Raw genomic sequence first — 72,089 nt, 5'->3', positions numbered from 1 at the left:
TTTCCTCGTCCTTGGTACTGCACAAGATAGCTTTTGTCCCATCATATTCGGTAGACCCTTTCTCAACATTGTCAATGCTCACATTGATTGCATTAAGCAGACCGTCACTGTTAGTTTCGAGGGTGTGTCTCATGAATTTAACTTCTCCAAGTTTGGAAGACAACCCCATGAAAAAGAGTCGTCTGTAAGGATGAAATCATTGCTCTTGCCTCTATTGTCGTACCTCCTACGGATCCTTTAGAGCAATATCTGCTCGAGCATGAAAATGATATGCATATGGAGGAGAGAGATAAGATAGATAAAATTGTCTTAGAACAATATCCTATTCTCAAGAATAATCTGCATGTTGAACTGCTTGGGGATCCTCCCCCACCAAAGGGTGATCCTGTGTTAGAGCTTAAACAGTTGCCTAATACTCTTAAGTATGCCTATCTTGATGAGAAGGAGATATATCCTATCATTATTAGTTCTCTCCTCTCAGAGCACGAAGAGAAGAAGTTACTAAAAACTCTGAGGAAGCACTGTGCTGCTATTGGATATACTCTTGATGATCTTAAGGGTATTAGTCCCGCTCTATGTCAGCACAAGATTAAAACTGATCCTCACTTCAAACCAGTTGCTAATCATCAAAGGAGATCGAATCCTAAGATGAAAGGGGTCGTTAGAAAAGAAATATTAAAGCTTCTGGAAGCAGGAATCATTTATCCTGTTGCTCATAGTGATTGGGTAAGTACAGTACATTGCGTACCTAAGAAGGGAGGTATCACCATCGTCCCTAATGATAAGGATGAACTAATCCCACAAAGGATTATTACTGGCTATAGGATGGTGATAGACTTCCGGAAACCGAACAAGGCAACCAGGAAAGATCATTATCCTTTGTCGTTTACCGACCAAATGCTAGAAAGGCTATCCAAACACACACACTTCTGCTTTCTAGACGGTTATTCAGGTTTCTCGCAAATACCTATTGCACAATCTGATCAGGAGAAAACCACTTTCACCTGGCCCTTCGGTACCTTTGCCTATAGACGTATGCCTTTTGGCTTATGCAATGCACCTGCCACCTTTCAAAGATGTATGATGGCTATATTCTCTGACTTCTGTGAAAAGATTGTCAAGGTTTTCATGGATGACTTCTCCGTTTACGGGTCTTCCTTTGATGATTGCCTCAGCAACCTTGATCGAGTCTTACAGAGATGCGAAGATACCAACCTCGTCTTGAATTGGGAGAAGTGCCACTTTATGGATAATGAAGGTATCGTATTAGGACACAAAATCTCTGAGAGAGGGATTGAAGTTGATAAGGCTAAGGTTGATGCAATTGAGAAAATGCCTTGCCCCACAGATATCAGAGGTATACGAAGTTTCCTAGGTCATGCTGGTTTCTATAGAAGGTTCATTAAAGACTTCTCTAAGATTTCTAGGCCTCTTACCAACCTCTTGCAGAAGGATGTTCCTTTTGTTTTTGATGAGGATTGTGAGGAAGCCTTTGAAATACTTAAGAAGGCTTTGATAACCGCACCTATTGTTCAACCACCTGACTGAAAATTGCCCTTTGAAATCATGTGCGACGCTAGTGATTATGCGGTTGGTGCTGTTCTAGGACAAAGAGTTGAAAAGAAGTTGAATGTTATTCACTGCGCTAGTAAAACTCTAGACAGTGCCCACAGAAACTATGCCACTACGGAGAAGGAGTTTTTAGCAGTCATGTCTGCATGTGAAAAGTTCAGATCTTACATAGTTGACTCCAAAGTCACTATTCACTCTGATCATGCTGCTATTAAGTACCTTATGGAGAAGAAGGACGCTAAGCCTAGGCTGATCAGATGGGTTCTCCTGCTACAGGAATTTGATTTGCACGTCGTTGACCAAAAGGGTGCTGATAACCCTGTAGCAGATAACTTGTCTGGGCTAGAGAATGTCCTTGATAACCCACGTCCTATTGATGACAGCTTTCCTGATGAGCAATTAAGTGTCATCCGCACTTCAAATAGTGCACCGTGGTATGCTGATTATGCGAATTATATCGTAGCCAAATACATACCACCCAGTTTCACCTATCAGCAAAAGAAGAAATTTTCTTTGATTTGAGACACTACTTTTGGGATGATCCTCGCCTTTATAAGGAAGGATTAGATGGTGTTATTAGATCTTGTGTTCCTAAACATGAAGAGGGACAAATCTTGCAGAAGTGTCATTCCGAAGCCTACGGAGGACACCACACTGGAGATAGAACTGCCCATAAGGTATTGCAATCAGGTTTCTATTGGCCCACTCTCCTCAAGGATGCCCGTAAGTTTTTCTTGTCTTGTGACGAATGCCAAAGAATAGGGAACATCATTAAGCGTCAGGAAATGCCTATGAACTATTCACTTGTCATTGAACCATTTGATGTCTGGGGCTTTGATTATATGGGACCCTTCCTGAGTTCCAATGGGTACACTCACATCTTAGTTGCTGTGGATTACGTCACTAAGTGGGTAGAAGCTATCCCCACTAAAAATGTTGATCACCACACCTCCATTAAGATGCTTAAAGAAGTCATTTTCTGAAGATTTGGAGTCCCTAGATATCTGATGACTGATGGCGGTTCACACTTCATTCATGGTGTTTTCCACAAGATGCTCCCTAAGTATGATGTCAACCATAGAGTTGCATCTCCCTATCATCCTCAGTCTAGTGGTCAAGTGGAGTTGAGTAATAGGGAGATCAAATTGATCCTACAAAAGGATGTCAATAGATCTCGAAAGAATTCGTCTAGCAAACTTGATGATGCACTATGGGCTTATAGGACTGCTTATAAGAATCCCATGGGCATGTTGCCGTATAAAATGGTTTACAGTAAGGCCTGTCATTTACCTCTTCAGATGGAACACAAAGTTTATTGGGCAATCAAAGAGCTCAACATTGATTTCAAACTTGCCGGTGAGAAGCGGTTGTTTGATATCAACTCATTAGATGAATGGAGGGCCCAGGCATATGAGAATGCCAAGTTGTTCAAGGAAAAGGTTAAGAGATGGCACGATAAACGAATACAAAAATGAGAGTTCAATGTAGGTGACTATGTCCTGCTATACAATTCTCGCTTAAGATTCTTTGCAGGCAAGCTTCTCTCTAAATGGGAAGGTCCTTACGTTATCGAGGAAGTATATCGTTCCGGTGCCATCAAAATCAATAACACGGAAGAAAATTTTCCTAGAGTGGTAAATGGGCAAAGAATCAAGCATTATATCTCCAGTACTCCCATAAATGTTGAGACCAACATCATCAATGTCATAACTCCACAGGAGTACATAAGGGATGTTTATCAGCCTGTTTCAGACCCTGAAAACAAAGAGGTATCTGTTTCGGTAAGAAATTGGACTCCGATGCTTTTCCAATAGGAAATTTCCTCCGTTTTGGAATTTTTGGAAAATTAGAAAAATAAAAAAGTAGTCCAAAGAGCGCACGAGGCGGCCACAAGCTTGGAAGCCGCCACCTACCCCCCTGGTGGCGGCTAGGGGGCTTGTGGGCACCTCGTGTGCCTCCCGGACTCCGTTTTCTTGTGGAGCACTCCTTCTGGACCAGAAAAAATCAATATATATTCGCCCGAAGGTTTTGATCTCCATATTGCCCAATTTTCCTCTGTTTTCGTTTCGAGCCTGTTTCTGTGGCAGATCTAGATCATCATGACTTCCCCAAACGCTCCTAAAGACAAGATCTTCGAGAAGGTCATCAATCCCTACCTCACGGAAGTGCTGAAACACCCTCAATCTATCAAGATGAGCGAGGGGATGTTGCACATACGTGATGTTGAGGGGCCTAAGAAGACCGGAAGTGTGGAGACGAGGCTCGAAGCAATGGAGCAACAAGTCTTCAAGTGCCAAGGGATGGTGGAGCGTGGACTCAACGCCAACCACATGATGATCACGGAGTTCACCAGCAATCACAAGATGGATGCCATTGACATTGGGAAACACCTCTCCAGGATCTATGACAGGGTTGATCAACTTCAGGGCCAGATCTATGACCTGCAGAACCAAAACTGTGAGTATGAGTATAGATTTAAATCAATAAGGTTGGTTGTGGATTTTAGGATTCCGGCGACTCGTTCATCCTGCCATGATGGAGCACCTATGCCTTGGAAGACGGAGGATCAGACCACTCCACCAACACCACCAAAGGAAGACAACTAAGCATTGGTATGGGCAATCCCCTTGGCTTCTGCCAAGCTTGGGGGAGTTGCCCTGGTATCGTATCACCTTTATATCTTTTGCTTTTACCTTTGTTTTAGTTCTTTCCTTTTCAGTTTTTATTTCTTCTCTTAGAGGAATAAGTCTTTAGTGTTTAGTTTGAGTCTTTTACTTTTGTCTCTCCCCCTTTGTATTCGAGCTTATGAGCTGTATAATAAAGAGTATTTTAGTCAAGGGCTTTGCTTTGTGTCGTGATCAAAAGTATGAAAGAACGATAGCATGAAAGATCATGAGACGATCTTATGGAAAGTGGTAACTTCACATATGACACGTATGATGATTGAAACTTGTTGAGAATAAATCAACATAGACCTCAGTCATTGTTGCAATTAATAAGAACTAATAAGGAAAGAGAGGTTCACATATAAATATATCATCTTAGACACTTTTTACAATTGTGAGCACTCACCAAACTATTACGTGCTTAGGAGTAGATGTTGGACAAGGAAGACAACATAATGAATTGTGTTTGCTTGGTTCCAAACAATGTTATATGAGTAGAGATCCCTTACCATGTGACGATTGCTTCCACCTCAAATGAGCCAAAACTCCCGCACCAAGTAGAGATACTACTTGTGCATCCATAAACCTTCGACCCAGTTTTGCCTTGAGAGTCCACCATACCTACCTATGGATTGAATAAGATCCTTGAAGTAAGTTGTCATCGTTGCAAGCAATAAAAATTTGCTCTCTAATATGTATGATCTATTAGTGTGTGGAAAATAAGATTTGTACGAACCTGTGACGAGGAAGACATAAAAGCGACAGACTGCATAATAAAGTTCTTTATCACAGGAGGCAATATAAAGTGACGTTCCTCCGCACTAAGAGGACACGCATTCAAACCTCAAAAGAGCATGACAACCTCTGCTTCCCTCTGCGAAGGGCCTATCTTGTACCTTTACTTTTTGCCCTTGTAAGAGTCATGGTGATCTTCACCAATTCCCTGTTTTGCCTTTGTCTTGGCTACCGTCACATGCTTGGGAAAGATCTATATTCATATATCAACTTGGAGTTGAGTACTTATGCTTTATTATTGTTGACTTTACCCTTGAGGTAAAATGGTTGGGAGGCAAAACTGTAAGCCCCTATCTTCCTCTGTGTCCAGCTGAAACTTTGATACCATGAGTACCACGTGAGTTGTAACAATTGTGGAAAACAAAAGAGATGATTGAGTATGTGGGTTTGCCTTGCAAGCTCTTATTTGACTCTTTCTGATGTTATGATAAATTGCAATTGCTTCAATGACTTTGGACTGTTGTTGGTTACTTCTCGGTAAGGTTTTTGCTTCATGCTTTGCCTTGTGAAGGAATTGTTACTTTACCATAAGAATCTTTATGATGTATTGCTGTTCTATGTGAGATCATGATGCCCTCATGTCCGTATTATGTTTTATCGACACCTTCGTCTCTAAACATGTGGACATGTTTATGGAACTTGGTTTTCGCTTGAGGACAAGCGAGGTCTAAGTTTGGGGGAGTTGATACGTCCATTTTGCATCATGCTTTCATGTTGATATTTATTGCTTTATGGGCTATTATATTACTTTGTGGTACCATATTTATGCCTTTTCTCTCTTATTTTGCAAGGTTTATTTGAAGAGGGAGAATTCAGGCAGCTGGAATTCTGGACTGGAAAAGGAGCAAATCTTAGTCCACTATTCTGCACATCTCCAAATGACCTCAAAAGTTACGTGGATTTTTTTGGGATTATATAAAAAAATACTGGGCGAAAGAAGTACCAGAGGGGAGCTACAAGGGAGCCACAAGCCTGGTATCCGCCACCCCCTGGTGGCGGCTAGCAAGCTTATGGGCTCCCCGACGGCCCACTGGCCCCCCCTCTTTTGCTATATGAAGGGTTTCGTTCCAGAAAAAATCAATCAGGAGCTTTTTCTTGGTTTCGCCGCCGCCACGAGGCGGAACTTGAGCAGATCCAATCTAGAGCTCCGGCAAGACGATCCTGCTGGTGAAACTTCCCTCCCGGAGGGGGAAATCGTCGCCATCATCATCACCAACACTCCTCTCGTCGGAGGGGAGGCATCTTCATCAACATCTTCATCAGAACCATATCCTCTCCAATCCCTAGTTCATCTCTTGTAACCAATCTTCGTCTCGCGACTCCAATAGGTACTTGTATGGTTGCTAGTAGTGTTGATTAATCTCTGTAGTTGATGCTAGTTGCATTACTTGGTGGAAGAGATTATGTTTAGATCCTTGATGCTATTCATTACACCTCTGATCATGATTATGATTATGCTTTGTGAGTAGTTACTTTTGTTCCTGAGGACATGGGATAAGTCATCCTGATAATAGTCATGTGAATTTGATATTCGTTCGGTATTTTCATATGATGTATGTTGTCTTTTCCTCTAGTAGTGTTATGTGAACGTCGACTACATAACACTTCACCATATTTGGGCCTAGAGGAAGGCATTGGGGAGTAGTAAGTAGATGATGGGTTGCTGGAGTGACAGAAGCTTAAACCCCAGTCTATGCGTTGCTTCGTAAGGGGCCGATTTGGATCCAGTAGTTTAATGCTATGGTTATACCTCTTGACTGACTCATGGCAAGGCACACTTCAGGTGCGGTACACAGCATAGAATAATGTGGAGCCTACGTCTAAAGCATAGGGGACGACCTTCGTCCTTTCTCTCTCTTCTGCCGTGGTCAGGTCTTGAGTCTTACTCAATACTCACACCTTATAACACAGCCAAGAAATCCTTCTTTACCGATCTATTTTGAAGTCCTTCAAATTCTTGTCACACTACGCATTCATTTGAAAGTACTATTAAGCGTTTTTGATCAATCCTCAATGTTCAAGTAGCTTAATCCAGGTTTTTGTAGCGACCCGACCTGAAACGGCCAAGTCTCTGGTGTTTCTGTACCATCCCAAGATCATGCTGGTACACACACAGTACATCAATGTATATATCGAGAGTTTAATCACACAACTTTATGAATCGGATCTTATATCAAGTACTTTATTACAATAAAGAGGCTGAAGGCCAACTCATGAGATAAACTAAACAAGACTAGTGGAAGGTTCAAAGGTAGTAGAGTCCATCTGACTCCAGGGCATATCACTGAGCGTAGATCGTGTCCTCACTCCTGGTCGGAAAGTACTCTGCAACATGACATGTTGCAGCCGTATAGGTCAGCATATTGAATATGCCGCCAAGTCACAAAAAAAGGTGAAAAAGTATCATCTATGCTATATGCATATATGGAAGGTGGGGGATGTAAGTTTTTAGCGGACAGCAAATTTTCTCCTACAACAAGAGAGGGCTTAAAAGAAAATTTTACTACATTGTCGGTTATTAATGAGATGGTTCCACCAACCATATCTCATACCCAAGTTATCAATAATACCCACATCATTAATATTATTAGTGTTGAGAATTCCAGGTAATTTTAGTTTCTTCGGCTCAAGTTGTCCATGACCATGGACATGGCTAATCGATTAGGTTTGAGTACTCTGTAGAGTTTTGCACACGTTCCCCACAAGATTTGATCGCCTCCGTTGGAGTCCTCGCACTTCAGGGTGTTTGAGAACCGTATGATCAAAACATGATCTTTCAACGGGTTCCTTTGAGCCACTGTGGGTGCCCATCCAATCCTACCGTTCTTCTACATCTCGTAGCACCGCCCGTCCAGAGTCACCATGATGTACAACCAAGCCAGAGCCCATAATGACTTGTGGCTGTGCAGGTAATCCTCGGGTCTTGAAGTATCCATCCATCTCTTCGTGCTTGGGTGAAGCTTTCCGGAAGATGTCATGGCACTTCCCCATGCATCCTGGGTCATCCACTGGTTACTCCAGGGTGCCCATCTAAACCATCCTTCACCCAGTGTTCTATTGCATCACGAGGTCTTGAAAAGTCTTGAAATCTTTTGGTCTTGATTATTAAGTACTCACAACACTCGTGATAAACAGTCAACCAAAACCCCGTCTACTAAAAGCATAGAAAAATAAAATTTATCGTCCCGGACCAAGTAACAAGGATGATGGGTGCCTACAACATGATACTACAACAACAACTAAAATTTCCAAGTACCTACTTTACATGCAATGGGTGGAGAAGGTTGACTAAATGCATATAAAACCATAGGTAAAACATGATCAACGTGACTTGTCTTGTTGACAACTTTCAAACTCGAGCGCCTCCAGATAACAAGCTTCGCACTCCGGATGATCTAAATAGACAAAAATTTCACACAATATGCATCACAACAGCAAGTAAAAAATAAAGCAACAATCAAGAAGTGGCTAGATCAAACGAGAGCAAAAATATCCTACAAACACTAAAACAGATTCTGTTTTGTTGAAAACCATAAGATAAAATATCCTAAAAATTCTGAAATTAAACCTACTGATAAATAAGATCACTAGTGATGAGTAGCAAAAAGAATCAACTCAAAACCTATGTTTAAACTCCAGATAATCACAAAACAAGGTTTAAATCAAATATGTTTAAACTCAAAATTAAAATATTCAAACATGGTCAAATTTTATATCTACAGAAACTACATAAAATTTGTGATCCAATGCAAAAAAGAATCATGAGTTATAGAATAAAAGTTAAAACCAAAACAAAACATAAACTTTCTGTTTTTTTATAAAACAGCAGCAGAAGTAATTTTTCAATCTAGTGAACGGGTGCTACGTGGCGATTTTCTACTGGTTAGAGGGTGTGCACTGAGGGGCCTAACCAACGAGCGACTGCAAAATAAAAGAAAACCCTTCGGCTAAATATTAATAACAGAAAAACCGTGGCTTTCTTTAACTAACTGAGCAGGTATTTGTGTTCTAATCCAAACCGTTGATAGAGGATCTAACGGATGAAACAAATAGCACAGGGCTCACCGCTGCTGGGGAGTCTCCGGCGAGATCGATGCGGCGGCCGAAGGTGTTTGTGGACGGCTAGGGTGCTCCGGTGGTCGGCCCAGGCGGTGGAGGGGTCCAGGCGGCGGAGGGGGAGCTCTGGCGGGTCTTGGTGGCGTCGGCGGGGCTTGGGGCGACGGAGGAGCGGCACAAGAAGCTCCGGGAGCTTCGGTTGGAGGCGAGCTCCGGCGAGGTCGCGGGGGCGGCGTTCTGGCATGGGAACCTCGGGGGTTTGGGGCGGAACGGAGTCCTCGGGAGGGGGAGTGTATATAGGGGCTCGGGGGTGGCACAGATGGAAGGGTCAACGAGATCGGCTCGGGAATCGGCGGCTCCGGCGATGGTAGGAGCTGCACGCGCACAAGGAAGGAGATCAGGAGGAAGAAGAAAGGAAAAAATCGGGCCAGATCTATTTCCTAACGGGCCCAATGTTAATTTTCCTATTAAAAGCGATTTGTTTCCTTTTATTCAAAACAGGAAAGAAATTAAAATAAAGGGAATAAATCATACTTGGAAAATATAAGTATTATATATCAAAATGATCAGAAAAATATTTCCCACAACGTGGATATTTTCTTTTGCATGAAATAAAAACTTTAAAAATATATATTTTTTTAAATCGAATAAAAACCAAATTTTGTCTTTTAAAACTTTTGGCAGTATTTTTCTTTTGACTTTTGGGGTGTCATGTCAGCTCCTCTCTTACTTGCTTGGCAAGGTATTTGTCAGGAAAATTTGTGAGTGAAAATCTTGTGCCAAAAATAAATTATAACCAAATACCGAAAGAAATTCAATTGCCACCTTCATTCAAATAAAATGCGTAGATGCTTAGCTACAATTGTAAAACATTCCAAATTGAAAATTTGGGATGTTACAGTTTTCCATTGAAAAACACCTTTCATACAAGCCTATATGCTTTCCAAAAATTATACATCATTTCCGATCAACAATATGTCAACAACATATACTCATTAGAAATTCTATAGTGCTCCCATTCACTTCTTTGGAAATACAAGTTTCTCATAAACTTTGTATAAACCCAAAATCTTTGATCATCTCATCAATGTGTATGTTCCATCTCCGAGATGCTTACTCCAGTCCTTAGAAGGATTGCTGGAGCTTTGCATACTTGTTAGCATCCTTTAGGATTGAAAAAACCTTCTGGTTGTATCACATACAACATTTCCTCAAGGAAACCGTCGAGGAAACAATGTTTTGACATCCTATCTCCAATATTTCATAAATAATGCAGTAACTGCTATCATAATTCCAACAGACTTCCAGCATCGCTATGAGTGAGAAAATCTCATCGTAGTCAACTCTTTGAACTTGTCGAAAACATCTTTGCGACAAGTAGAGCTTTCTTTAATGATGACTTTTCACCATCATCGTCTGGCTTCCCTTTCAAAGACCCATCTGTAGTGGACAGTTTTACGACCATCAAGTAGTTCTTCCAAAGTCTACACTTTGTTCTCATACATGGATCCTCTCTCGGATTTCATGGCCTCCAGCCATTCGTCGGAATCCGGGCCCACCATCTCTTCTCCATAGCTCGTAGGTTCATTGTTGTCTAGCAACATGACCTGCAAGACAGGATTACCGTACCATTCTAAAGTAGTACGCGTCCTTGTCGACCTACGAGGTTTGGTAGTGACTTGACCCGAAGCTTCATGATCACTATCATAAGCTTCCACTTCAATTGGTGTAGGCGCCACAGGAATAACTTCCTACACCCTGCTACACACTGGTTGAAGTGATGGTTCAATAACTTCATCAAGTTACCGCCACACTCCCACTCAATTCTTTCGAGAAAACTTTTCCTCGAGAAAGGACCCGTTTCTAGAAACAAACACTTTTGCTTCCGAATCTGAGATAGGAGGAATACCCAACTGTTTTGGGTGTCCTATGAAGATGTATTTATTAGGTTCGAGCTTATGAGGCTGAAACTTTTCACATAAGCGTCGCAGCCCCAAACTTTTAAGAAATGACGGCTTAGGTTTCTCTAAACCATAGTTCATATGGTGTCATCTCAACGGAATTACGTGGTGCCCTTAATAAAGTGAATGTGGTTGACTCTAATGCCTAACCCAAAAACAATAGTGGTAATTTGATAAGAGACATCATAGTATGCACCATATTTAATAATGCACGACTATGATATATGGACACACCATCAGACCATGGTGTTCCAGGTGGCATGAGTTGTGAAACAATTTTCACATTGTATTAAATGTTTAACAAACTCGCAACTCAAATATATATATGTTTACTGCCATGATCACATCGTAGACATATTATCCTCTTGCCATGATGATCTTCGACTTCACTCTGAAATTACTTGAACCTAAAATAATTCAGACTTGTGTTTCATCAAGTAAATATACTAGTATCTACTCAAATCATCTGTGAAGAAAGAACATAATGATATCCACTACGTGCCTCAGCACTCATTGGACTGCACACATCAAAATGTGTTTACTTCCAATAAGTTGCTTTCTCGTTCCATCTTACTGGAAAACGAGGCCTTCAGTCATCTTGCCCACGTGGTATAATTTGCATGTCTCAGGTGATTCAAAATCAAGTGAGTCCAAACGATCTATCTGCATGGAGTTTCCTCATGCATTTAGACCAATAGACATGGTCCGCATGTCTCAAACGAGTGAGTCAAAATATCCATCAGCATGGAGCTTCTTCATGCGTTTTATACCAATATTACCCAAATGGCAGTGCCACAAGTAGGTGGTACTATCATTACTACTTTATATCTTTTGGCATCAATATTACGAATGTGTGTATCACTACGATCGAGATTCAATAAACCATTCATTTTAGGTGCAAGACCATTGAAGGTATTATTCAAATAAACAGAGTAACCATTATTCTCTTTAAATGAATAACCGTATTGCGATAAACACAATCCAATCATGCTTATGCTCAACGCAAACACCAAATAACAATTATTTAGATTGAACACTAATCCCGATGGTAGAGTGTCACGCCCAAGATGCGACCCTATCCTCAATTTGGCATGAAGGCCTCATCAGGGATAGAAGCGCATCTCGTCATGTCGCAAGAATGGATATCGTTACAAGTACATACTGAAAAGGAGAGATATATTTACAGAGTTGGCTTACACTCGCCACAAGCTACATCAGAGTCACATCGGTACATTACATAATCATCAAGAGTAAGAGCAGGGTCTGACTACGGACGAAAACAAACGAGAAAAATAAGAACGACGTCCATCCTTGATATCCCAGGCTGCCGCCCTAGAACCCATCCTAGATCGATGACGAAGAAGACGAAGAAGCAACTCCAAATGAACAATCAACGCGCTCACGTCAAGTAACCTTTACCTATACCTGCAACTGGTGTAGTAGTAATCTGTGAGCCACAGGGGACTCTGCAATCTCATTTCCAAAGGTATCAAGACTAGCAAAGCTTAATGGGTGACGCATGGTTAAGTGGTGAGGTTACAGCAGCTACTATGCATATATGAGGTGGCTAACTTACGAGTACCAGAAATAAGAGGGGGAAGATCTACGCATAGCGGACGTGAATTACTGTTGATCAAATAAATGATCCTGAACACCTACCTACGTCAGACATAACCCCACCGTGTCCTCGATCGGAGAAGGAACTCACGAAAGAGACAGTCACGGTTACGCACTCAGTTGGCATATTTTAATTAAGTTAACTTCAAGTTATCTAGAACCAGTGTTAAACAAAGTTTCCACGTTGCCACATAACCGCAGGCACGGCTTTCCGAAAAGATTTAACCCTGCAGGGGTGCTCCAACTAGTCCATCACAAATTACCACAAGCCGCATAGAAATCCTCAATCACGAAGCTCGCGATCTCGTCGGATTCCCTAGTGGAAAACCTCAACTATGAGATTACCCAAAGCATCACCGGAATCCCGATGCACAAGATATCTCGTCAAAGGTAAAACTAATCCAGCAAGGCCGCCCGACGTGTCGACGATCCCGATAGGAGTCGTGTACCTCGTTCTCAGGACACGACGGATGAGCGATGGTTACCACGCCAAACGCCGAGTTGCCCCGGGTAGCGTTAATAAGCTGCTCTGTTTTGGACCAACACTCATGAGGAGCACTGGCCCTGGGGTTGATTAAAATAGTCCGCGGGTGTCGGAGGGTCCCTATGCATTATTATTAGGTTATTAGGCAAATGTAGTACCAAAGTTGGGCCTTGCGAGACCAGCTTTAATCTAAAACGAATTATCAAGGGGGTCCCCATAACAACCCCGATCGTGTTAGGAGCGCTCATTTATGGAACGTAACACCGGTAGTCGGAAACTAAGGGGGCAAAGGTGGAACAAAACACCAGGCTAGAAAAGGCCGAGCCTTCCACCTTTTACCAAGTATATAGGTTCATTAAATTAAATAGCATTTAAATATGGTGATATAACAAGGAACCCATGTTTTCACATGGAAGCAATTGCACCTGCAACTAGCAACGCTAACACAGGGTTAAGCAAGCGGCAACATAGCCAATCAGTAGTTTGCTAGGTTGAACAGGTTGAAGGTTTCACGGCATTGTTGAGAGGCTGATATTTAACATGTGGTAGGCAACGAGACATGAACGGTAGAAGCGATAAAACTAGCATGGCAATGATAGTAATGGTATCTGGGGAAATGGTCATCTTTCCTGAGATCCCGCTTGGAAGAAGAATGCCTCCGTGAAGCAGACGAACCGACGTAGTCGAATGGGTCCTCACAATCCGGCACGCTGCGGAACTCTATCGAGACGAAGCAAACCGGAAACACAAATCAACACACGAAAATCACCACACGATGCACAACACATATGATGCATGAGCAGCTGAATATATGCAAGTCACGGCATGACAATTCACACAATCAAACACTACACATTAAGTGAAGTTCAATATGCAGCGAGTTGCATATTGACGAAAATCCACGTTAATTTATTTAGTTCTATCCCGATTAGGTACTCGGCAATATTAAATATGGTTAAACATGGAAAGAGGTGGAGCGTAATTAAACTACCTATCTAGGCATTTTAAATGAGGTCGGAAATGACATATAGCATCTCCGAGACGACCTCATATGTTAATTTCCAATTCTGTCCAGACCTGAACTAATGCATTTAATTAGTTGTTAAACAGCAAAACAAATAGGTTCACATGATTCTACGCATCATTTCAAGCAATCTACACATAAAGAACATCTCCAACGGAGCTACGGTTCAAAAGATACAAGCACCGCAAGATATGATGGCATGAATGCAATATGTGTGCAGCGACGGTCACGAGCACTTCAAAACACTCAACCAGCAACAGAAAATGAAACTACCCGAGATTCTAAGCAAGTTTCATGTAGGACACGATCAAATCGGAGCTACGGTTCAACAACTACGAGCAAAACAAAAACTGACTACAATTTGCCAAAATCAGCCACATAGCATTTTCTACGCCTCACAACTACGGGCTACACAACTCCGATAAACTCAAGCAAGGCATTACACGAAAGAGGGCAAGAAGCACTACCACATACAACTAACAACAACTAGCATGGCAGCAGGGAGCACTAGGAAAAGAAGACACAAAATGGCATCTCACACACTATTTCAGACTTCGTGAAATTTACACCTCATGAAAGTGCAGTTTTCGATCTGAAGCTATATTGACAGCAGCAAAACCTACAGCTACAGGACTCCAAATGGCATGAAAATCTACAGCATGATAGAGAAACACAAGGGATACAACTAACTCCATTGGACCAACCTCAAAAGAGCTACAGACCACAAGATGCAAGCAAGACAACACAACAACAAAATAATAACAGATTCCAGACTTAGAAATATTTCAGCTCCTCCAAATCAGCACTATTTCTAGCAAATTGAGAGCAAGCAAACCACACCTAAACATGCATTTCTATTGCAGCCAAAAATACCAGGGGCTAAACAAAACATCTAACAAGAACTCCCTAGTTGACAACTAATTCAAACGAGGCACGGAATAAATCCTACGAATTAAAAAAAGGCAACTTAGCAAAATATCTCGCGAACTAACTTGCTTTAATGCTAAAACTAATTGCACAGAAAAATCCAATGGATTTTTCTACCCCGGAAACATATAAAATATATGGGGTTGCAACACAAAATAATCGCGACACTTAAATGCGAGAAAATAACCTATACACGGAAGAATAAACTAGCGGCAATTCCCTACACGCAAAAATACAAATGACCGCTCTAAAATGCATGGAAAGATGGTTCCTAAAACATGAACATTTATTCTACGGCATACGAGCAACCCGGACACGCGCGAAAAATAGCTACGGGCAATAAACCTATCGAGACAGCACACAAAACTAGGCATATGGCACGCTAAACTACGTCAAACAATTATGCAAGTTGTGAAATTGTATTCTACGCGCAAAACTACCCCAAAACCATATACAATACATCGTGATCCATCTAACGGTTGAAAAGATATAGACGTTTTAATATCCGACTATTTTCTAGAATTTATTAATTCTAAAAAAACCTAAATTATCTAAATGGGCCGAAACCATTTCTAATGCTACACAGGGGGTGGCGCAGGTTTCTATACAGCGCCTAGTGCACGATTTAAGCGTCAGAGGGGGCCTCACCTTGCGGACTTCGGCCCAAGAGAGGAAGCTGCGGAGGCGGCCTGGAGAGGAGGCCGAAGCGAGGCATGGGCCAGCGCTGTCCTGAGGCAGCCTCGCTGGGCCGAGGCGTGTTGGGCCCCGTGCGGATCTGATCCATGCGAGCGCTCGCTCGGCGGCAGGGATCCATCTAGCCTCGTCAACCTCCCGACGCTGCACACGACGAGGCATGGCGGGTCAACGCCGACTGGGGAGGTGACTGGACGGGGTCGAACGAATCCGAGAGGGGGCTGGCCGAATCTGGTGTTGCGGGAGCCATTCCCGGCGGTGGAGGCGCGAGACGGCCACCGAGCTCCATGGTGATGGGGACCTGCAGGAGAGAGAGGTACCGAGGGTTAGGGAGAGAAGGAGAGAGGAGAGAGGAGCGGGGCGAGGCTCCGGCCTGGGTCCGGCGGGGCTCTCCGGCGAGGCGCGGGGCGGCGGGGCTGGTGGCGCAGGAGGTGCACCGGATGCGAGGCGGCGCGCCATGGGGGGCTGGACAGAGGCTGGCGGCGGCTGTCCCAGGTCCAGATGGGCTCGGGCGGGCCTCTCTCGGGCCCGAGCGGGCCTGGCTCGAGGTGGGAGGAGGTATAGGCTCAGGTGGCGGCTGTCTGTTAGGGTGGCACGGAAAACGATGCAGTGGCTAGGGTTTCCCTTAGGGGCAGTTTAGGGGTGTTTAAATACGGAAGAGGGGCTAGGTTAGAGGGTATCTGGGGGTTTTTCGACCCTCCGATCGCGATCGTACGGTCCGATCGGAGAGGCGGGTTAGCGTTTGCTCTGAATAGTAGTTATCCGGAGACGAGAGGGAAAACAGGCGGCGCGGCAACGATTTTTAAAATACCGACAGACGTCCGACGGTAGACCGAATACGATGCCCCTACGGTCGACCGTTCGGGTACCAGACGGACTCCGATCGCAACGAAATTCGACAGGTGGCCTAGCTATATATAATCACGACCGCATGCCAAGTTTCACCTCGATCAGAGAAAGTTTAACGCACACTTTTAAAACAGGGTTTCGACGGTGCCACGGGAGCGTGCGTGTGCGGTCAGGCTCGGAACGAACAATGACGAATGCGAAGAGAAGCGGCAACTATTAATGGATGCAAGTTTTGAAAACGGGCGGCAACGGAGATGCCGATGCAGTGCAGGTGATGCGCATGATGCAATGATGATGCGACAAATAAAAATAGACACACGACGAAAACGGAAAGAGAGGGGAATCTTCTGGAACGTCGACATCCGGCTGTCACATAGAGGGAGCGTGTGATGTTTGATCACATCAACCTTGGAAACACTTCCAACACATATTGTCACCTCGCCTTTAGCTAGTCTCCGTTTATTCTGTAGCTTTTATTTCGAGTTACTAACACTTAGCAACCGAACTGGTATCTAATACCCTGGTTCTACTAGGAGTACTAGTAAAGTACACATCAATATAATGTATATCCAGTATACTTTTGTCGACATTGCGAGCCTTCTCATCTACCAATTGTCTAGGGTAATTTTGCTTCAGTGACCGTTCCCCTCATTACAGAAGCACTTAGTCTCAGGTATGGGTTCAACCATGGGTTTCTTCACTAGAGCAGCAACTGGTTTGTCGTTTCATGAAGTATCCCTTCTTTCCCTCGCCCTTCTTGAAACTAGTGGTTTTACTAACCATCAACAATTGATGCTCCTACTTGATTTCTACTTTCGCGGTGTCAAACATCGCGACTAGCTCAAGGATCATCATATCTATCCCTGATATGTTATAGTTCATCACGAAGCTCTAGCAGCTTGGTGGCAGTGACTTTGGAGAACCATCACTATCTCATCTGGAAGATTAACTCCCACTCGATTCAAGCGATTGTAGTACTCTGACAATTTGAGCACATGCTCAACGATTGAGCTTTTCTCCCTTAGTTTGCAGGCTAAGAAATTTGTTGGAGGTCTCATACCTCTTGACGTGGGCACGAGCCTGAAATCCCAATTTCAGCTCTTGAAACATCTCATATGTTCCACGACGTTCAAAACGTCTTCAGCGCCTCAATTCTAAGTCATTTCTTATTACGCACTGAACTATCACGTAGTCATCAAAACGTGTATGCCACATGTTTTCAACATCCACAGACGACGCTCGAGGTTCAGCACACCGAGCGATGCATTAAGGACATCAACCTTCTGCGCAGCAGTGAGGTCAATCCTCAGTTTACGGACCCAGTCCGCATAATTGCTACTATCAACTTTCAACTAAATTTTCTCTAGGAACATATCTAAAACAGTAGAACTACACTGCAAGCTACGACATAATTTGCAAAGACCTTTTGATTATGTTCATGATAATTAAGTTCATCTAATCAAAATTTTTAATGAACTCCCACTTAGATAGACATCCCTCTAGTCATCCAAGTGATACATGATCCACGTCGACTAGCCCGTGTCCGATCATCAGGTGAGACGGACTAGTCATCAATGGTGAACATATCCACGTTGATCGTATCAACCAGATGACTCATGCTCGACTTTTTGGTCTCCCGTGTTCCCAGGTCATGTTTGTACATGCTAGGCACGTCAAGTCAACCTAAGTGTTTCGCGTGTGTAAATCTGGCTTACACCCGTTGTATGTGAATGTTAGAGTCTATCACACCCGATCATCACGTGGTGCTTCGAAAGAACGATCCTTCGCAATAGTGCACACTTAGTGGAACACTTTTCTTGAAATTTTAGTGAGGGGTCATCTTATTCACTAACGTCGTTCTAAGCAAATAAGACATAGAAACATGATAAACATGACATGCAAATCATATAGTGACATGATATGGCCAATATCATCTTGCTCCTTTGATCTCCATCTTCACGGCATGGCATGATAATCATTGTCACCGACATGACACCATGATCCCCATAATCATGATCTCCATCATTGTGTCTTCACGAAGTCGTCTCGCCAACTATTACTTCTACTACTATGGCTAACGGTTAGAAATAAAGTAAAGTAATCACATGGCGTTGCATCTCATACAATAAATTAAGACAACTCCTATGGCTCCTACCGGTTGTCATACTCATCGACATGCAACTCCTGAATCCTATTACAAGAACGTGATCAATCTCATACATCAGATATATAACCTCATATCCTTTTGGCCATATCACATCATATAGCATACCCTGCAAAAACAAGTTAGATGTCCTCTAATTGTTGTTGCAAGTTTTACGTGGCTGCTATGGGTTTCTTGCAAGAACGATTCTTACCTACGTGACAGCCACAACGTTGATATGCCAATGCTATTTACCCTTCATAAGGACCCTCTTCATCGAATCCGATCCGACTAAAGTGGGAGAGACAGACGCCCGCTAGCCACCTTACCAACAAGTGCATGTCGGGCGGCGGAACCAGTCTGACGTAAGAGTACGTGTAAAGTCGGTCTGGGCCGCTTCATCCCACGATGCCGCCGAATCAAGATAAGACTAGTAACGGTAAGCAAATTGACAAAAGCATCGCCCACAACTTTTCTGTTCTACTCGTGCATAGAATCTACGCATAGACCTAGCTCGGATGCCATTGTTGGGGGTCGTAGTGATAATTCAACAACGTCACACCAAGATCATTTAGGAGAGACCAGCAACAAGTGAGGAAGAGCATCTTCATACCGTTGAAGATCGCATAGCGGAAGCATTACTGTGAACGCGATCGATGTAGTCGTACTCACGGCGATTCAAATCTTGGAAGATCCGATCCAAACACCGAATGTATGGTGTCTCCGCGTTCAACACACCTACATCCTGGAGACGTCTCCTCCTTCTTGATCCAGCAAGGAGGGAGGAGAAGTTGAGGGAGAACTACGGCAGCATGACGCCGTGGTGGCGATGGAGTATGTGGCTCTTCGGCGGGGCTTCGCCAAGCATCGTGGAGGAGGAGAAAGAGGTGGAGAGGCAGGGCTGCACCAAGGTAGATCACATCAGGTGTGTGCAGCCCTCCCAAATCCTCCACCATATATAGGAGGGAGGGAGAGGGGGTGCGCCACCCCTAGGGAAACTCTAGGAGGTGCGGCAACCCTAGAGGAGGAGGTGGAGGCGCCCTAGGGGGTGGCTTGCCACCCAAGGCAGCACCCCACGCCTAGGGTTTGGCCTCCTAGCCTCCTAGGCCTCCTTGTGTGCCTTGGGCCTCCTCCCCTTGGCGAACCATCCCACCAGGGGCTGGTTACTCTCCCCTATCAGCCCATGTGGCCCTCAGGGATAGGTGGACCCTCCCGGTGGACCCCCGGTACCCTTTCGGTGATCCCGGTACAATACAGATGATAACCCACAAGTATAGGGGATCGCAACAGTTTTCGAGGGTAGAGTATTCAACCCAAATTTATTGATTCGACACAAGAGGAAGCCAAAGAATATTCTCAAGTATTAGCAGTTGAGTTGTCAATTCAACCACACCTGAAAGACTTAGTATCTGCAGCAAAGTATCAGTAGCAAGGTAATATGATAGCAACAGTAGCAATAGTGACAACAGTAGCGACAAAGTAACAGTAGCAGTAGTGATAGCAGTAGCGGCAAAGTAACGTAGCAAGGACCAGTAGGAAGAACTCGTAGGCATTGGATCGGTGATGGATGATTATGCCGGATGTTATTCATCATGCAACAGTTATAACACGGAGAGATATGTAACTAGCTCCAGTTCGTCAATGTAATGTAGGCATGTATTCCGTATATAGTCATACATGCTTAGGGAAAATAACTTGCATGACATCTATTGTCCATCCCTCCCATGGCAGAGGGGTCCTAATGGAAACTACGGGATATTAAGGTTCTCCTTTTAATAAAGAATCGGACCAACGCATTAACACTTAGTGAATACATGAACTCCTCATACTAGGGTCATCTCCGGGAGTGGTTCCGGCTATTGTCACTCCGGGGTTGCCGGGTCATAACACATAGTAGGTGACTACAACTTGCAAGATAGGATCAAGAACACACATATATTGGCGACAACATAATAGGTTCAGATCTGAAATCATGGCACTTGGGCCCTAGTGACAAGCATTAAGCATGGCAAAGTAGTAGCAACATCAATCTCAGAACATAGTGGATAACAGGGATCAATCCCCGTCAAAACTAACTCGATTACATGATAGATCTCATCCAACCCATCACCATCCAGCAAGCCTACGATGATATTACTCACGAACGGTGAAGAGCATCATGGAATTGGTGATGAAGAAAGGTTGGTGATGACGATGGCAACGATCTCCCCTCTCCGGAGCCCAGAACGGACTCGGGATCTGCCCTCCAGAGGAAGAACGGGAGGTGGTGGCACCTCCTTCTCGTAAAACACGATGCACTCTTCTCCTTGATTTTTTTCGGACGAAAGGGACTAAATAGAGCTGAGATTGGAGGCGGTGGAGCAACATGGGCCCCACAAGTCTGCCAGGCGCGGCCAGGGGGGCCGCGCCTGGTGGGCTTGTAGGCTCCAAGCTCCACTTCCTCCGTTGATTCTTGCGTCGGTATTTTTATATATTCCACAAAAAATCCCCGTAAATTTCCAGGTCATTCCAAGAACTTTTATTTCTGCGCAAAAACAACACCATGGCAATTCTGCTGAAAACAGTGTTAGTCCGGGTTAGTTACTTTCAAATCATGCAAATTAGAGTCCAAAACAAGGGCAAAAGAGTTTGGAAAAGTAGATACGATGGAGACGTATCAACTCCCCCAAGCTTAAAACCTTGATTGTCCTCAAGCAATTCAGTTTACAAACTATAGATACGATGGAGACGTATCAACTCCCCCAAGCTTAAAACCTTGATTGTCCTCAAGCAATTCAGTTTACAAACTGTAAGAGACAAAAGAAAAAATTTTATGAACTCTGTTTGATCTTGTTGTTGCAACTATATCTAACTCATATCCAGAATTTCAGCAAGATCACAAGCTAACCACATAAGCAAATGACATCTAGGTCTCACGGTAAACTCATATCAATGGCATAATCAACCAGCAAGCAAATAATAATAAGTTTCAAACGTCAACACTTCAATCAAAACAAGCATGAAGCAGTACGAACAGATGGTATCTCGCTAGCTCTTTCTGAGACCACAAAACATAAATGCAAAGCACCTTCAAAGACCAAGGGCTGACTAAACATTGTAATTCATGGCACACAAGATCCAGTCACAGTCATACTCAACATCAGTCAAAAGTAAAGCATAAAAATGACAGAGGTGCTCTCTAATTGGTGCTTTTATAAGAAGATGATGACTCAACAGAAACAAAAATAGACAGTCCCTTCGTAGAGGGAAGCATTGATTTGCAGAGGTGCCAAAGCTCAAGCTTTTAAAACAGAGATAATAATTTTGGGTGGCACGCTTTCATTGTCAACGCAATGACCAAGATTTTCACCATCTTCCACGCTACACATTCTATAGGTGGTTCCCAAATAGAAAAGTAAAGTTTTGACTCCCCCACCACCGATCAATCACACTCCACGACTAGCCGAATCCTCGGGTGCCGTCCATACCAACATCAATCCAGGGGGAGTTTTGTTTGCAATTATCTTTTCGATTTGAGCATGGAACTGGGCATTCCAATTACCGACCCCTTCTCTCGTGAATGATAGTGAATAAACACATATCGAGGGTAACACGCCTAGCATGGAAGATACTGATAGCCCCCTGTCACCACATGAGCGGTTAGGGCATGCAAAACAGATTATTTCTTGAAGATTTAGAGAGTGGCACATGCAAATTTACTTGGAACGGCAGGTAGATACCGCATATAGGTAGGTATGGTGGACTCATATGGAACAACTTTGGGTTTATGGAAGTGGATGCACAAGCAGTATTCCCAGTTAGTACAAGTGAAGACAAGCAAAAGGCTGGGAAGCGACCAACTAGAGAGCGACAACAGTCATCAAAATGCATTGAGATTAACCAACATTGAGTGCAAGCATGATTAGAACATAAATCACCATGAACATGAATATCATAGAGGCTATGTTTATTTTGTTTCAACTACATGCGTGAACCTGCGCAAAGTCAAGCCACTTGAATCATTCAAAGGAGGATACCATCCTATCATACTACATCATAGTCATCTCAAAATTCATGCTGGCATCCAAGACAAACCATTATAAGCTCCTAGCTAATTAAGCATGGCATCAGAAACTATGATCTCTAAGTTGTCATTGCAAACATGTTTGTCTCACAAAAAAGCTAAATCTAGAACGATGAGCTAGTCATATTTACAAAAACAAAATAGATCGAGTTCATACCACCTTTTCCAGGCTCAGTCACTTCATCATATATCGTCATTATTGCCTTTCACTTGCACGACCGAACAATGTGAACAATAATAAGAGTGCTCGTGCATTGGACTAAGTTGGAATCTGCAAGCAAACACAAAGGAGAAGACAAAGTAATATGGCTCTTTGATAGATAAACAGATATGCATGCGAGAGCCACTAAACATTGTAACCATGGTCTTCTACCTTGACCCAAATAAAGAGAAAACTATTTACACGGGAAAGCTCCCAACAAGCAAAAGAAGAACAAGAAAATATTTTTGGGTTTTTCTCAAACTAGACAAACACATGAAAAGAAAATGAGAAAAAGAAATAAACTAGCATGGATGATACAGTGGCAAAGTGTGAACACCGACTAACAAAGTGAAAGTGCAAGCAAGAATATAAAGTCGGTGAGAAACACGTACTCCCCCAAGCTTAGGCTTTTGTCCTAAGTTGGTCTACTCTCATGGAGGGAAATAACCAGCTCCGGGGTACTCCGGAGTGTACTGAGGGTGCCACTGCTGTGTGAGCTCCTCTAGCTCCCACTGATAAACTGGCGTCTGGTACTCGACTGGTGGCTCGGGCACGGGCACCTATGGTTGGGCTATGCCCCAATATGCGTAGATGTCCGAGGGCGTAATAATGTACCTCCCTGTATGAAGATTGAACAAAGAAGGAGCAGGCAAGGTAATAGTCTCACGAGTACCCTGACTAAATACCAGATTATAAATCATCCTTCTATTTATATCTCTATCAAGAAAGTCATGGCGAACCATGCTATCATAATCTAGATATTTCTCAGGAAGAAGAATCTCTTCTTCCTCGTCTAGTCTAATAGGTATCTCAAAATGTCTGGCAAGACGAGTAGCATAGATACCTCCATAGACAACGCCTTTAGAACGGTTCGTGTTCAACCGTTGAGCTACTATAGTGCCCAAGCTATAAGTTTTATCATTATAAAGGGCTTCGCGCAAGACCGCAAGATCTGGGGAGCTAAGGGACCCTGCTTTCCCACGGCCAATCAAACATTTTCCCATGAATAATGAGAAGTACCGAAGCACGGGAAAATGTATGCTAGCAGCTCTACCGCAAGACACTCCTCTCTCCTCTCCAACGGCAATAGTATCTATGAAAACCTCCAACTCCCGTGGACGAGGTTCATGAATATCCCCAACATAAGGTAGTTTGCAAACATTGCAAAAATTCTGAAGTGACATGCGCTGGGCGATATCATATAACTTGAACTCAACCATAGGAGGATTCTTCCTTGGATAGAAGTTAAAGCTTTGCACAAAAATATTAGTGAGGAGGAGGTATTGCGGACACTTATCTTCAACGAAGGCTGTAAGGCCTGCGTTCTCCACCAAGTAGTAAAAGTCCTCATAAAGTCCAGGGGCGCGTAAGAACACATGGCTTGGCCACTCGCACGCTCGAACTTCTGCAACTCGGGGGACCGGATACTTGGACTTCTTCTTCTCACTTCCATCATCCTTGGGGTCACGGCTTGAAGAGCCTCTTAAGAACCTCCTCAGCTTTTTCTTTTTCTATCTCTGAAAATTTGTGAGATTTTTTTAGTGACTCTAAGGAAAAGTGAACAAGGCTCAACAAAACTCGTAACAACTACTCCCACAAGTGCCTAGAGGCCATATCACGCATCAAAACTACTTGGGACTAGCTAAAATTAGCACGTAAAGCTCAAGAACAGGGTCACCAAGGCAGCAAAAATACACAACGAATAAGACACTAGAGCAAAAACTAATTGGAGCAATGGAGGAGTCACATACCATGGAGCAATTTCCCCAAAACAATTTGGTGAATGGGGCTTTGCACAAGGAGATCGAAAATCCCAGCAAGAAGAGCAAGAACACGGGTTTGAGCTGCAAAACGATTTTTTCTGGAGGTAGGAGAAGCAGATGGGAGCTAGAATAAGTGGAGGGGGTACACGTGGGCCCCACAAGCCTGGTAGGCGTGGCCACGGGGGTGTCCGCACCTCCACGGCTTGTGGCCCACTAGTGCAGCCCCCTAACTAGTTGTCCGTCTCGGTATTTTTCAAAAATTCCAGAAAAAATCATACTTGATTTTCAGGACATTCTGAGAACTTATATTTTTGGGGTACTTTTCTACGGGACGCTAAAAGCAAAAAACAGGGAAAACTAAAGCTAATTCTATCATTTTTCTTCTAAGCAACCGAAGGTGAAAGCTTGGAACAGAGGTTTGTGACTCCTCGATTCATCCATCCCATGGTCATCGAAACAAATCCGTCAATGAGGTTGATCAAGTCTCCTTGACAAACTTATTTGAATCGCAAAAGAAGAAGGAGAATTTTCGAATAGTCACTAGGTTACCTCAATGGGGATGTGAATCTCCCCGACAAGCAAATCATATTTCATCTTAATAGTAGGTATAGGGCATTCAAAGCTCCCAATAAGAATCGATGAAGTTTTTTCGATAGCATTGATGCAATGTACTCGATATTGTTTCTTCGGAAAGTGCACCGTATGCTCATTACCATTGACATGGAAAGTGACATTGCCTTTGTTGCAATCAATAGCATCCCCTGCAATGTTTTAAAAGGGTCTTCTGAGGATGACCTCCATGGCATCGTCCTCGGGAATATCCAGAATAACAAAGTATGTTAAGATAGTGACGTTTGCAACCACAACAGGCACATCCTCGCAAATGCTGATAGGGAAAGGAGTTTATTTGTCGGCCATTTGCAGAGAGATTTCAGTGGGTGTCAACTTATCCAGTTCAAGTCTACGATAAAGAGAAAGAGGCATAACACTAACACCGGCTCCAAGGTCGCATAAAGCAGATCTAACGTAGTTGCCTTTAATGGAGCAAGGTATAGTGGGCACTCCGGGATCACCTAGTTTCTTAGGAGTTCCACCCTTGAAGGTGTAATTAGCAAGCATGGTGGAAATTCTCAACCTCAGGTATCCTCCTCTTATTAGTCACAATATCTTTCATGTACTTAGCATACAGAGACATTTTGATCATATCTGTCAAACGCATTTGCAGAAAGATAGGTCTAATCATTTCAACGAATCGCTCAAAATCCTCATCATCCTTTTTCGTGGATGGTTTGGGAGGAAAGGGCATGGGTTTCGGAACCCATGGTTCCCTTTCTTTACCATGCTTCCTAGCAGCGAAGTCATTCTTATCATATCTCCTAGTCTTAGGCTGTGGGTTATCAAGATCAATAGGTTCAATCTCCACATCCTTATCATTGCTAGGTTGAGCATCATCATGAACATCACTATTGATATTATCATTAGGCTCATGTTCATCACCAGATTGTATTTCAGCATCAGAAACAGAGACATCGTTTGGACTCTCGGGTGTAACAGCATCAGGGTTGCTAGCGTGCAGGTTCCTATCATCTCTCTTCTTCTTTCTAGGATAACTAGGTGCATTAGTGCTAACTCATTGAGAATCTTGTTCAATTCTCTTAGGATGACCTTCGGGATACAAAGGTTCCTAGGTCATTCTACCGCCTCTAGTGATGACTCTGACAGAATTGTCATTCAACTCATTGAGCAAGTCATCCTGAGCCTTAAGTACTTGTTCTACCTGAGTAGTAACCATAGAGGCATGTTTACTCAGAAGCTTAAGAGCATTGACATTTCTGTCCACACAAGCACTTAAATGACTAAGCATACGAGCATTCTGTTCCAATTGTCTGCTAACGTAATCATTGAAATTGTATTGTTTGGCAACAAAGTTATCAAATTCATCCAGGCATAAGCTAGAAGGTTTATCAAAAGGAATATCACTCTCATTGAATCTACGACGAGAATTTACCTCTACTACCTGTATCGGGTTATCAAGACCATGGATCTCTTCGATAGGTGGTAGATTTTTGACATCTTCAGATTTAATGCCTTTCTCTTTCATAGATTTCTTAACTTCTTGCATTTCTTTAGGACTGAGGAATAGAATACCTCTTTTCTTCGGAGTTGGCTTAGGAGTTGGTTCGGGAATAGTCCAAGCATTCTCATTGCACAAGATATTATTCAATAGGATCTCAGCTTGTTCTACGGTTCGTTCCCTAAAAACACAACCGACACAACTATCTAGGTGGTCTCTAGAAGCATCGGTTAGTCCATTATAGAAGATATCAAGTATTTCATTCTTCTCAAGAGGGTGATCAGGCAAAGCATTTAGCAGCTGGACAAGCCTCCCCCAAGCTTACGGGAGACTCTCTTCTTCAACTTGCGCAAAGTTGTATATTTCCTGCAAGGCAGCTTGCTTCTTATGGGCAGGGAAATATTTCTCAGAGAAGTAGTAGATCATATCCTGGGGGCTATGCACACAACCAGGAGCAAGAGAAATGAACCAGGTCTTAGCATCATCCTTTAGTGAGAAAGGAAACAACTTGAGGATATAGTAGTGGCGGATCTTTTCCTTACTAGTGAATAGGGTAGCTATATCGTGCAGTTTGATAAGATGGGCTACAACCGTTTCAGACTCCTAACCGTGAAAAGGATCAGATTCGACCAAAGTGTTTAACTCAGGGTCGACAGAGAATTCATAATCCTTATCGGTCACAAAGATAGGCGAAGTAGCAAACTTCGGGTCGTATTTCATCCTAGCGTTCAAAGATTTTTCTTTCCATTTGCGTAGTAATTTCTCAACATCATAGCTATCCTTACAAGCAAGAAAGTCCACAGCTATCTCTCCCTCCATAACATAACCCTCAGGCATATCAGGCAATTCATACCTAGGAGAGCTAGTTCTAACAGGCAAAATAGCAGGTTCTACTTCAATAGTATCAGCAGTTTCAGAAGTATCATCACATCTAGCAGCAACTCTAGCAATTTGTGCATCAAGGAATGCATCTAGTGGCAACAGTATCAAGCATAGCATCATCATAAGCATCATGGACAGCAGAAGTAGCATCATCAAGCACAGGCGACATATCAAGATTTCTAGGAGGAGGTGGTGTCGCAAACTTACTCATAAATGAAGGTGAATCAAGTGCAGAGCTAGATGGCAGTTCCTTACCTGTCCTCGTAGTTGAGGGCAAGACTTTAATTCTTGGATCTTTCGGATTCCTCATAGTGATCAGCAGACGTAAATCCCATGTGACTCACAGAATATAGCTATGCCTCCCCGGCAACAGTGCCAGAAAAAGGTCTTGATAACCCACAAGTATAGGGGATCGCAACAGTTTTCGAGGGTAGAGTATTCAACCCAAATTTATTGATCCGACACAAGGGGAAGCCAAAGAATATTCTCAAGTATTAGCAGTTGAGTTGTCAATTCAACAACACCTAAAAGACTTAGTATCTGCAGCAAAGTATCAGTAGCAAGGTAATATGATAGCAACAGTAGCAACAGTGACAATAGTAGCGACAAAGTAACAGTAGTAGCAGTGACAGCAGTAGCGGCAAAGTAACGTAGCAAGGACTAGTAAGAAGAACTCGTAGGCATTGGATCGGTGATGGATGATTATGCCGGATGTTATTCATCATGCAACGGTTATAACACGGATAGATATGTAACTAGCTCCAGTTCGTCGATGTAATGTAGGCATGTATTCCGTATATAGTCATACGTGGTTAGGGAAAAGAACTTGCATGACATCTATTGTCCATCCCTCCCGTGGCAGAGGGGTCCTAATGGAAACTACGGGATATTAAGGTTCTCCTTTTAATAAAGAATCGGACCAACGCATTAACACTTAGTGAATACATGAACTCCTCATACTAGGGTCATCTCCGGGAGTGGTTCCGGCTATTGTCACTCCGGGGTTGCCGGGTCATAACACATAGTAGGTGACTACAACTTGCAAGATAGGATCAAGAACACACATATATTGGCGACAACATAATAGATTCAGATCTGAAATCATGGCACTCGGGACCTAGTGACAAGCATTAAGCATGGCAAAGTAGTAGCAACATCAATCTGAGAACATAGTGGATACTAGCGATCAATCCCCGTCAAAACTAACTCAATTACATGATAGATCTCATCCAATCCATCGCCGTCCAGCAAGCCTACGATGAGATTACTCACGAACGGTGAAGAGCATCTTGGAATTGGCGATGAAGAAAGGTTGGTGATGATGGTGGCGACGATCTCTCCTCTCTGGAGCCCAGAACGGACTCGGGATCTGCCCTCCAGAGGAAGAACAGGAGGTGGCGGCGCCTCCGTATCGTAAAACGCGATGAACTCTTCTCCTTGATTTTTTTTCCGGACGAAAGGGACTAAATAGAGCTGAGATTGGAGGCGGTGGAGCAATGTGGGCCCCATAAGCCTGCCAGGCGCGGCCAGGGGGGCCGCGCCTGATGGGCTTGTGGGCTCCACGCTCCACTTCCTCCATTGATTCTTGCGCCAGTATTTTTTTTATATTCCACAAAAAATCCCCGTAAATTTCCAGGTCATTCCGAAAAATTTTATTTCTGCGCAAAAACAACACCATGGCAATTTTGCTGAAAACAGCATTAGTCCGGGTTAGTTCCATTCAAATCATGCAAATTAGAGTCCAAAACAAGGGCAAAAGAGTTTGGAAAAGTAGATACGATGGAGATGTATCAACCGACAAACCCCGAAACCTTTCCGGCGACCGAAACTGGACTTTCCATATATAAATCTTTACCTCTGGACATTCCGGAACTCCTCGTGATGTTCGGGATCTCATCTGGGACTCTGAACAACCTTCGGTAACCACATATATGATTCCCATAACAACTCTAGCGTCACCGAACCTTAAGTGTGTAGACCCTACGGGTTCGGGAAACATGCAGACATGACCGAGACATCTCTCCGGCCAAGAACCAACATCGGGATCTGGATACCCATGTTGGCTCCCACATTTTCAATGATGATCTCATCGGATGAACCACGATGTCGAGGATTCACTCGATCCCGTATGCAATTCCCTTTGTCTACCGGTATGACACTTGCCCGAGATTCGATCGTCGGTATCCCTATACCTTGTTCAATCTCGTTACTCGTTTCGTAACACATCATCCCGTGGCTTACTCCTTATTCTCATTGAGCTCATTCTGATGATGCATTACCGAGTGGGCCCAGAGATAACTCTCCGTCACATGGAGCGACAAATCCCAGTCTCGATTCGTACAACCCAACAGACACTTTCGGAGATACCTGTAGTGCACCTTTATAATCACCCGGTTACGTTGTGACATTTTATGCACCCAAAGCACTCTTACGGTATTCGGGAGTTGCACAATCTCATGGTCTAAGGAAATGATACTTGACATTAGAAAAGCTTTAGCAGACGAACTACACGATCTTGTGCTATGCTTAGGATTGGGTCTTGTCCATCACATTATTCTTCTAATTATGTGATCCCATTATCAATGACATCCAATGTCCATGATCAGGAAACCATGACCATCTATTGATCAACGAGCTAGCCAACTAGAGGCTCACTAGGTACATGTTGTGGTCTATGTATTCACACATGTATTATGGTTTCCGCTTAATAGAATTATAGCATGAACAATAGACAATTATCATGAACAAGGAAATATAATAATAACCATTTTATTATTGCCTCTAGGGCATATTTCCAACAAGATGTTGCCATAACACAAGATGAGGACCAATCAAATCCCGCCGGAAAGAGATATCCGGTGGAAAAGAACTGAGAACCTCCGCAAGAATTTCATTCTTGTCGCCAATAATCCAGTACAAAGCTGGATATTGTTCTTGGAGACTGGAATTGCCTAGCCAAGTGTCCTCCCAGAAACAAATCTCTGACCCATCTTTAATCGCAAAGCATCCAAAACAAAAAAGATGCTTCTTCATTGCCATTAGACCTGCCTAAAAGTGTGAATTACCAGGTTCCGAGTAGGCCTGAGACATAACTTTTTGGGATAGATACTTGTTGCGCACTAGGGTTTGCCAAACGCCATCCTCAGTAAGAAGTCCAAACAATCATTTACTAAGTAAGGATCATTCTTGACATGTAGGTCATGAATGCCAAGACCACGCCTTGGTCTTTAGGGCTGCAAACCACACTCCATTTTGTGAGTCTGTATTTTTTCTTTTCATTGTCTCCTTGCCAAAAGAATGTGGATCTAAAGTAATCCAGACTTTGCAAGACGCCTCTTGGAAGTTGGAAAAAAGAAAGAATATAGAGAACCATATTTGTGAGAACCGAGTTGATCAAGACTAGTCGTTCTCCAACACAGAGCAACTTGCCTTTCCAACTGCTCAATCGTTTCTCTAAACGTTCCTCTACATGTTTCCACTCTGCAATATTGAGACGCCGATAATGAATCGGACTTCCCCAATATTTAAGGTGGGATTGGCCTTGCGGACAACCAAACATATCAGCATAATCGGTCGCCGCCTCACTAGCTTCTCCAAAGCAGAACAACTCACTTTTATGGAAGTTAATATTAAGGTCCGACATTTGCTCAAACACTGAAAGCAACAGCTTCAAGTTTCGAGCCTTGTCTAGATCCCGTTCCATAAAAATAATTGTATCATCGGCATATTGCAAAATGGAGAGGCCACCATCCACGAGGTGTGGCACCACTCCTCCAATCTGGCCATCCTGCTTAGCACGCTCAATCAGAACAGCCAGCATATCAACGACAATGTTAAATAAGATTGCTAAGATGGGGTCACCCTGACGAAATCCCTTTTTATTTGAAAGTAATGGCCTATGTCATCATTTACTTGGATGGCCGCACTACCTCCAGTAACAAAATTTGGGATCCACTCGCGCCATTTATCGGAGAATCCTTTCATTCTTAGGGTATTTTGAAGGAAGCACTATTTGACCTTATCATAGGCTTTTTCAAAATCAATCTTGAAAACTACTCCACTCATGTTTTTTTGGTGCATCTCGTGAACGGTCTCATGTAGGATCACTACTCCATCGAGTATATTTCTTCCTTGCATGAAAGTAGTTTGAGATGGTCGGAAGACATGGTCTCAACCGTGTTGAGCCGATTAGTGGTCACTTTGGTGAAAATTTTGAAGCTGACATTAAGGAGACATATGGGTCGAAATTGTTGAATCCGCTTAGCCGCCTTAATTTTCAGCAACAACACGATCTCGCCAAAATTAAGCCTAAATAGCTCAAGTTGACCAGCATGAAGACAATTGAACAATTCCACGAGGTCAGTCTTGATAAGTTCCCAGTAATTCTGATAGAATTCTATGGGGAAGCCATCAGGGCCTAGAGCTTTGTTATGTTCCATTTGGAACACCACAGCTTTGACCTCCTCCTCCGAGAAAGGTGACAGGGGATATTGTTCTCTTCTGCAGGGACTTGTGGAATATCATCTGTTCGGGTCTCATCGAGGGTAACATTCCCTTCTTCTGGTGCCCTGAACAGAGACTTCTAGTATTTAGTGGTATAACTTTTGAGCTCCGCCTGATGTTCGATCCACCCTTTATCTTGTTGGAGAGAGAAGATACACTTCTTTCTATGTCGCCCATTGGCAACCAATTGAAAGTATCGTGTATTATCGTCTCCCTTCAAAATGAAGTTGCCTTTGGATCGTTGGTATTATTTGATCTCCTCTTCTCGCAAAAGGCTTGCAATCTTCTCGTTGGATTGCTTTTTTGTTCTATCTCTTGTTGCGACAAGATGCGAGTCTCAGCAATTTTGTCGAGCTCATCAATGATGGCGGAGAGACGTTGTTTTTCTTTTTTGTACAAACCATTAGTGTGTTTTGCCCATCCAGAGACGTACTGTCGTGTGGCCTCTATTTTAAAGTTCCATCTCGAAATTGGCGTGCGACCAATGGTGGGCCTCTCCCATACATTATTGATTATGTCACCAAAGCCATCCCGGTGCAACCATCCCAATTCAAACTTGAAAGGTCGCGTAGTTGTACTCAGAGAGTTAGTATCAAGAATGATGGGTGCATGATCCGATAATGCCTCGATTCGCTCTAGGGCTCGCACAGTTACCACATGATATTTTAACTCCCATTTGGTATCCATGAGTACCCTATCGAGTTTATCGTATGTTGGCACAGATCGGTTATTGCCCCAAGTGAATTGCCGCCCCGACATACTGGCTTCCGCAGATTCAAACTATCAATCACAACATTGAACAGAAAAGGCCACTGGCTGTCAAAGCGGTCATTATTTTTCTCTTCCTTGTATATAAGGATATTAAAATCCCCTCCAATAAGCATTGATGAGGGTTATCCTTATCCAGGTTCACCAATTCTTTAAGGAAAGCGGATTTATGCTTATCTTGGGCAGCTCCATAGAGTGCTACCACACTCCATGTGAAATTATTAGCCCTGTTATGTAGGTGAAACTTGATGTGAAATTCACCAATCGAAAAGGGCCACAAATCCATGGTTGTGGTATGTATCCCAAGAAGGATTCCTCCTGACCTTACACGTGCCGGTAGGGTGTGCCATGTGTAGTCAAAACCACATGATAGGTGGTGAAGACATTTGCACGGAGCTCACACTTACCAGCCTCGGAAATTGCCACAAAATCTAGCCCATATTCTCTTACACAATCATGGACGTGTTTATGTTTAGGCAAGTCTTTAAGAACTCTCCTATTCCAAAACATGCCTCTCATGTGGAAACTCATGTCATGGTGGAAACCTTCGCCTTCTTTGGCGGATTTTGTTTCTTTTTTAAGGAATGGTATTTAGATTTACGCAAAGACACTGTAAAGTCGCAAAACATGGACCCTGGTCTTGCATCATCCAATCCAACCTCGGTAACCTTACCAACCAAGTGGGGGATAAGCGGACCGACATATGTGGCATCCATCTCATCCTCCTCCTCAGTGTCGGGGTTTGGTGGAGAGCTCAAAAACTTAGAAAAAACCTTTAAACGATCGATCTCCATGTGGTTTAGCGCTCCCACCGAAACACGCACATCACCTAAATTATTTTTCATAGCGACTCCTATATTCATTAAGCTAGATGAAATGCAATAATCTGAAAATAAAAGAAAAGATTTATTGGCTGAAGTACCTGGCATGGGGCCCGAATAGCGTGCAGCTTGTGGACGCATGGCCTTAGCCACTGAGTGCTCGTCAGTCGAAGAAAAACCGTTACCGGAGACAGTGTGTCGGTCGCTACGTCGAAGGGGTGTGTCCAACCCTTTAGACATATGAGCCAAAGGTGTCTCCGGCCTAACGGTGGTGCTGGCGAAGACACAGGCCGCAGGGGCGACGAACCACTGTGCGGCGACCACCACTATAGTGAAGGTGGTTGAAGTCGATGTAGCATGTGATACATGTGGCACAAACGGTGATGGGTGCGACGATGACGACGCTGAACAGAGCACACCCAGAAGAGGAACATCTCCAGGGTTAGGTGACGCATCTGTAAATGCGTCCGCCGCCTGGTTGGACCTCGTGTCCATCTTAGGCAGTACAACCTCCACAGCGTTGGCTCCATGCATGGAGTTGGATTACCTGGTCACCTCATCGGCTGCATGCATGGAGTACGTGTGGTGCCACACAAGGCAACCGATGGTATGGGTACCATGCACTCAAGAATTGAGGAGGCGTGCATAGAATTCTTCGCGGTCGTCGTCACTACAGGAATGTAGCTGCATAAGTTGGCCCACCAGGAGCGGCCGGTGGTATTGTACGTAGAAGCCGACGCGAGCTGACCGACCATCGTGGACTTAACTGTGGTGGCATTATGCATCAGAGTGTCTGAGCCCAAAGTCTGCACCGGACGAGTTACTGCACTAGCATTCCTTTTTTTTTTGGTCTCTTAGTTTTATCCTCATCGAGCAAGTCCTCATCATCACTAACCAGGATGAGGGCGATCATCGTGGTTCCTCCAAACGAGAGGAACGAAGTCTGGCTCTTTAATAATACTCTCTCCGTTTTTAAATATAAGTCTTTTTAAAAGTTTTACTAAAAGATTACATACGAATGTATACATAGCATATTTTAGAATGTAGATTCATTTATTTTATTTTATATGTAGTCTTTTAATATATTTTAAAAAAAATCTATATTTAGGAAAGGAGAGAGTAATATATATAGCTGCATGCATTGATGCAGAGGTCGGCCGTTATATTTATTTTTGAATATTTTTTAACCATGCACAGTGAGCTACAGTCCGCCAAAGTGACGCACGAATTGACGAGATCGACATGGATGGATGGATGCTCTCCATCGGTTGATATCACATGGAGATCTGGATCACATCTGTACTAGTCAACGGGCCGATTCGATCCTTCGAATCGAATCTCTTCACGCCATTGCCACCCGGTGGCCAAGAATTCCATTTTCTTGCAAGTAATTTAAACAGCTTGTGGAACACGTACACCGAGGCTTCCTAGTCGTGCGCGTCACCTCGCGGTGCCCGCTCCGGTTTTGAAATGCTCGGCGCCAGAGACCTACCTGCATATCCAAATCTTCCATGCATCATCCATGATTGATGTGCGTACAAGCTACCTACTACCTGCATATACATCACATATAGTAGCCTCCAGCTCCGAGCTCCGGCGCCCAGGCAGAAGCGAGCAGTGAGTCTCAAGTCTCTCCCCGTCGGCGGTGTAGATCTCACCATGGCGGGGGCTGTGACGAAGACTCTGCCTCTGCGGCTCGTGGCGGCAGCTGCTCTTGTGTTTTTGGCCACCACGGCGTCGGCGTCGGCGTCGGCGCCAGCGAAGTCAAACATGAGCAGCAGCAGCAGCAGCTCCTGCGGGCGTCTGTTCAGCTTCGGCGACTCGCTGATCGACACCGGCAACTTCATACACTACTCCAAGGCGCCGGGCTCCGTGTCTCGGTCGCCCTACGGCGAGACTTTCTTCGGCCGCCCCACCGGCCGCTGGTCCGACGGCCGCCTCATCGTCGACTTCATCGGTACGTGCACGCACGCTTAGTAAATAATCCTCACTTCACAGTTCACATGCATGTTATAGCAGTTGCACGTGTACATAGACATGCATGATTGATGTGAGCACGTACGTGCATGCAGTGGAGAGGCTGGGGTTCCCGTACTGGCCGGCGTACCTGCAGGCCAAGTCGCCGGCGACGAAGGGTGACTTCCGCTACGGCGCCAATTTCGCAGTGGCGAGCGGGACAGCGCTCAACCAGCTCCTCTTCAGGAAGAAGCGGCTCAACGTGGACCAGATCACCCCCTACTCCCTGGGCATCCAGATCGGGTGGTTCAAGAAAGTGCTCGCCGCGATCGCCTCCACCGACGTCGAGCGGCGGGAGATCATGGCGAGCTCGCTGTTCCTGGTGGGGGAGATCGGCGCCAACGACTACAACCACCCCTTGTTTCAGAACAGGACGCTCGGGTTCGTGCGGCCGCTGGTGCCCCGGGTGATCAGGTCCATCGCGCTCTCCGTGGAGGCCCTCGTCAAGCTGGGCGCCAAGAACGTCTACGTGCCGGGCATCTTCCCGCTGGGCTGCGTGCCGCGGTACCTCTACTTCTACCGCGGCGGCGAGCCCGGCGGCTACGACTCCGCCGGCTGCCTCCGGTGGCTCAACGGCCTCACCGCCGACCACAACCGCATGCTCAAGGGCAGGCTCCGCAAGCTGGCCCGCGCCCACCCCGGCGTGTCCATCACCTACGTGGACTACTACAACGAGGTGCTCAGCCTGATCACCAGGCCGGCGGCGAACGGGTTCGCACCGGGGACGGTGCTTCACGCGTGCTGCGGCGGCGGCGGGCCGTACAACGCCAACCTGACCCTCCACTGCTCGGACCCGGGGGTGGTGCCGTGCCCGGACCCGTCGAGGTACGTGTCGTGGGACGGCCTGCACATGACGGAGGCGGTGTACAAGATCATGGCCCGCGGGATGCTCCACGGCCCCTTCGCCAAGCCGTCCATCATGTCCACATGCAAGCTAAGCTAGCTGGGCACCTATACAGTACATCATGTGCTACAAGTCCATTTCATTTGCTTGGGATTTTATTGGGTTTACATTCTGTTGCGAGCTTCACATGGTGCGCTGAATAAATCTATTTCCCCGGTAAAAAAAATATTTCCAAATAAATCAAATATTATATTATTTTTTTGAATACAGTACAAACGCAATCGCTCATATACTGGAGCACCTCCAAAAGACTGGACCGACATATTATCTTGAGATTTACAAAGTCATCGTAGACGCCTCGTCGTCGACGGGAACGTCCGTATCGGCGAAATTGCTGAAATAAATCCAGAAATAATGCAAGCATCTGGATTTGAACCCTCATGAGCTGGAGATATCAAGTACTATATTGTATTCACCGCAAAAGGAATTATATTTGGTACAATATTTGGGTGTGGCCCAATTCCTTCTCTGGCATGTTTGCAAGGCTAGAAATGATGTTTTTTTTCAAGGATGTGACTAGGTCTCAGTCGACTTAGACTTAATCAAGTCTTAGTCAAGTGATATAGTATGTAAAAAGCTAAAAAAGCCTTTGCACAAATCTCCATACAAGATCAACGGATTATAGCGTCGACTGAGACATAAGGAAGTCTCAGTCGACTAAGACTTAGCAAAACTGTTTTTTCAACTCCGTCGTCTGTGGGGTTGGAGATGTTCTCCGATGCACGACCATAGACACGTTGTTGTGGTCGAGATTCGAGACAATTTGAGGCCGGGGCGAATGAGCAGCTCCTCCGGTTTCGTTCCTTCCTCCTCTCGAGCATCTAATTTCTCTCCATCCCTGTATTTTTTCAGTTTTTGCCTTTTATGTCACTGTTTTGTATCTTCTTGATGAAAAACACTGTCGGCCATGTCCCTTCGGGTAATATAAATTTCAAATGTCCATGTATGGCAAGAGGTGGAGGTGCAATCTTTAATCTCATCCCCAAAGGCATGGTGACACGAGACCTCTTGTTCTCTTACATATATGACCTATCAGTCACCGTGAATGACACACCAAATCGAGTTCGTGTTTTTACCTCCTCTTGATCACTAGTTCAGGATTCACTTACTAGCCGCGTTCGTAAGTGCCCACTAGCCGTGTTCAGTTGGCACATCACCAGTATGATGCGTCTGGTAAGTGCTTACCAGCAGCGAGTAGGCGAACGCCGCTACTATGTGCCTCACTTATGGCATGTGGAAGCAGGATACTACCAGTATGTTGATCACTACTGGCGTTCATAGATAGGGTATTTGTAACGTGCTCGCTGCAAATGAACGCACGCATCCGCTCTCTACCGCATCTTCGACAGAAAGTTGACAAATTATCTTGAGGCTTAATTGCCTTGATAGAATTCCATGCATTGACCGTGCCGAAATGCAGTTGCCGACAATGAATATGTTATCCAATAACCGATATTGGCCCTGCGTGTACGCAAGGCACGTTTACCATACAAGTTTAGTGCAAGTCAACTACCCCAACAGTCGATCAATCCATTCCTCGACTTGAAATCTCGTTACTCCATTGCCTCGTTTGACACGAGTTCCGATTTGCTAGCTGTTATCTCCTACCCCAGTGCCACATCACTGTTGGAATTTATTTTCAAATAATCATCATGGAGATAAGATAAGCTAGCTGCGTGCGTATTACATATAGCTCCGGCTGCAAGTCCGGGCTGCAGGCCAGCGGCAGAACTGGGTGAGGCAATATATAGCTAGCTCGAGATCAGAACCATCACTTTTTATCCATCCACCACAATGGCTGAGGCGTCGGCTCTGCCTCTGCAGCTCCTGGTGGCCGCGTTCCTTGCTCTGTCTGTGGCCACGACGGCGTATGCGTCGCCTGCGCCGGCGAACCGGAGCAGGTGCTACAAGCGTCTGTTCAGCTTCGGCGACTCCCTGATCGACACCGGCAACTTCGTCGTCCACTACGCCAATGCGTCGGGACCCGTCCTGGCGTTGCCCTACGGCGAGACCTTCTTCGGCCGCCCCACCGGCCGCTGGTCCGACGGCCGCCTCGTCGTCGACTTCATCGGTAAGTGCTTGGGTGACGTGCTTAATTGTTACCACTACCAATCTTAGTAGTAGGATACTAATGGATATGTATACATGCAGTGGAGAGGCTGGGGTTCCCGTACTGGCCGGCATACCTGCAGGCGGCAGCCGGGAAGTCGCCGGCCGAGAAGTTCCGGTACGGTGCCAATTTCGCTGTGGCGGCCGCCACGGCGCTGAGCCAGGAGTTCTTCATTAAGAAGAACCTCAGCGTCGACCAGTTGCCCCCGATCCCCCCGTACTCCCTCGACGTGCAGATCGGCTTGTTCAAGAAACTGCTCGCCATTCTCGGCTCCACGAACCAAGGTAACGTACCGTACTTACGGGTAGGACAAAGTCAGTGCAATTAGACGCCATGGCTACTTACGCACTCCTCACCAAGTGAAAACATCATCACATCACGGCCGTGCAGAGAGGAAGGAGGTGATGGCGAGCTCGTTGTTCCTGGTGGGGGAGATCGGCGCCAACGACTACAACCACCCCTTCTTCCAGAACAAGACACTCGAATGGGTCAGACCCCTCGTGCCCGAGGTCATCAGCTCCATCGCTCTCTCCATCGAGGCCCTGATCGAGCTGGGCGCCAAGACCATGTACGTTCCGGGCATCTTCCCGCTGGGGTGCACCCCGCGGTTCCTCTTCCTCTTCCCCGGCGACGACCGCGACCCTGCCACGGGCTGCCTCCGGTGGCTCAACGACCTCGTCCTCCTCCACAACCACATGCTGAAAGCCAAGCTCGAGGAGCTGCGCCGCGACCACCCAGGCGTGTCCATCACCTACGTCAACACCTACGACGACGTGCTCGCCTTCATCACCAAGCCGGCGGAGAACGGGTTCGGCGGGGAGACCGTGCTGAAGGCGTGCTACCCCGTTTTGGACGCCGGGCCGGCGGCGGTACCGTGCCCGGACCCGTCGACGTACGTGTCGTTTGACGGCCTGCACATGACAGAGGCCGCGTACAAGATCATGGCCCGCGGGGTGCTCGACGGCCCGTTCGCCGCGCCGCCCATCATGTCCACATGCAACCGTTACTGCTAGGCCTGCGTACTGTACATGTACCGTATCTACGAGTTGCTGCTGCCAAACCACAGGATCATATCACCATCTGGCCGCAAAAAATAAAATCAGCATTTGATTTGAATTGACATTATTTGTTTTCCAACACAATACATACGCATACGCTTATATATACACATTCACCAATCCCTATCAGCACACACGCACAATCTAGCTTTATAAGAACCTCCGAAAAAATCAATCAGCATATCATACTGAGATTGACATATACGCATCATAGTCAATGTAAACGTTTCCTCTCTACTGAACGTGCATTGTTAAAATTCTAAATAGGTCTAATAATAAATGCTAGTATCATGACTTGACACTGGTGGGCTAGGATTACGTCTATCCACATAACCATCCAACCATAGATTGATTTGCAGTCGACATTCTTGGTTGGTGTGTCTCCTCGACGCCTGAAATAATCTATACTTGTCACTTGTTGCGACGAAATGGGAACCAATTGAACATACCAAACGAGCAAAGCAACTTAAACTAGGCTGACCAATTTTAAGCCCTGTTTGGAACCATAATAGATTATGATAATCTGGATTATGAAGATAGATTATATAATCTGGTTTATAAAAATAATCTAGGTAATCATGTTTGAAGGCCAGTTTATATAAACTGTATTCCAGGTTTTACATTGCATAATGACCTGTCTGTCCTCTGGTTTTTTTAAAAAGAGGAGGGTGACGGTGGTAGGAATGTAATTATCTCCAAGTTTACAAGGGTAATGGGTCATTAGCAATCCATAATCTGATTTTAGCTGCTATAGAGTAGATTATGAGTCTTTAATAATCTATCCATCTAGTTTTTATAATCTACATCATAAGTTGTCCTGTTTGGAGACATAATAGATTATAAAAACTGGATTATATAATCTGGATGGTTTCAAACAGGGCCTTAGCCGCTATGTGTACAAGATGGATTCGGGAAGCTTCCAACTTCGACTTTCCTAGTTTTGGAAACATTTCAAAAGGATTCGGTCTACTATTGTTGTTTTTGTTTTTCTGCTTTTTCTTCATTGTCTTAGTATTGACGCGGAGCTATGTCTCGCTTACTGCAAGAGAGGTAGCTCCAGCTCGCCTCTGGCACGGCGCTACTGAAAGGCCTAGTAGTGTGTGTGTCACACCAGTTTTTTGTTTCTCTTAGTGGTTTTCTCATGGGAAAAGATTATCTTCTACTGGTCGATCGCGCGCGGCCGTCCGTCGGCTTCGCGGCCGTTTGATCGTGTGTTTCTGCGTTTATCGAAGTTGTTTTCATTTTTTTGCAACTTACATATTGTTTTAGTACAGACATTTTTTATACTCGATATAAGTAGAGGTGTTTCGGTGTTCGTCTGGCTGTGAGGGCGAGTGGTTAGATTTGGATTTTTTCGTGCAACATCCTCCTTGCTGCAAGAAAAAATTATGCAACATTATTATGTTGCTGAACACTTTTCGTAATACCAATGTAAAGTAAAAAAATCTGCAACATTAGCTTTGTTGCAGAAAAATTCAATATTGTTGCAAAAGTTCCGCAACACGGTCCCTGTTGCAAACATCCGAACGCAACATTATGCTTGTTGCAAAAGTTGTCAGCTCAATCTGTTGGTCACCCCGTATTAAACCTTTGTAGCAGATTTTTTTATAGCCGTCTGTAGTTCTATCAGGGTCCGAGACAAAGTGATTGTTTTCGCAACTCATTTGTTGTTTCAGGAATTAGTGTGTTGAGGGAGGCGATCGAGTCACGTATGAGGATTTAGATCGGATGACTGCGCGCGCGGAGATCAGACAGTCATCGTGATGATGGATGTTTATTAGACATCTGTCGGTGAATGCGTATCGCTCCCCTTTTCTTATCTGTTTTTTCGTGTTTGCATTGGTTTTCTTCGATTTTTTCCGGTTTGTGTAGTGTGCGGACGATTTAAACTGTGTATATTATTTTTCTAGGCGTAAATAACTTTTTTTAAGAACAACACGCTTTATTCGCATTATAATATTTTGGGGATACATAGGTTGTCAGAAGGACTATCAAATCATAGATGACGGCCTAGAGCTAGGTAGTGCCATCGAATAATCCGTGTAAATAACTGTGTATATGTATCCGTGTCACACTGAATAATCCGGATCCGTCTGGGTCTTTATTTTGCAGCCCAGTTGATAGTCGGCGGCCTGCCGAACACCCGCACCGCCTTATATTACGGCCTATCCTTGCTCCTCCTAGCAATACCCCCAAGGCCCCAACCGACGCACCACACAAGCCCGCCGCCATGTCGTCCGGCGACGATGAGAGCGCCTCCAGGCTCCATCGCCGGGAGAAGGACGAGGACAGGGACCGCGACCGCTACCACTCCTCCTCCCGCCGACGCCACGACCACTCCTCCTTACGCCACCACAGGGACGGCGATCGCGATCGCGACCGCCACCACAGGAACAAGGAGCGGGATCGGGAGGAGCACAAGGCGCGGGAGCGAGCGGAGGAGAAGGAGAAGGAGAGGCAGCGTCAGGAGGAGCGGCACGGGGAGAAGAAGTCGAGGAGGCGGAATGAGTTCGATGACGAGGAGAACGAAGACGGTGAACGCCATCGCAAGAGCCGCCGCCGTTCCTCGCACTCGCACCACCGAGATCCGGAGCCGGAGGCGGCGCTGCTGAACGGGGATGGGGAGGAGGCGGAGAGGCAGCGGAAAAAGAAGGTGGAGGAAGACGAGGATGCCGAGCAGCGGCGGCAGAAAAAGAAGATGGAGGAAGACGCGGATGCCGAGCAGCGGCGGCAGAAGAAGAAGATGGAGGAAGACGCGGATGCCGAGCAGCAGGGGCAGAAGAAGAAGATGGAGGAAGACATGGGGGGCGAGCGGCTCGAGGACGAGATGGAGCGGCGCCGGCGCCGCGTCAGGGAGTGGCAGGAGAAGAAGCGCCTTGAGCAGCAGGAGGACGGTGCCGGCGGTGTCGAGGCTGATGGCGCCGGCAAGTCCGGGGCGAAGTGGAGCTTGGACGGCGAGGAGTCGGATGAGGACGCCGGCGCCGGGACAGACGCCATGGACGTCGACGTGCCGAACGGGGAAACTAGCGGGGCTAGCATGGAGGAGGACGAGATTGACCCCCTCGACGCGTTCATGAACTCCATACAGTTGTCGCCGGCGACAACATTGAGGGAGAGCGCGGTTGCTTATTACGGGGAGTATCATGCAGGCGGCATGGTCTCCAACGATGCCACCGGCAATGTCGATAAGAAAACGCCGATGGAAGCAGCACCCACGGGGAGAATCATGCAAGGGGACGAATCTGACTCGGATTACAGCGACGAGGACCCTGAGGGTGGATCGGAGCTGATAAACCTTGTCAAGAAGACCAAGGCAGAGAAGCTGGTCACCGCGGACCACTCCAAGATCGACTACCAGCCATTCCGGAAGAACTTCTACACCGAGGCGAAGGACATCAAGGAGATGCCGGCCGAGGCCGCCGCCGCATACCGCGAGCAGCTGGACCTCAAGGTGCGCGGCAAAGGCGTCCCGAAGCCGATAAAGGCGTGGGTACAGAGCGGCCTGACCAGCAAGCTGCTCGGCACCATCAAGAAGCTCGGCTTCGACACGCCGATGGCGATCCAGGCGCAGGCGTTGCCGGTGATAATGAGCGGACGCGACTGCATCGGCGTCGCCAAGACCGGGTCCGGCAAGACCCTGGCGTTCGTCCTGCCCATGCTGCGCCACGTCAAGGACCAGCCGCCCGCCGCGCCCGGGGACGGCCCCGTCGGCCTCGTCATGGCGCCCACCAGGGAGCTCGTGGTGCAGATTTATTCAGACATCAAGAAGTTCTCCAAGGCCTTCGGCGTCAACTGCGTGGCCGTGTACGGGGGCTGCGCCGTCGCCCAGCAGATCAGCGAGCTGAAGCGCGGCGCCGAGATCGTCGTCTGCACACCCGGCAGGATGATCGACGTCCTCTGCACCGGCGCCGGCAAGATCACGAACCTCCGGCGGGTCACCTTCCTGGTGCTGGACGAGGCCGACAGGATGTTCGACATGGGCTTCGAGCCCCAGATCACCCGGATCGTCCAGAACACCCGGCCGGACCGGCAGACGGTGCTCTTCTCCGCCACGTTCCCGCGGCAGGTGGAGATGCTGGCGCGCAGGGTGCTGGCCAAGCCCGTGGAGATCCAGATGGGCGGCCGGAGCGTCGTGAACAAGGACATCGCGCAGCTGGTCGAGGTGCGGCCGGACGCCCAGAGGTTCCTCAGGCTGCTGGAGCTGCTCGGGGAGTGGTCTGCCAAGGGCAAGATCCTCGTGTTCGTGCGCTCACAGGACAAGTGCGATTCCCTGCTCAAGGAGCTGTTCCAGCACGGGTACCCCTGCCTGTCCCTCCATGGCGGGAAGGATCAAGACGACCGTGAGTCCACCCTCGCCGATTTCAAGAGCAACGTGTGCAGCCTGCTGATCGCCACCAGCGTCGCCGCAAGAGGTTTGGATGTCAAAGACCTCGAGCTCGTCGTGAACTACGATGTCACTAACCATTACGAGGACTATGTCCATCGTGTCGGGCGGACGGGCCGGGCCGGCAGGAAGGGCTGCGCCGTGACGTTCATCTCCGACGAGGAGGAGCGCTACGCGCCGGACCTCGTCAAGGCGCTCGAGCTGTCCGGACAGGCCGTGCCGGAGGACCTGAAAGCCCTGGCGGACCGGTTCATGGCCAAGGTGAAGCAGGGGACGGAGAAGGCGCATGGAACTGGCTACGGTGGAAGTGGTTACAAGTTCGATCACGAGGAGGAAGAGGCACGGATGTCCTTGAGAAGGGCTCAGGGGAGGGCGCATGGGTACGAGGAGGACGAGCCGGAGCAAGATTCAGACCACACCGGGGAGGAGGAGGACGACGGAGGCGCCGCCGCTCTGGCGGCACCACCCACCATGGCTCCTAGCAATGCCAGCCAGCCAGCATTGCTCCCTCCACCGGCTGCGCAGAACGGCGCCGCTGCTGTGGCGGTGGACGTGCAGCGCGTTCTGGCGAGGATACAGGCGCAGGCAGCCCCGGAGCACTACCAAGCCGAGCTCGAGATCAACGATTTCCCGCAGCACGCGCGCTGGAAGGTCACCCGGAGGGAGACGCTGGCGCCCATCGAGGAGTGGACCGGAGCGGCGGTCACCACCAGGGGCACCTTCATCCCCCCCGGTCAGATCGTCGCCGCCAACCAGCGCAAGCTCTACCTGTATATCGAGGGTCCCAACGAGTCCTCTGTCAACAAGGCCAAGGCACAGCTCAAGAGTGTCGTTGAGGATTGCGCCAACCAGGCGCTCAACCTGCCCGCCGGGAAGTACTCTGTCATCTGATCTGCAGGTGTAAACATTACTAAGTTCTATGTTTGTTTTTTTTGGCTTGCATATTTTCATTTATTTACTGATTATGTTCTGGGTCTCATTGCAGATCACAATCCTGGACTTCTCAGACAAGCAATTTTTAAAATCTAAGCCATTATATTTACTTCCTCATTGTTGAAGTTTACTATAGCATGCAATTTTTGACAGTTTCTATGATTTTTTTAACATTTTTTGGTGCTTTTTGGACAGGAAGCTTAGAATGCCGGTGGCAGCTGCCTTTCTTCACACGGTGGGCTGTCGCATGGTTGTGAGAAGGCACCGAGTTTTCTGGTGCAATTTTAAAGTTGTGCCCTTCGGAGTGATGGTGGAAGGGAGCACCTGATTTGGATCGGTCTATGATATTATTCTGCTCTTTTGGAAGATGTTACAAAAAACTGCACCATATATTTTAGTTTGAATTATATATGCATCACTTTTACATTGTGAATTGTGATTCAGTTCGTTTCATATATGTTAAACAGTTCAGGCATGATGCTTCCGATAGATATATGAACATGTTCTTGTTTTGATATTCAGATGTCTTGTTTTCAAGCCGAGGACCATGTTTGCGAGGTGGTGGAGCCGCTGGTGCTCCAAAGGGTTGGCTCTCATATTTTCATTGATTATATTCTAACAACCATGTTGTTCTCTCTTCATCCGATCTTCCACTTAACAGCTACTCCTCTTCCAACACTCATATAATTGTGCATGAATTAATGTAAAAAAATAAGGAGCAACAAGTAATAAAAAAAATAACCAAGTTGCGGCAAAATGGTGTAAAAGTAGATAGCTACAATTATGGGTCTCACTATGTCATATCTAGATGTGAGGTGATGTCTCATATCCAACGTGACATCATCTCTAATGTCCACCCCCCCCCCTCAAATGTTCCGATCGGTCTCTTACTCCCGGTCAGCTTTGTTTGGTCTCATTTTTTTTGTTTCTCACCACATGTCCCACCCTATCCAGCGTGGGCACCATCTTCCTCCCCCATGTCGTGCCTTGTTGTTGGGATTTTCCATGGATCTGTTGATTGTTTATGTCAAAAAGAAATTGCCCAGGTCTAGGCTTGTTGACAAAGATGCACTTGCTTGTCGAAGAAGCTTCGATGTGGGGGGGGGGAGCAAAACCTAGAAACGGTTTATGCTACTTTTGTCACGTGGAGGAACAGACTTGCACCCCCATCCCTAGACCCCCCCCCCTTCCCCCTCATGCATCGTCCCATCCAATCCATCCAATTTCAATCCCCAACACTTCTCTCCCTCCATACAGCTGCCATGGATGGACCAACAAGATAGAGCAAAGAAGAAACAAATCTGGAAGATCCGTAGAAAGGGAAAACAACAACTTGTAGGACAAAAAACATGTGAGGCAGTGGAAGTTTTGCCCCTGCCCCATAACGGTAGAAATCCCTTGCGGATCCTTGTGTGTGTCAATAAAAATCCCCTCTTTCAAAATAATTTGTGCCCCCTTCCTCTATGAGTGTGAAACAACTTTCTCTATTGATTTCTTGATACTCCTCATGATTTCCCATGTATGCACTACTTTTGTTGGTTGGTCTTGGAAAAAAATCAGTGAACAAATAACTACATCAGCTGATGGTAGAATGTGTGTGGACGCTAAAACCAAGAAGAAACAGAAACATAACACCGGTGTGATTGTCTGCCTGAAAAAGTCCATAACAGTGCATAGTAGGGGGGTCGACCACACGCATGGTCTTAGTTCTAACTGATTAGATAACTGCATATCACTATGCTTTGCATGTTCATATAGTTTGTGTGTTCACACAGGATGTGCTCATCCTTTCACTAACTGAAGGTAAAAAAAAGCTTCTACTTTCAGTTTTGTTCCAATTTTGGCACATGTGCTTTCACACACATGTACTAAGAAAATTCAGTAGTTGCACATTGCCACCCAAGATGGCATTTTCTAAAAGACATTTCTGTCTACAACCTGATCAAAATAAATCATATGTCTCACTCGAACAAATAAATGGCATCTTTAAGTTGTTAGAGAAATGAGAAAGTGCTGAATCTGAATAGGTAGCCATCTATTTTCAAGGAAAATAACTAAAATCTATTTTATAACAACATAATGTTTGACTTTAAAATTGTTGACTACATGTAATGAAGATAGCTATGCAGGGGACTATGTTGGGACTCGGGCAAGATTTGGGGCAAAAAAGCATTGCTTCAGATTTTACATGGAACACTAAAATGTCCAATAATGTAAATCTTAATGTTCTATTTTGATTGCAGCATGCGCAGTCCCAATACCCACGAGTGATGTTTGACCCGATCCTTTTTGGAATGCAAAACAACACAACAGTTTTTCTACCGATGTTTTTCCATTATTCATTTGCCCGTCATGTTCATCAGTTTGCAACAGCAACAAATCCTTTGGCTATTCGTACTAGCAAATTTATTCCTTGGGCTAGTCAACATATTGGCCCTTTCATGCACGAGAGACATGTTGTAAGCTTTTGTGTTGGAAAAAATGTCAGTAAAATGCTTTTGTAGAGAGACATGTAAAAAATAGTGTGTTTTCTCTTTTCAAGTGGACATGAGTTGTATCTAAAATCAAGTTTGAACCAAAAAAACAAAAAAATGCAGGCATGGGCTTTGGATGAAGATATGGGCATGAACATGTCATATACACACATGCTACTTGTTGTTGATTCTGAGGTTTGTACTGATACACATAAGTGTGACACTGAAGTTGTTTTATGGCTGGTAGAAAAGAAAAGAGGTTTTAAAATGATTTAAATATATTTATGTTGTGCAAGCTGCCTATTTTATTTCACCACACATGGATTGCTATCCTATTGCTCCCAAGGAATGATCAACAACCTGAAAATGCACCAAAAAACATATATATTCAATATCATAGATAAATTAGTATGATCAACAAACATTTGGATTAAACCACATATCTAATAAAACTTTCTTGTTGTTTTTGTATTTTATTTTTTCAGAATTAAACATTCATGATAACAGGGCGAAACTCAAACTTGAGTCAGCAAATTGAGTTGGACATACCTACATCAAGCACCTATCTTGAAGACAATGTGACTCTAAAGATCAAGTACTAGGTGTATTCAAGCAATTCCAAGCCTTAGTTGAGAGAGAAACTGAGAAGAAGATCAAGTGCATTCGCACTGATAATGGAGGAGAGTATATTGGGCCATTTGATGCATATTGCAAGCAGCAAGGTATTAGGCATCAATTTACTCCCTCAAAGACACCACTGCTGAGAGGATGAACATGACAATTGTGGAGAGAGTTAGATGTTTGTTGTCAAGTGCAAAGCTACATAAACACTTTTGGGGTGAGGCTCTGATGACTGTAGTTTATCTTATTAATCTCTCACCAAGTTATCCTTTGCAGGGAGATGTTCCTAACAGGGTTTGGTGTAACAAGGACATCTCATATGACCACCTAAAAGTTTTTGGGTGCAAGGCCTTTATTCATATTTCTCAAGATGAAAGGTCAAAGCTTGATTCGAAGACATGACGATGCATCTTTCTTGGCTATGGAGGTGATGAGTTTGGCTACAAGCTGTTTGACCCTATATCAAGGAAAGTTGTGAGAAGCCGTGATGTTGTGTTTGTAGAAGATCAAACAATTGAGGATATTGTAAAGACAAAAGGGCGGGTTCCTTCTCAGCAGCACCAAGACATGATTGATTCTGACCCAGTTCCAGTAGCTCCGGCTCATGTGCAAGTTGAAGCAGATGCAGAAGATGATGTACATGGTGGTGCGGGTGAAGAAGATGCTCCCCAATAGCAGAAAGAGTATGATGCTGAAGTTGATGATCTGGATCAGCAGGAAGCACCAGCACCAGAAAGTCCACAACCGCTCCACTCAGAAGATCCAACAGAGGTCGAATTCCTTCCAGCAGGTATCCCTCAAATCAATACGTGGTGTTATTATCTGACGGATCAGAACCTGAATGCTTTACAGACGCAATGGAAGATGAGCACAAGGAGGAGTGAAAAAATGCTATGCAAGAAGAGATGGATTCCTTGCATAAGAATCATACTTATGAGTTGGTGAAGTTGCCCAAAGGCAAGAATATTTTGAAGAACAAGTGGGTCTACACAATCAAGCAAGAAGAGCACACATCACATCCTAGGTACAAGGCCAGGCTAGTTGTAAAAGGATTCGGCCAGAGAAAAGGCATTGACTATGATGAGATTTTTTTCTCCAATTGTGAAGATGACATCCATTAGAGTAATCCTTGGCATGGCAGCAAGCCTCAACTTGGAGGTTGAGGAAATGGATGTGAAGACTCCATTCCTTCATGGTGAGTTGGAGGAATAAATAAACATGGATCAACCTGAGGGATTTCTTGTGAAAGGCAAGGAAGATTATGTGTGCAAGCTGAAGAAAAAGTCTCTATGGCCTAAAACAAGCACCAAGACAATGGTACATGAAGTTTGAAACTATCATGGGGGAGCAAGGCTACAAGAAGTGTAGCTCAGACCATTTTGTGTTTATTCACAGGTTCTCAGGTGATAATTTTATCATATTATTGCTGTGTGTTGATGATATCCTGATTGTTGGCAAGAATGTCTCTAGGATTGCTAAGTTGAAGAAGGAGTTGAGCAAATGTTTTACCATGAACAAAGAACATTCTTGGAATGAGAATTGAGCGAGACAGAAATTACAACAAGTTGTACTTGTCTCAAGAGAAGTATATTGAGAAGGTACTTCAGAAGTTCAGGATGGAGAATGCTAAGGTTGTGAGTTCTCCACTAGCAGTCCATTTCAAGTTAAGCAAAAGGCAATGTCCTACCACTAATGAGAAAAAAAAGGAAATGCCAAATATTCCTTATGCTTCAGCGGTTGGGAGTTTGATGTATGCTATGGTGTGTTGGGGAACATCGCATGGGAAACCAAAATTTTCCTACGCGCACGAAGACCTATCATGGTGATGTCCATCTACGAGAGGGGATTTTCGATCTACGTACCAATGTAGATCGCACAACAGAAGCGTTAGTGAACGCGGTTGATGTAGTGGAACGTCCTCACGTCCCTCGATCCACCCCGCGAACCGTCCCACGAACCGTCCTGCGATCCGTCCCACGATCTAGTGCCGAACGGACGGCACCTCCGCGTTCAGCACACGTACAGCTCGACGATGATCTCGGCCTTCTTGATCCAGCAAGAGAGACGGAGAGGTAGATGAGTTCTCCGGCAGCGTGACGGCGCTCCGGAGGTTGGTGGTGATCTAATCTCAGCAGGGCTCCGCCCGAGCTCCGCAGAAACGCGATCTAGAGGTAAAACCGTGGAGGTATGTGGTCGGGCTGCCTTGGAAAAGTTGTCTCAAATCAGCCCTAATAGCTCCATATATATAGGAGGAGGGAGGGGAGGCTTGCCTTGAGGCTCAAGGAGCCCCAAGGGCTGCGCACCAAGGGGAGGAGGAGTCCTCCTCCAATCCTAGTCCAACTAGGATTGGAAGGTGGAGTCCTTCTCTTCTTTCCCACCTTTCCCTTTTTTTTCTTTCTCTTCTTTTGGTTTTTCTTTCTCTCTTGCGCAAGACAGCCTTGGGCTGACCCCACCTACTTGGTGCGCCACCCCCAAGGTCCTTGGGCCCTCCCGGGTGGGTGGTCCCCCCTCCCGGTGAAGATCCGGAACCCATTCGTCATTCCCGGTACATTACCGGTAATGCCCGAAAACCTTCCGGTAACCAAATGAAGTCATCCTATATATCAATCTTCATTTCCGGACCATTCTGGAAACCCTCATGACGTCCGTGATCTCATCTGGGACTTCGAACAACATTAGCGGGACCTGGATGCCCATATTTGATCCTACATATTCTACGAAGATCTTATCGTTTGAACCTCAGTGCCAAGCATTCATATAATCCCGTATGTCATTCCCTTTGTCCTTCGGTATGTTACTTGCCCGAGATTCGATCGTCAATATCCGCATACCTATTTCAATCTCGTTTACCGGCAAGTCTCTTTACTCGTTCCGTAATACAAGATCCCGCAACTTACACTAAGTCACATTGCTTGCAAGGCTTGTGTGTGATGTTGTATTACCGAGTGGGCCCCGAGATACCTCTCCGTCATACGGAGTGACAAATCCCAGTCTCGATCCATACTAACTCAACGAACACCTTTGGAGATACCTGTAGAGCATCTTTATAGTCACCTAGTTACGTTGCGACGTTTGATACACACAAAGCATTCCTCCGGTGTCAGTGAGTTATATGATCTCATGGTCATAGGAACAAATACTTGACACGCAGAAAACAGTAGCAACAAAATGACACGATCAACATGCTACGTCTATTAGTTTGGGTCAGTGAGTTATATTCCTCCGGTGATCAACATGCTATATTCCTATGACCATGAGATCATATAACAATGTTTTGACATCCTATGTGCAATATTTCATAAATAATGCAGCAACTACTAACGTAATTCTAACAGACTTTCAGCATCGCTACGAGTGAGAAAGTCTCATCATAGTCAACTGTTTGATCTTGTGAGAAACATCTTTGCGACAAGTCGAGATTTTCTTAATAGTGACTTATCACCATCATCGCCTGTCTTCCTTTTAAAGCTCCATCTTTAGTCAATAGTCCTATGACCATCAAGTAGTTCTTCCAAAGTCTACACTTTGTTTTCATACATGGATCCTCTCTCGGATTTCATGGCCTCGAGCCATTTTTCAGAATCCGGGCCCACCATTGCTTTCTTCATAACTCGTAGGTTCACTCTTGCTCAACAACATGACCTCCAAGACAGGGTTACCGTACCACTCTGCAGTAGTACGCGACCTTGTGAACCTACGAGGTTTGTAGTAACTTGATCCGATGCTCGATGATCACCATCATCAGCTTTCACTTCAATTGGTGTAGGCGCCACAGGAACAACTTCTTGCGCCCTGCTACACACTGGTTGAAGTGATGGTTCAATAACCTCATCAAGTTCTACCACCCTCCCACTCAATTCTTTCAAGAGAAACCTTTCCTCGAGAAAGGATCCGTTTCTAGAAACAAACACTTTGCTTTCGGATCTGAGATAGGAGATGTACCCAACTGTTTTGGATATCCTATGAAGTTGCATTTATCCGCTTTGGGTTCGAGCTTATCAGACTGAAACTTTTTCACATAAGTGTCGAAGCTCCAAACTTTCAAGAAACGACAGTTTAGATTTCTCTAAACCTCAGTCTATACTGTGGCATCTCAACGGAAATATGCGGTGCCCTATTTAAAGTGAATGCGGTTGTCTCTAATGCATAACTCATAAACGATAGTGGTAATTAGATAAGAGACATCATAGCATGCACCATACCGAATAGTGCGTGGCTATGACGTTCAGACACATCATCACACTGTGATGTTCCAGGTGGCATGAAGTGCAAAACAATTTCCACATTGTCTTAACTGCGTACCAAAACTCGTAACTCAGATATTCATTTCTACGATCATATCGTAGACAGTTTATCCTCTTGTTACGACGAACTTCACTCCGAAACAGAATTGAACTTTTCAATATTTCAGACTTGTGATTCATTAAGTAAATACTCTTGTATCTACTCAAATCGTCATTGAAGTAAGAACATAATGATATCCACTGCGTGCCTCAACACCCATTGGACTGCATACATCAAAATGTATCACTTCCAACAAGTTACTATCTTGTTTCATCTCAATGAAAACAAGGCCTTGCTCATGTGGTATGATTTGCATGTCACTAGTGATTCAAAATCAATAAAGATCCATCAGCATGGAGCCTCTTCATGCAATTTATACCAACATGACTCAAGCGGCAGTGCCACAAGTGAGTGGTACTATCATCATTACCTCGTATCTTTTGGCACCAATATCATGAACATGTGTAACACTACGATCGAGATTCAATAAACCATTGAAGGTGATTATTCAAGCAAATAGAGTAACCATTATTCTCTTTAAATGAATATTCGTATTGCAATAAACACGATCCAATCATGTTCATGCTTAACGCAAGCACCAAATAACAATTATTTAGGTTTAACACCAATCCCGATGGTAGAGGGAGTGTGCGACATTTGATCATATCAACCTTGGAAACACTTCCAACACGTATCATCACCTCGCCTTTAGCTAGTCTCCGTTTATGCCGTAGCTTTCATTTCGTGTTACTAATCACTTAGCAACCGAACCGGTATCCAATACCCTCGTGCTACTAGGAGTACTAGTAAGTACACATCAACATCATGTATATCAAATATACTTCTTTCGACTTGTGCCAGCCTTCTTATCTACCAAGTATCTAGAGTTGCTCCGCCTCAGTGATCGTTCCCCTCATAACAGAAGCACTTAGCCCCGGGCTTGGGTTTAATCTGGGGTCTCTTCATTAGTGCAGCAAGTGCTTTGCCGTTTCACGAAGTATCCCTTCTAGACCTTGCCTTTATCGAAACTTAGTGGTTTTACTAACCATCAACTATTGATGCTCCTTCTTGATTTCTACTTTCGCAGTGTCAAACATCGCGAATTGCTCAAGGATCATTGTATCTATCCTTGATATGTTATAGTTCATCACGAAGCTCTCACAGCTTGGTGGCAGTGACTTTGGAGAACCATCACTATCTTATCTGGAAGATCAACTCCCACTTGATTCAAGCGATTGTCGTACTCAGATAATCTGAGCACACGCTCAACGATTGAGATTTTCTCCTTTACTTCGTGGACAAAGAATCTTGTCGGAGGTCTCATACCTCTTAACAAGGGCACAAGCATGAAATCACAATTTCATCTTTTTAGAACATCTCGTATGTTCCGCGACGTTTCAAAACGTCTTCGGCGCCTTGCTTCTAAGCCATTAAGTATTTTGCACTGAACTATCGTGTAGTCATCACAAACGTGTATGTCGGATGTTCACAACATCTACAGACGACGCTCAAGGTGCAGCACACCGAGTGGTGCATTAAGGACATAAGCCTTCTACGCAGCAACGAGGACAATCCTCGGTTTTACAGACTCAGTCTGCAAAGTTTGCTACTATCAACTTTCAACTAAATTTTCTCTGGGAACATATAAAAATAGTAGAGCTATAGCCCAAGCTACATCGTAATTCGCAAAGACCATTAGACTATGTTCATGACAATTAGTTCAATTAATCATATTACTTAAGAACTCCCACTCAAGAAGTACATATCTCTAGTCATTTGAGTGGTACATGATCCAAATCCACTATCTCAAGTCCGATCATCACGTGAGTCGAGAATAGTTTCAGTGGTAAGCATCTCTATGCTAATCATATCAACTATACGATTCATGCTCGACCTTTCGGTCTCATGTGTTCCGAGGCCATGTCTGCACATGCTAGGCTCGTCAAGCTTAACCCGAGTGTTCCGCGTGTGCAACTATTTGGCACCCGTTGTATGTGAACGTTGAGTCTATCACACCCGATCATCACGTGGTGTCTCGAAACGAAGAACTGTCGCAACGGTGCACAGTCGGGGATAACACAATTTCGTCTTGAAATTTTAGTGAGAGATCACCTCATAATGCTACCGTCGTTCTAAGCAAGATAAGGTGCATAAAGGATTAACATCACATGCAATTCATAAGTGACATGATATGGCAATCATCATGTGCTTCTTGATCTACATCACCAAAGCACCGACACAATCTTCTTGTCACCGGCGTCACACCATGATCTCCATCATCATGATCTCCATCAACGTGTCGCCATCGGGGTTATCGTGCTACTCATGCTATTACTACTAAAGCTACGTCCTAGAAATATAGTAAACACATCTTCAAGCACAAACGTTAGTTTAAAGACAATCCTATGGCTCCTGCCGGTTGCCGTACCATCGACGTGCAAGTCGATATAAACTATTACAACATGATCATCTCATACATCCAATATATCACATGACATTGTTGGCCATATCACATCACAAGCATACCCTGCAAAAACAAGTTAGACGTCCTCTAATTGTTGTTGCATGTTTTACGTGGTGACCATGGGTATCTAGTAGGATCGCATATTACTTACGCAAACACCACAACGGAGATATATGAATTGCTATTTAACCTCATCCAAGGACCTCCTCGGTCAAATCTGATTCAACTAAAGTTGGAGAAACTGACACTCGCCAGTCATCTTTGAGCAACGGAGTTACTCGTAGCGATGAAACCAGTCTCTCGTAAGCGTACGAGTAATGTCGGTCTGAGCCGCTTCGATCCAACAATACCGCGGAATCAAGAAAAGACTAAGGAGGGCAGAAAAACGCACATCACCGCCCACAAAAACTTTTTTGTTCTACTAGAGAAGACATCTACGCACGAACCTAGCTCATGATGCCACTGTTGGGGAACGTCGCATGGGAAACCAAAATTTTCCTACGCACACGAAGACCTATCATGGTGATGTCCATCTATGAGAGGGGATTTTCGATCTACATACCAATGTAAATCGCACAGCAGAAGCGTTAGTGAATGCGGTTGATGTAGTGGAACGTCCTCACGTCCCTCGATCCGCCCCGCGAACCGTCCCACGAACCGTCCCGCGATCCGTCCCACGATCTAGTGCCGAACGGACGGCACCTCCGTGTTCAGCACACATACAACTCGACGATGATCTCGGCCTTCTTGATCCAGCAAGAGAGACGGAGAGGTAGATGAGTTCTCGGGCAGCGTGACGGTGCTCCGGAGGTTGGTGGTGATCTAATCTCAGCAGGGCTCCGCCCGAGCTCCGCAGAAACACGATCTAGATGTAAAACCGTGGAGGTATGTGGTCGGGCTGACTTGGAAAAGTTGTCTCAAATCAGCCCTAATAGATCCATATATATAGGAGGAGGGAGGGGAGGCTTGCCTTGAGGCTCAAGGAGCCCCAAGGGCTGCGCACCAAGGGGAGGAGGAGTCCTCCTCCAATCCTAGTCCAACTAGGATTGGAAGGTGGAGTCCTTCTCTTCTTTCCCACCTTTCCCTTTTTTTTCTTTCTCTTCTTTTGGTTTTTCTTTCTCTCTTGCGCAAGACAGCCTTGGGCTGACCCCATCTACTTGGTGCGCCACCCCCAAGGTCCTTGGGCCCTCCCGAGTGGGTGGCCCCCCCTCCCGGTGAAGATCCGGAACCCATTCGTCATTCCCGGTAATGCCCGAAAACCTTCCGGTAACCAAATGAAGTCATCCTATATATCAATCTTTGTTTCGGGACCACTCCGGAAACCCTCGTGACGTCCGTGATCTCATCCGGGACTCCGAACAACATTCGGTAACCAACCATATAACTCAAATACACATAAAACAACGTCGAACCTTAAGTGTGCAGACCCCGCGGGTTCGAGAACTATGTAGACATGACCCGAGTGACTCCTCGGTCAATATCCAATAGCGGGACCTGGATGCCCATATTGGATCCTACATATTCTACGAAGATCTTATCGTTTGAACCTCAGTGCCAAGGATTCATATAATCCCGTATGTCATTCCCTTTGTCCTTCGGTATGTTACTTGCCCGAGATTCGATCGTCAGTATCCGCATACCTATTTCAACCTCGTTTACCGGCAAGTCTCTTTACTCGTTCCGTAATACAAGATCCCGCAACTTACACTAAGTCACATTGCTTGCAAGGCTTGTGTGTGATGTTGTATTACCGAGTGGGCCCCGAGATACCTCTCCATCATACAGAGTGACAAATCCCAGTCTCGATCCATACTAACTCAACGAACACCTTCGGAGATACCTGTAGAGCATCTTTATAGTCACCCAGTTATGTTGCGACGTTTGATACGCACAAAGCATTCCTCCGGTGTCAGTGAGTTATATGATCTCATGGTCATAGGAACAAATACTTGACACGCAGAAAACAGTAGCAAAAAAATGACACGATCAACATGCTACGTCTATTAGTTTGGGTCTAGTCCATCACATAATTCTCCTAATGATGTAATCCCGTTATCAAGTGACAACACTTGCCTATGGTCAGGAAACCTTGACCATCTTTGATCAACGAGCTAGTCAACTAGAGGCTTACTAGGGACAGTGTTTTGTCTATGTATCCACACATGCACTGTGTTTCCAATCAATACAATTATAGCATGGATAATAAACGATTATCATGAACAAAGAAATATAATAATAACTAATTTATTATTGCCTCTAGGGCATATTTCCAACATGGTGTGTACAAGGCCTGACATTGCCCATGCGGTTAGTACTGTGAGCAAATTTATGTTTAATCCAGGAAGACCTCATTGAGAAGCCTTGAAGTGGATTTTGAGATATCTTCGGGGCAGCACAAGTCTGAAGCTTTGCTTTGGTAGTGGTGAGGCCAAGCTGATTGCTTTTTCAGATTCACACATGGTTGGAGATGTTGACAGAAGGAAGTCTACTTCAGATTACTTGGTTACCTATGCAGGGGGAGCAGTGTCATGGCAAAGAGGCTACAAAAGTGTGTGGCACCGAATACAACCGAAGTTGAATTCATCGCAGTAACAGAGGCGAGCAAAGAGCTATTGTGGCTAAAACGGTTGGCTTGTGAGCTTGGTTTTAAGCAAGACAAGTATGTGTTGTTTTGTGACAATCAAAGTGCTATCCACGTGAGTAAGAATGCAAGTTTTCATTCAAGGTCTAAGCATATAGAAGTCCGCTATCATTGGATTCGAGATGTGTTGTATTCCAAGCAAATGCAACTTCAGAAGGTTCACACCAATGACAATGGGGCTGATATGTTGACTAAAGTGGTGACTAGGAGGAAGCTAGAAGTATGACGCCAGCTCGCTGGCATGGCTGCCGGAAGGTAGTGAGACCCTCCGTGATGTCGGGAGGGGGAGTTTGTTGGGCTAAGTCCCTCCACATGGAGGTGTGTTGGCAGCCCAACATCATCCCATAAGTCCAACACATGTGAGCCATTGATCCTCGCTACATCCAACGGTTGAGAGTGCTTTCAAGAGAAGAAAACCCTAGCCACTCCACCCCTGCCTGTGGTGGCTGCCATTTTGAGAGTGAGAGAGAGCACACAAGAGAAAACACAACCTGTTTGAGAGAGGAAGGAGAAGAAGTGGACGTTCTATCCAGATTTGGTGCATCTGACTAGATAGTGTTTAAGCTAGTGATCGGAGGCTTAAACGTCCTTGGATCAACCCCAAACTTGGTGAGCTCATTCCTTACTTTGAGTACTTCGGTCTGGTTAGCTGGTTTGAGGATTGGGTCAGTGGAGCATCAGATTTGAGCGTGGTATTGTCAGCCCTGACTGCTGCAGTTTCAGAACAGAGTAGTTTTGGGAGACGAACAACTTGGGTAGGCAAACGGTGTCCGATTGAGCTGAAATTTTGAGGGATCTTAGGAACTTGTGTGTCTACTTGTCTGCCAAATTTGGTGATGTTTGGTTCATCGGTTTAAGAGCAGTTTGCAATATAGTGAAGGGGACAGAAGTTGTGTGTACTCTGCTTTGCTGAAATCTTGCCTCTTGTGGTTGTTGTTGTTGTTGCCGGTTGGTAGTGTGGAGAGTGTGTTGTAAATATCTCTAGAGGTTCTAGAGAAGACTTTGTACTCATCATTCTCATAGTGAAGTTGAGTGGATCGGTTGGTCCACAACCGTGGTTTTTTACTCCTCAACTTGAAGAGGTTTTCCTCGTTAAATCATGTGTCACATGTGCATGTTGTTTGTGTTATTATGCTGCTTACTTGTTGGTTTAAGCTGTCCTCAAAGTTCATCACAAGAGAAGGGGGATGTGTAGTGTGCATATTTCCCGTGCAGGTGAATTTGTGTAGCTCATTGTTGCTATCCATCCCCAACAGATTGTTTATGTCAAAAAGAAATTGCCCAGGTCTAGGCTTGTTGACAAAGAAGATGCACTTGCTTGTCGAAGAAGCTTCGATGGGGGCAGCAAAACCTAGAAAGGGTTTATGCTACTTTTGTCAGCTGGAGGAACAGACTTCCGCCCCCATCCCTAGACCCCCACCCCCTCCACCCATTAACTCTTCCCCCTCATGCATCGTCCCATCCAATCCATCCAATTTCAACCCCCAACCCTTCTCTCCCTCCACACAACCGCCATGGATGGACCAAAAAGATAGGGAAAAGGAGAAACAAAACTCGAAGATCAGTAGAAAGGGAAAACAACAACTTGTAGGACAAAAAACATGTGAGGCACTGGAAGTTTTGCCCCTCCCCTCTAGCTGTAGAAATCCCTTGCGGGTCCTTGTGTGTCAATGAAAATTCCCTCTTTCAAAATAATTTGTGTCCCCTTCCCCTGTGAGTGTGAAACAACTTTCTCTGTTGATTTCTTGATACTCCTCATGATTTCCCATGTATGCACTACTTTTGTTGGTTGGTCTTGAAAAAAAAACAGTGAACAAATAGCTACATCAGTTGGTACTAGAATGTGTGTGGATGCTAAAACAAGAAGAAACATAAACATAACACCTGTGTGATTGTGTGCCTGAAAAAGTCCATAACAGTGCATAGTAGGGGGCTCGACCACATGCATGGTCTCAGTTCTAACTGATCAAATAACTGCATATCACTATGCTTTGCATGTTCATATAGTTTGTGTGTTCACATAGGGTGTGCTCATCCTTTCACTAACTGAAGGTAAAAAAGCTTCTGCTTTCAGTTTTGTTCCAATTTTGGTACATCTGCTTTCACTGACATGCACTAAGAAAATTTGCAGTAGTTGCACATTGCCACCCAAGCTGGCATTTTCTAAAGAACATTTCTGTCTACAACCTGATCAAAATAAAATCATATGTCTCACTTGAAAAAATAAATGGCATCCTTAATTTGTTAGAGAAATGAGAAAGTGCTGAATCTGAATAGGTAGCCATCTGTTTTCAACGAAAAATAACTAAAATCTATTTTATAACAACATAATGTTTGACTTTAAAATTGTCGACTATATGTAATGAAGATAGCTATGCAGGGGACTATGTTGGGACTCGGGCAAGATTTGGGGCAAAAAACATTGCTTCAGATTTTACATGGAACACTAAAAATTGTCCACACATGTAAATCTTACTGTTCTATTTTGATTGCAGCCTGCGCAGTCCCAATACCCAGGAGTGATGTTTGACCCAATCCTTTTTGGAATGCAAAACAACACAACAGTTTTTCTATGATGTTTTTCCCTTATTCATTTGCCCATCATGTTCATCAGTTTGCAACAGCAGCAAATCCTCTGGCTATTCGTACTAGCAAATCGATTCCTCGGGCTAGTCAACATGTTGGCCCTTTCAAGCACCAGAGACATGTTGTAAGCTTTTGTGTTGGAAAAAATGTTTGTAAAATGCTTTTGTAGAGAGACATGTATAAAATAGTGTGTTTTTCTATTTTCAAGTGGACATGAGCTATATCTAAAATCAAGTTTGAACCAAAAACAAAAAAAATGCAGGCAGGTGCTTGGATGAAGATTTGGGCATGAACATGTCATATACACACATGCTACTTGTTGTTGATTCTGAGGTTTGTACTGAGACACATAAGTGTGATACTGAAGTTGTTTTATGGTTGGTGGATAAGAAAAGAGGTTTTAAAATGATTTAACTATATTTATGTTGTGCAAGATGCCTATTTTGGTTCACCCTACATGGATTGCTATCCTATTGCTCTTGAGGTATGATCAACAACCTGAAAATACTCCAAAAAAACATATTCAATATCATAGGTAAATTAGTATGATCAACAATCATTTGGATTAAGCCACGTATCTAATAAACTTTCTTGTTGTTTTTGGATTTTATTTTTGTAGAATTAAACATTCATGATAACAAGGCGAAACTCAAACTTGAGTCAGCAAATTGAGTTTGACATACGTACGTCAAGCACCTATCTTGAAGACAATGTGACTCCAAACTGGGACCTATGAGGTTTGGTTCATCTGTGCATGCTTTGATATGGAAGAGATGGTCTACCAACTCCTCATGCATACTTTTTACAAGCTTTAGGGATATGTGTTAGAGACAATTGCATTGAAGATGATCGAGAGAGTGATGATATTGATGTTGATACATTGGACAAAAAAATAATCACTGAAGAAAACAATAGTCTTATTGGTGCTGGAGATGAGGTTGAGCAGACTAATAATGCAACTATGGATGAGACCGACAATCGACACAAGATGAGATAGACAATTATCTGGAGAATGAGAGTGTTGTTGCAGCTCAACGTTTTAACCAAGATGTTTGCAGCCACCATGTGCTCTAGATGGGCATGGATTTTGATTCATCCATCGCAGCACAAGCATTTTACAATGAATATTCTTCCATCTATGGTTTTGTTGTGCGAAAAGAATCAAAATACCATGCACAGACTGTCCAGGAGTGGCGAGTCTCGTTACATTTTCAGGGCAACCGGAGTGGAAAAGTACTTGATGAGAAATAGAAAAGAGGCTAGGAGAAAAAAAAGGCAAGAGAAGAACTTGCAAGCTAGCAACAAAGACAAGGAAAATAAGATGGGATGTCAATTTTTTTTTCCTGAGAATATCTTTATGTCTTAATATACTACACTTTGTTTCAGATCTAACGTGTGGAGCACATGGTACTTACTAGTATAATGGATAGTTTTATACAAAATTGTTATACTTCTAACTTATTTTTAATAGGATATATTCATAACAAAGTATAATTTACATAGTTCACATAATTAATCATACTATTTTATTGCTAAATATAAGTTATAGTGTTTTTATACAACTACATTGTATATCGTTTCCAAATACATTTGTTTTGTGTTAAATTTTGCTTGCATTTAAAAAAGGCCCCCCTGAAATATATAGTGTTATAGAGAGAGAGAGAGAGAAAGGGAGGGAGGGAGGGGGAGAGAGATAGAGTATTTCCAAGTATAACGGTGCAGTGTTAAAAGTGTATGATTAATACAAATATCTTAATATCGGTTTCTAGTGTGTGATTTGGTAAGTATATTTATAGAAACTTTGAGTATTAAGCTAAGTGGATATCATGGATTCTCTGTCGGTATGACAATGGTCAAACATGACTTAGAAGTTATAATGTGCTTATTAACATGTTAACAATGTATGCAAGCTTAGACAAAAGTAAGTAGGAAAAGTTAATTTTGTGTCCCTAGTTGTGCCTCACTTGGCAATTTTACCCCTAATTTTTAAAAACTCTCTGTTCTACCCAAGCCACCTCGATCCTCTTATTCTTTTGTATGTTGATCGCCCCTAGTTGTGGCGGTCATTTTCTACCATTCACCACTCCTCTTGTTGCATGCCGACATGATTGAATTACAATGTATTGAATTTGATACATAAATTATGGTTTGAACCTTGATCCACATACACGCACCACATTACAATGATTTCAAATTAGTGAAAAGTATTAGTTATAAAATATAACAAGTGCAGTACAATAATTAATAATCATATATATGAGTGAAATGAGTGTCAGTCGATGTTCAACATGTAGACCGTTAGTAGAAGCCGCACATAGTACATGGGTTAGTACTTGGTGGAACGAACGCGGACCAAAGGGCCCCTTGCGAGTTGAAGATTTGGCCTCTCGAAGAGCTCATTGCACAACTCGGCGGGCGTGAGTATGGTCATTGGACTCATACCAGGTCAGATCCTTAGCCTCTCATCCGGGGTTGCCTCCTCAAGGATGCACACTACGAGGTCGGTGAACCACCTCTCAACAATCTTCTCAATCGCTGGGAGAGAACAACGGGACATTGAAACACTTTTGACCCAAGCTAATATTGCCTCCTTGAGGTGCTCTGCCCGATACTTATCCCGTATCCATAGATAGTGCTTCTCCATGTGTGCCGCAGAGACCCCCTCCGACAAATCTTTTGGTGGTCTCATCTGTTATTTTTAGCAGACAATAATATTTAGAATATATACATATAGAAAAGATCACAAGGTTAATATATAAACATATGACACTCGTATATGTAAAGTAGAGATCACAAGGTAACAATCATTGTGTCATGACAAAGGTTAATGTTTTTCACGGTTTACTAGAGTAGAAAGGAGCATGTATATCACCATCTTGATGTTTCATTCTCCTGTCTCATTCTTATTCACTTTCTGCCCCGCTGTAAAACATCCCCTCATCCCTCACTACATGGCGATTGATGATATTCGTGAGCAGTCTCTGAAGGCGATCGTGCTCGGTCCAAAAGTGAGCTAGCTTAACTTTATTCGGAATATCTTCAAACCATTTCTGCAACATTGAATCACTTATTAACAATGGTCCTGCACGCACATAGTCATCCATCAAGACCATGGTATATAGTAGCCAGACATTTGCGTATTTTCACCTTTCGGTTGTTGCCGGCAAGGAAAGCTAGTGTTAAATTTGTAATATGAATGCCACATTTTCTTACGGTCGGACTTATGACACATAATAAGAGCAAGATTGAGAACTTTCTTCAGATCGGTCCACGACTTCTTAGGGTCTCTACTGGAATAAAAAATGAAAGAAAAATTCACATTACCTTTGCTAAAAGATGACATAAAGAGTGGAAGAAATTCGGCGAAACAGAAATAAATCGACGTTTTGCCAAAACATTAACACTCATGTCGATACCTGCTAATATAAGAAAATGTTACTACAATGGATCCTAGTTAAAAACGAAAGAAAAATTCAACATGACCTTTGCTAACAAAAGGACATTACGAGTGCCAGAAATTTGGCAAAACAAAAATGAATCAATGTTCGCCAAAACGTTGACACTCATGTGGACCTGCAAATTTAAGACGACGATGCTACAATGGATCCTAGTTAAAACATAAAAGAAAATTTTGACATGACCTTTTCTAATAAGAGGACATAAAGAATGCAAGAAATTCAGGAAACGAAAATGAATTGACGTTTCACTAAAACATTGGCACTCATGTCATAGCATACAACTATAAGTCAACCGCACTAGAAGGGTTCCTACGCATAAATTTACCAAATATTTCTAAAATACTAGTATATATTTACCCTAAACAATGATTTAACCATCATACAAAATAACACTAAGAAACATTGGCATGTATTTCTAAACTACAAATATTTACACCAGACACAAATCTAACAATGCATACGGGGGAGATGGGACGCTTGGAGTTCAAATGTAGCCCGAGGTCTTCGATGTTGGTGGGGGAGGGGGACATGGCCGCACCGCTAGCCATCGGGGTGGAGCTGGGCGGTGACAGTGGCGACGATGATGAGATGCCTCCTCCGGTGTTGGAGGAGGAGGTCATGCGCGCCCGCGACAGCGCGAGGAGGGGCGTGGCGGCAACGATGGGCGCGATGGTGATGAGGGGCGACGAGCGGCGGCGAGGGGCAACACGGCGACGTGGAGCGCGCGCGGCGGCGAGGAGCTATGGCACTGACGGACGCGACCTCTACTCGAGCGAGATGTGAGGGGGGGAAGAGACGGCGCGGGGAGAAGTGACCAGTTTTGGGGAGCGGGGGGAATGGTTTTTGTGTGAAAACTGAACCGCCAGCATAGTGGAATTGCAAATGACGGGTAGGGTATAAAGCCCTCCACACATATGAAAACAAGTAGTGGCGGTCAGTACCAGCGATTTAGCTGTGGCGGAGTTGTAGGCCTGCCCGTCACAACTGGTAGAAGGGTCAGTGGCGAGCGCGATGCGTATGAAAACAAGTAGTGGCGGTCAGTACCATGACGACCCTCCCATAGAACGTAGGTCGCACACCCATGAGGCGGTTGAGCCTATTTAAAAAAACATCGTTGTGTAACTTGGTCAAATGTACGACGGCTTTTAGTACTACCTCCGTCACGGTTTAAAAGGCACGGTTAAATTTACTAGCATTTTCACAATAGACAAGGTTTAAGGCACATTGCATTTATTTCTATCTTCTAATTAGTACTTCGTTGTACTAATTTTATATGCATGTGTAGTGTGAATGCTATTTTTAAACTCATTTCACAATCAATCAATAACCACCTAGGTTCTAGAGAATTACCATGCACGCCTTCTAAACCGTGACGGATGGAGTAAAAGGCCATTGTACGCACCCTCATTAATTTCGAACCATGCTATTAAGGATACCCCTAGTCAAAAGTGGATTCTTAAACGTCAACAACTAGGTAAACTTCTTTCTTCATACGCCTACCTTTCTTTTTTCTTTTCATCTTTGACCATCTATTTGACTTGTTGGCTCTATTGAGTTGACATTTTTCACATCACAAGCCATGTTTGCCATTATTGAACCCACCCTTATGAAATAATTATATCCTAAGATATTAAGATTTTTGATACGATATGAAGTTGGTTGCATTTTTCTTTTCCAAATAGACAGTGTTTGGTTTGGTGGGGGTCAGATAAGTTGTCCTTTCTTTGTGGGCAACATTCACGTCTCAAGTTTGTTGTGTTTTTTTCACTTGCTTTGTGCATTAGTTGGTTTGCTCACATGTCTTAGATTTTAACCTTCTGATTCGAGAGGCTCATTTTTTCCTCCTATAAAGGATGTATTTTATTGACTTAAAATGAAACATCAAAAAAGAAATGAAGAGCTTGCACCCCAGACTTTGTATAATTAAGATGTGCATAGTCAACCACAATGCACGCATACAAAAATATACCGACAAATAGCAAAGTCATATAATACAAAAGCTATGTATAGACAAGGAAAAAAAAATCCAAAGTGACCAAATGTGTGATCGGCAAAGGCTCGTATGTCACTTCAATGCCTTTGAAGTTGATGCATATTTTGTAGATTATTTTTAGGATCATCTTTTGTAGATTTGGTCATACGTGTTTTCACTTGAAGCTTGTAGGACATCACTGCGCGAAAGATGAAACTAGACATCGATAAGAAGGGTACCGATGTAACTTCTAGTTTTATCTGTGAATTTTATTATTTGCTAGTGCTAGTTTTAGTTCCCTCGATCTGTATATCTTTGCTTATATTCCACAAAACGCATTGTTGTACAAAAAATTAAGGGAGAGTTCATTGTTGTTTTAAAAGGGGACTTCTATGAAATCACTAGTTGAAGAGTACACCTTTCAACTATTACTCCCATCTCACTAGATTGCGATAAATGGAACACTACACGTGTGCCACTTGTCGCAACCTCGAAGTTTTTCCAATTTTTTTGTAGATCCGTATTTTCAAAACGTTTTATCTCCTAAACCATGCGTTTAAATCTTGAACTATTTTCACCGTTGGGTTTCTTGCATCGAGATCTTCAAAACTAGATCCCATGTTGATAGGTTTTGACAAACTTTTTTCATGTAAAAAATCGGACGAAAAAACCAACGTTTTTTACCTTTCCGAGACACACGGTCGTGCCTCTCGCGATAGCAATACCGTGCCTCTCGCCGAAGCAAAACCGTGTCTCTTGTGGAAAAAAAGAGAGCAGAAAACGCGTCTTTTTCCTTTACGAGAGGCACGGCCGTGCCTCTCGCGATAGCAAAACCGTGCCTCTCGCGGAAAAAAGAGAGAGCAGAAAACACGTTTTTTCCTTTCCGAGAGGCACGACCGTGCCTCTCGCGGGAGCAAAACCGTGCCTCTCGCGAAAGCAAAACCTTGCCTCTCGCGAAAAAAAGAGAGCAAAGAATGCGATTTCCCCTTTCCGAGAAGCACGGCTTGCCTCTCGCAATAGCAAAACCGTGCCTCTCGCGGAAGTGAATCCGTGCCTCTCACGAAAAAAAGAGAGCAGAAAACGCGTTTTTCCCCTTTCCGAGAGGCACGACCGAGCCTCTCGCGATAGGAAAACCGTGCCTTTCGTGAAAGCAAAACCGTGCATCTCACGGGGAAAAAGAGAGGAGAAAACGCGTTTTTCCCTTTCCGAGAGGCACGGACGTGTGGAAGAAACCCGAAAAAACCACTCTAAAAAACCGAAAACACATGCGAAAAAATAAAAAAAGTAAAATACGAAGGGAACTCTCGGAGCACGACACGTAGCGGCAGCTGAGAACGCGCCAAATGGTCACGCAGGGGAGTGATCGCTGGGAGGCTCCCGAAGGAGTGCTCGCTAACTTTTTTTTGACAAATCAAATCTTTATTTCTCAAATAATGGCAAGATCGTTTACAATATGATGATAAATAAACCGGGATAGCATCTTCCCAAATATCAGAAGACCTATTAGAAAGAGATGATTTCGCTCTGCAATCAGCTACACAATTTGCTTCTCTAGGGCACTTATGAACTTAAAAATTTGCATAGTCTAGACTTAGCTCTTTGCTTTCCAGGAGAATAGTCGCTTCCTGCCCAAGAAATTTTTCAGTGTTGAAATCTTCAACAACATTAGAGCTATCAGACTCAATGTGCAAACTGTTGCAACCAATGTTAGCTGCGAGATAGAGACCATTCCAAAGAGCAATTGTCTCTGCCCTATCCACCCACACCACATGCGGGATGAACTAGCCAGCAGCAGCTATAAACTCACTACGGTCATCTTTTGCCACATCTCCTGTACCTGCATTCATTGTTTCTGTGCTAAAGGGTGCATCAACATTAATATTTACCACACCTATCCTTGGCTTGCGCCACATATGATCACTCTTCACCATCTGTTGGTTTGGTGTTAGTGAACGGATGAAATTAGTCACTAGGAATCGTATCGGTATAGCAGTTTGATTCGGCTTCCGGACCATCTCACCTTTGACAATTTGCCTTCGCTGCCACCAAATATACCAGCTTCCAACCGCAATTATTTCAGCAAGTAACAACGTGTCTTTTGTGTCATGTCGCTCCATAAGAGCAGCCATTGTAAAAGAGCTCGACCGGTCCTCTGCAATCACTTTCTGAATATCTTCCTCAAGACCCAATTCCTTCCAGATATCCTTCGCTCTATGACATGAAAACAAGTAGTGTTGAGCATATTCGAACCCTGTATGGCATAATGGGCATTGTCCCGATATAGGAATGTGGCGATTTGCAAGTGTACCATGACAAGGAAGTACCCCTCTTACAACTTTCCACACGAAGTGCTTCACCTTCCCAGGAATTCGGAGTTCCCAAATACGCTTCCAGATATCATTCGACCGACTCCCTTGAGCACTTTTTTGATTTTCGATACGCCCAAATTGGTGCTGGAATTGAACATAATAGGCCGATCGAACAGTGAAGACACCCGATCGGTTATGATGCCAGGCCACAAAGTCTTCCATCACCTGCACCCGGAGAGGAATTTGAAGAATCCTATGAACATCAACTGGCGAGAAAACATCCCTTAACAGGTTCTCATCCCACTGACCGGTATATGGGTCAATTAATTCCTCAACCTTGGCCAACATAGTTGCTCCCCGTGGAGTAATAACCTGCCTTGATTCGCTAGAAGGAATCCAAGGATCATTCCAGATATTGATATGTGAACTGTCGTGGTTTTGTCACGGCAGATGTCCTCGTGAAAGGACTTAGTACTGGAGCCATCGCACCTTGGTGGCGACTCAAAGGGGTTAGGCGGGAGAGACACGGCGATTTACCCAGGTTCGGCCCCTCGAGAAGAGGTAATAGCCTACGTCCTGCTTTGTGTGTATTGATGTGGATTCGATTACAAGGAAGGCGTAACTCGCCCTAACCTAGCACTCGATGATTTCTAACCTACCTCTCCCCCTCCATACTCGCCTTTATATATAGGTCGAAGCCTTAGGGTTTACAAGAGTCCTTTCCTTTTTACAAATCGTGACCACCGCGGTCTCTAAGTCGCCATCTTGTCGAACCTAGAGTCCTTCCATAAATCATAACCATCCTGCGACTTAAAACCGCCCGGACAGAGGCCCAACTAGCCTTAAAGGATGAATCGCCTTAATTGTAACCCGGCCCATATTTGGCGGGTCACAACTGCAGGCAATATCCCCAACATTAGGCCCCAAATTGACTTGAATCTTCATGCCAATGCCTCCATTTTAGTCGAAAGCGATTCACTCTTCCGTGTTCCTCCTTGCACCAGAAATCTTAACTCGCCAATTGGTACCGGAAAAAGTCTCTGAGCCGCCAACGCATTTTCCATCAGCATTCTCCTTAGCCCTCGACTTTCGGGAACTCCAACACAATCTCAACGGATCTTTTGGGTGCATCATTATCCCAAAAAATTTGGATGTCATCATGGCGAATCTTTTCTTTCTCAACGGTTCCCGCTCACGGCGCCTCGATCCCCGCGCCCATCCTTATAAATAGGCGGAAGGGACAGGGCTGACACCGTCCACCTACCAGTCCCGTCGATTTCTCCACCATCATCACAGCGAGGAAAAGACGCTCCGCATCCCGAAAGCTCCGCCGCTGGCTGCAATCTCTGCCTCCATCCGAAGAACTCCGGTGCTGCCTGCAGGCCGTCGCCGTCCGAGAAGCTCTGGCGCCGCCCGCAAACCGTCGCCGTTCGAGGAGCTCCGGCGCCACCCGCAAGCCGCTGCCGTTCGAAAATCTCCGGCGCCGCCTGCAAGCTGCTGCCGTTCGAAGAGCTCCGGCGCCGTTCGAGGGACTCCAGCGCCGCCCGCACGTCGTCGCCGTCGCCAGGCTCCATCGTCACCAACCTTCTTCGACCAAGATCTTCAGGTTAGGCCACTGCTTCCTTCTCTAAGGGTAGATTTAGTTCTTGTTCTCGCCGTCGCCATTGCCATAGCTTCGAAGTTCTATGTTCTCCACCATTTTAACTGTTGAACTGATTAGCCCGAGCGCCATTAGGGTACCTAGTGTTCCGGACAATGCTATCCATCTGTGCCCTTGCGGATCTTCGCAACAGACTAGTCTTTTTTGAACATGAGGCACCATCCTGATCACACACCGCCCATGTTTTAGCCACATCCGTAAGCTGTTATATCTGTTGGATAGATCCATTCCTCCTTCACTGTTTGCAAAAAACTGTTTGGAAACCTCGTTCTTCCCTTAGTGTTTCGGAAAGAAAAAATGTTACCACCCATAGTAGCATCGCTTCTGAAAATAGCCCTGCTCCGATAGGTCGCCACATCAATCCAACCCGGCCTCCCAATTCGGCGGGTTAAACAGAAGCTAGTTCCGACTTACATAATAAACGCTCGAGACACGTAATACCATTTTCTTGCCTATTTGTAGCATGGGTGCCGTTTTCAAGAGCGATTGGCTCCCCACCAAAGTTGACGACGCTGTTTTGGCGAATTACGTGAAAGCGGGCTGCTTGGATCCTCAAGATGTCATTGGATGGCGCACCGGGTTAGGAGAAGACCTACCCAACCCTAAGGAAGGAGAGATAGTAGTTTTTGTGGAACACTTAGAACGGGGTTTTAAACCGCCCGGATCTAAATTCCTTAGAGACGCCCTGAATTTTATGAACGTCCGACTCCAGGATCTGGGACCCAATTCCATAAGCAACCTGAGTCAATTCCAAGTCCTTTGCGAAGCTTATTTGCGGATCGAGCCTTCCGTCCCTCTGTTTTGGTATTTCTTCCACTTGAATCGCCAGACGGAATTCCACAATGGCCCCAGTTTGGAACTCGGCGGGGTCAATGTCCAGCGTCGCCGGGACAGTCCGTTCCCTGCACTCACTATGCCTAGCCATCCCAAGGGCTGGGGTGAGTCTTGGTTCTACTGCAAGGAAACATCCCCTGCCGGCGAAAACAAACTTCAGGGTTACAGGCCAAGCCGCCTCCCAGTCAACTTCAAGCTCCCTGACAAGCTCACCGAGGAAGAAGAGTCGGAATTCGTCCCAATTCTGTCCGAACTGAGATCCTTGACAAACAACGGTCTCACCGGGGTTGACTTGATTCGCTGCTGGGTCGAATGGCGGATCCTTCCTCTGAGCCACCGAGACGGTCTGATGTGCGATTTTGACGGTACCCTGGATCATCCCCAATGCTACTTCCACACAACGTTAACGGAAAAAGACATAGTCACCATCATCAAGAAGCTGACCGGCGAACCTGCAGCGAAATGCGGCCAAATCGGCCTTAAGCCCTTCTGCAAGATTAACCCGGCACCCAAGGTAACCAAAGCTAACTCGCCCTCAATTTTTATTTCATCTGGTTTATGGTCATCATGACTTCATGCCATATCCCCTTCCAGAAAGGCGACAAGTTCTGGTCTAGGAGACCTAAGAAACAAGCCATGAAGAGTGCTAAGCCGCCTTCCAAGAAAAACAAAGGCAAAGGTAAATCGGCTGCGGCCGAGCCATCTGAAGTCGACGAATCTCAAGCTGGCGACGCACTCTCAGAGTTACCAATCCGTCCTCATTTTCACTCGCCACTCATCACCCTTTTTAACTTTTACTTATCTCTCGCTCCTCTTATAACAGAATGAAGATAACGAGAGCCAGGAAGACTCTGTCGAGGTAATTTCCGTCTCTTCCGATTCATCTCCTTCTCCACCTAAGCCGGCCCGGCGAATATGTGGGAAAGTACCTCTCTCACATCCAAATCTCCATTTGGACCCAAATTTCTTACTGAAGAAAACGCAGCACGCCTTGAAACGGAAGACATGAAGTCATTCTGGCGACCTGACACCTGGCTTGCCAACAAGGAACAAAAGAAAACCAAGCGAGGTACCTCCTTTTCTTATTTGAGCAACCATTGTTCGTGCTGCTTTGGATCACAGTCCTAACCCGCCAGTATTATCGATGTACCAATTCTGCAGGATTCTCCCCCCACTTCTGGCGACTCAGTGATGTCGACCCTTCCACCAATGATCCGAGTCCCGGGGTAAGTTCCTTGTCCTGATCCTTGAGAATAACATTCTTTTTTAATAATAATTTCTTTTTTAACACGCCTATCTCTTTCATTAGGGCGCAAGCCAAAAAGAGGAAGACCAGTGGATCAAACCCTAACGCCCCTCCTGAACCTCCAAGGAAAGCTACTCCGACTCAAGAGGATCCGAGTCAAAACGAGCCGATAACTCAAGCAAACCCTCCTGAGTCGCCCAAAGGATCGACGGATGTCCCTAGATCACCAGTCGTAATGGCAACAACTGATGACCCAGATGCTGTGGTCATTA

At 44.9% G+C, this 72,089-nt stretch overlaps 3 protein-coding genes across 3 annotated transcripts; all 3 read left to right on the top strand.

Moving 5' to 3' along the window:
* Positions 1–35,295: 35,295 nt before the first annotated feature.
* LOC123429599 (GDSL esterase/lipase At1g31550-like) lies at positions 35,296–36,949 on the top strand. The gene is made up of 2 exons (XM_045113624.1): positions 35,296–35,820; positions 35,936–36,949. Exons 1-2 carry the CDS (start codon positions 35,523–35,525, stop codon positions 36,820–36,822), a joined length of 1,185 nt encoding a protein of 394 aa, XP_044969559.1. The 5' UTR covers positions 35,296–35,522; the 3' UTR covers positions 36,823–36,949.
* A 1,542-nt stretch (positions 36,950–38,491) lies between these two features.
* On the top strand, positions 38,492–40,013 carry LOC123429598 (sinapine esterase-like). The gene is made up of 3 exons (XM_045113623.1): positions 38,492–38,854; positions 38,935–39,177; positions 39,284–40,013. Exons 1-3 carry the CDS (start codon positions 38,578–38,580, stop codon positions 39,904–39,906), a joined length of 1,143 nt encoding a protein of 380 aa, XP_044969558.1. The 5' UTR covers positions 38,492–38,577; the 3' UTR covers positions 39,907–40,013.
* A 2,168-nt stretch (positions 40,014–42,181) lies between these two features.
* LOC123429597 (DEAD-box ATP-dependent RNA helicase 42-like) lies at positions 42,182–45,262 on the top strand. The gene is made up of 2 exons (XM_045113622.1): positions 42,182–42,550; positions 42,629–45,262. The coding sequence occupies exons 1-2, from the start codon at positions 42,182–42,184 to the stop codon at positions 45,224–45,226; spliced, it is 2,967 nt and encodes a 988-aa protein (XP_044969557.1). The 3' UTR covers positions 45,227–45,262.
* The last annotated feature ends 26,827 nt before the right edge of the window (positions 45,263–72,089 follow it).

This window comes from Hordeum vulgare, chromosome 2H, assembly GCF_904849725.1.
Source record: "Hordeum vulgare subsp. vulgare chromosome 2H, MorexV3_pseudomolecules_assembly, whole genome shotgun sequence".
Lineage (NCBI taxonomy): Eukaryota > Viridiplantae > Streptophyta > Magnoliopsida > Poales > Poaceae > Hordeum > Hordeum vulgare.
The sequence above is the reverse complement of the archived record's forward strand: the minus strand, read 5'-3'. Positions and strand labels throughout refer to the sequence as shown.

Coding starts and splice junctions, on each gene's coding strand:
- LOC123429599 (XM_045113624.1), top strand. CDS start 35,523: ATGGCGGGGGCTGTGACGAAGACTCTGCCTCTGCGGCTCGTGGCGGCA. Junction 35,821..35,935: donor CCTCATCGTCGACTTCATCG/GTACGTGCACGC, acceptor ACGTGCATGCAG/TGGAGAGGCTGGGGTTCCCG.
- LOC123429598 (XM_045113623.1), top strand. CDS start 38,578: ATGGCTGAGGCGTCGGCTCTGCCTCTGCAGCTCCTGGTGGCCGCGTTC. Junction 38,855..38,934: donor CCTCGTCGTCGACTTCATCG/GTAAGTGCTTGG, acceptor GTATACATGCAG/TGGAGAGGCTGGGGTTCCCG. Junction 39,178..39,283: donor TCTCGGCTCCACGAACCAAG/GTAACGTACCGT, acceptor ACGGCCGTGCAG/AGAGGAAGGAGGTGATGGCG.
- LOC123429597 (XM_045113622.1), top strand. CDS start 42,182: ATGTCGTCCGGCGACGATGAGAGCGCCTCCAGGCTCCATCGCCGGGAG. Junction 42,551..42,628: donor ACCGAGATCCGGAGCCGGAG/GCGGCGCTGCTG, acceptor GAGGATGCCGAG/CAGCGGCGGCAGAAAAAGAA.